At 43.6% G+C, this 72,089-nt stretch overlaps 2 protein-coding genes across 3 annotated transcripts; both read right to left on the bottom strand.

The window, feature by feature from the left end:
* Positions 1-17,542: 17,542 nt before the first annotated feature.
* On the bottom strand, positions 17,543-26,295 carry si:dkey-39a18.1 (uncharacterized protein LOC557637 homolog). Of its 2 annotated transcripts, XM_048234902.1 has the most exons (6): positions 26,209-26,295; positions 24,247-24,584; positions 23,021-23,232; positions 21,842-21,979; positions 19,225-19,469; positions 17,543-18,752 (listed from the first exon to the last, which is right to left on the bottom strand). In XM_048234902.1, the coding sequence occupies exons 2-6, from the start codon at positions 24,343-24,345 to the stop codon at positions 18,304-18,306; spliced, it is 1,143 nt and encodes a 380-aa protein (XP_048090859.1). In that variant the 5' UTR covers positions 24,346-24,584; positions 26,209-26,295; the 3' UTR covers positions 17,543-18,303. The 2 variants fall into 2 exon arrangements, with proteins under 2 accessions (XP_048090859.1, XP_048090860.1); XM_048234903.1 differs by lacking the exon at positions 26,209-26,295 and having other exon boundaries at positions 24,247-24,780.
* Positions 26,296-30,206: 3,911 nt separating this feature from the next.
* On the bottom strand, positions 30,207-58,277 carry cand1 (cullin-associated and neddylation-dissociated 1). The gene is made up of 15 exons (XM_048234706.1): positions 57,957-58,277; positions 54,065-54,208; positions 51,307-51,461; positions 49,855-49,978; positions 47,125-47,381; positions 43,243-43,348; positions 41,050-41,195; positions 37,703-37,995; positions 36,451-36,592; positions 34,041-35,534; positions 33,706-33,801; positions 33,428-33,597; positions 32,923-33,087; positions 32,590-32,697; positions 30,207-32,100 (listed from the first exon to the last, which is right to left on the bottom strand). The coding sequence occupies exons 1-15, from the start codon at positions 58,022-58,024 to the stop codon at positions 31,876-31,878; spliced, it is 3,693 nt and encodes a 1,230-aa protein (XP_048090663.1). The 5' UTR covers positions 58,025-58,277; the 3' UTR covers positions 30,207-31,875.
* Between the last annotated feature and the right edge of the window lie 13,812 nt (positions 58,278-72,089).

Here is a 72,089-nt window from a genome sequence, read left to right on the forward strand (position 1 = left end):
ACAAAGGCAAAAGTAGTAAAAAAAGTAATAAAAGACAAGGTAGAATAATTATCAAGGCAGATCAAAAATGTGTAACTCTGCGCAGTTAGCAGAAAGCATCTGAGAACAGTTTGGTCTTAAGTCTAGATTTAAAACTGGCTACAGTTGGGGCCTTTTTGATGTCATCCGAAAGTTGGTTCCAGAGCTGAGCCGCATAGCAGCTAAAAGCTGCTTCACTATGTTTAGTTCTAACAGTAGGTTTTACTAGCAGGTTTTTCACCTGAGACCTGAGAGGACGAGAAGGTGTGTACTGCTGAAACATGTCTGATAGGTATTTAGGTCCTGCTCCATTTACTGATTTATATTATATAGCAATAGTGCTTTAAAGTCAATTCTGTGACTTACTGGAAGCCAGTGCAGGGACTTAAAGAATTGGAGTAATGTGGTCAGTTTTAGTTTAGCTTTTAGTTTTTGTATAACCTGACCTGAAGCTGTTTAATAGTCTTTTAGGTAGGCCTGTGAACAGTCCATTGCAGAAATCAACCCTGCTGGAGATAAATGCATAAATGAGTTTTTTACATCAACAGCCCTCTAATAGCCCTTTCTCAAATCCCTGCACAGTCAGCTGGAGAATAGCCGCTCTTGTTCACCTTCTGTGTCCGCTGCTTTTCTTAGACTAATTACTTGGTGGAAATGAGCTAAAGGTAATTAAAGTAATACAAAAATAACTTCAAGAAAAGGATCTTGGTGAGGAAAAAACCAACGACTATTTTTCCTCTAAATTCATTCATTCATTTATTTATTCATAATTCATCTATTCCTCCTTTATTTAATGTGGTGTCCTTTTCAATGTCACTGATTGGCAAATGAAACAGACTGGGTCAGTACAGGGGAAGGAAGAGGAATACTGACCTTTCAAGGACCCTCCGTGACAGAGCCAAAATCAATACTCCTATTCCAGAGATGCCTCCCAGATGGGCCTGGACGGTCCTCTTAGGGCGTTGTGTAAGCGAACATCTGCCCACCTCCTGTCTGAGCGCAGCCAAAGGGCTTGTTCACTAGCATGCTGGGAAAGCTCCATGAGGAAAGGACAAAAGGAACCATGAACATGTGAGTTTAGGTTTCTGGTAGGACACTGATACAGGTGCACTGTGGACTAAATCAAGGGGCCTTGAATGCTCCTCAGGAAGGCTTTGTATGGTGCAGAGTCTAATTGATGGAGCCAGAGAATAAACACCAAACCCCATTTTTGAAATGTAAGTCATACAAGCTGGGAGAACAATGACTTGAAAGGTGTGTGTGTGTGTGTAAGGGGGTATGTGTGTATGAGGCGTTTTCATCTAATTCATTAATGGATTGCACACTCTGTTCCATGACATGCTGATGCAGATTCTCAAAATTGGCAAGCTCTGAATGAGAGGCGATATGATGGTGTGTGTATATGTGAATGTGTGAGTGTGAGTGTGTGTGTGTGTGTGTCAGAGACAAACAGAGGTGCGAGAGGAGTAGAGGCAACTGGGTCCCAGTCTGCCTCTCTCCACTTTCATCATTGATAGAAAAACAAGCAGTGCTTTCTGCCCTCTCATTCATCTGGCCAAGAGCAACTTCTCTAGGCTGGGCCGTCGCCATTGATCCACACACACATCCAGATTGGGGCCAGCAGTGTGGAGCTGCGGCTACGCTCTGCTAGGCTAACGCCACAGAAATCTGTCTGTCGTTAAGGGGGATAGGCTGTGAAAGAGAGAATCACAGGGACTCAAGGGAAGTGGATACGTGGGTTAATGCATGACGCAGGGGATGCTGTGGTGAAAGATCACTACATAAAGACAACAAGTCAGATCACTACATAAAGACATCGAGTCAGATGGCACTTACGGCCAGAGAGAGAGAGAGAGAGAAGGTAGCACTGTTGGGTGGGGTGGTGTGATGTGGTGGAAAATGGAGAAATATCTATTAATGTCTATTTACGGTAGTTAACAAGTTCAAACTTTTGATTGAGAGCAAAACGATGTTAATTGGTGTAGTTTTGAGCAAGATTGAACTGAATGGGCTTATAGTGAAAGCTAAGGGGGCAAGCTAGCACATGAAAAAAACAAATGGTATTACACAGTTCCATGACATGCTGATGCAGATTCTCAAAATTGAGAAGCTAGCACATGAAAAAACAAATGGTATTTTATACCACTGGCAATGCTCAAAAATATATACTTACACTTCTGTGGTGGTAGTGTGGTGAGGGTGCCTACAGACAAACCGAAGCCTTGTAAACCTGTACAGAGATTATAACAATACTGTAACGCTGGAAGAAGTCAAACACTTTTTGATTTGATGCTACCAGAACACAAAGCCAGGCAATAAAATAGCATTTGTGTTTTGACGTGCTGGCTTGGTCTGAAGTTACGCTTTAAAGGACGACTCGCGCTCTAAGAACAACCTGGATCTGTTTTTTGGATGATGATGATGATGATGATGCATATAAGCTTTCGTTGGGGACCAAAACGACAATAATCAGAGTAGTTTTGAGTAAAATAGCATCTAGCAATAGCCTTGCAAGCTCACTACATCAAAGTAAATTGATACTTTAAGCCATAGGCAAAATATCATTACACTTGTAACATTGTGGAGAGGGTCCCTACAGACAAATTAACTTTGTTAGTGTACAAATGGAGTATAGTTTGCACGATATTCAGTAATTGACTTGTCTGGACTTATCATAGCAACATGTCAGCGAGCGGAAGAAGACATCTCAGACAGTCTCAGAGCAGACAAGAAGTCATTTTTCATACCCCTTTATGAACATTTTAGAATGACTTTCTCTATTATTAATCTTTTTTCTTGTATGATCCCCTCTCAATGTACCCCCAATTACTTCAAGCAGACTACAGGTGGGCCTGACTATCTGACTGAGTCTAATATAAGCTTAATTTTTGGCAGACTTGGCATATGTCCCAACCCCCCACATCTCCCCCTTCCTCCATTTGCACAATAAAAGAGAGGCCATTATCCCTCCTAATAACCATTTTCCCCAAGGGCTACTGCACACAAACTCGCTCAACATTCACTTTAAATGTCATTCAGATTTAATTGAGCCATCCGTCCGCTGTCCTTTTCATAAACAGGGAGCTCAGAGAGAGCAGCAGAGCTTAAGGGGCTACTGGAGAGATGCAAGGGTCACAGAGGGAGCAGCCACTGTTCTCTGATCTGGGAACAGTTACGCAGGCCGCGCAGGATGGAGTGCTCAGCACGGATCTGGTGTAGCCAGGATCAGCTGGTGGTGGCTCAGTTCACTTAACATCCAGCCATCTGGTGTGTGTGTGTGTGAGAGAGAGAGAGAGAGAGAGAGAGAGAAAGAGAGTGTGTGTGTGTGTGTGCAGGGAGGTACATTAGGGGGCTAGCGATGGGTGCCCTCAGTAGCCAACGGCTGCCATTATCGGCTCCCTCTTGTGGATAACAGATTGTCAACCCAATTGCTTTCAATTACACCCATCCCCTTGTGTTTGTGTGTGTGTGTGTGTGTGTGTCTTACTGTGCGTTACTTAACTACATGTGGCCACCCACACAAGCTGTTAAACTATACTGTATGTGTGTGTGTAGCTTGACCAACCGACAAGATAGATGTCATTCCTCTGCTCCACATCTCTCTATCTTTCTCTCTCTCTCTCCCTCTGCCACAGCTTTTAGCAATATTCTCTGATTCCCCCTGTTCTGTGTTGCCTAGTTACAGCTGGTATCACATTGCCCCGCATATGGTGCCACTTTCCAATGCCAGCTCAACTGTATCTGTCAGTTACATTGTGTGTGTGTGTTTGAGAGAGAGAGAGGAGGTGTCTGTGTGTGCGTGTGTCTTGTACAGTGATGCCAGTAACGCGTTACTTAGTAACGCGTTAGTCTATTTTGACCACTTTTTTCAGTAACGAGTAATCTAACACGCTACTATTTACAAACCAGTAATCAGATTAAAGTTACTTATCTAAGTTACTATGCGTTACTATTTTTGTCATTTTCCTTAAAAAAAAAGATACATTCTTTGCTTTCTTCTGGTCTTGGGGATTAATGTCATGTAGGCTCATGTTTTCACATGGACAATTCACGTGCAGCGACACAAACGTAAACAACAATGGATGGAGAGAAAGAGATGCACATTTCATCAGTCATTACTTTGAGTTTGTGTCAGCTAAACATGACAACATTAAGGTACATTGTACATTCTGTGCTGGCAAAAGTGCTGTCTAGCTAGACATCCCAAGTCTCCCGAAGTTTTGGGAGTCTCCCACATATTGATAGCGGCTTCCTGACGCCCGCAAATTACATTAAACCTCCCGGAACCTAGAGCGAACAAGAGCACCATAGCTTAATGCGCACACAATGGAGAGGGAGAGAGAGAGGAGTGGTGCGTTTGTGCCTGAAGCGCATCCAAGACAGAGAGCATCCTGGTCTGTTTTGCTAAATCAACCAATCAGTTTTCAGTGTAAGTGCTTATATCTCTTTTCTCCCAAACATAATTAATCAGTTCAGTCAGTGTATATAGGAACAGAAGCATCATGGCAGCGTCAGTGCCCCTCAAAAAGGAAGATTTAAGACCCATTTCACATCAGACTACACAAAAGTGTACCCAATTGTCTCAAAAGATTAAAACATAATGATAATCTTGCACACCGCACTGTTTGTAACAGTGACTTTAGCATTGCTCACAGCGGGTTAAATGATTGCAAAAGACTTGTTGAGGTTAGTTTAACAAGTGTAATTTCATTTGCATATTACTCAGGCCTATAGGCTACAAGATGGCTAGTTGCCAAGGCTACATGAAAAAAATCTACATATTTTACTATAACAATTTCTATCAATAGGCCTTCCTTATTTGGTGTACTTAGACATTATTGAACAAACATCTGAATTTCAGTATCTAAGTAGGTTAGGTTAGGATGTCTGCTATACATTGCTGTTAAAATGCACTTCCAGTATGGTGAGTATTGTTAAGTTAAGGCGTTGGGGGTGTTGTCGGCAGCTGCTGAAAGTAACTAATAAAGCAACTTGTAATCTAACTTAGTTAAAAATCAAGTAATCAGTAAAGTAACTAAGTTACTTTTTAAAGGAGTAATCAGTAATCAGATTACTTTTTCAAGGTAACTGTGGCAACACTGGTCTTGTACATGTGCTTTGTGTGTGTGAGTGTGTGTGTAAGAGTGTGTGACGCAGAGAGTGTGTGTGTGTGTGTGTGTGTGTGTGTGTGAGAGAGAGTGTCCTCCCCTGTAAAATGAGCCATGTGTTCTGTAACATTGTGTCTTTGGCTCCATGGCATTTCATGTTGTGTGTGTGCTCTGTTATCATGCTGTTGTTAGATACACGTCCGTCCCTCACAGTGAGAGAGGCCCGCAGACATGATTGACAGGGCAAGTGTCAGCCCTGTATGACAGGTCAAAGGTCTCGACCCTGACTCACTGATGACCCCTTTTGTTCCCGCGCAGCCACGATCGGATGAAGGAGGGGAAATCGTCCAACCCTCACTGCATGCCATGATCTCTCCTCACCCAAACGCCGTGCCCCCCCCCAAACACCTCCAGCCCCCATGCCAGCCAGTGTCTCTGATTCACAAAGAAAATGTGTCGTCTCTCCCCACCTCCCCCTTTCTTCTTCTCCTTTTCATTCTTGTTCTCTCTTCTCTTCTCTCCTCTCCTTTCTCTTCTCCTCCTTCCTTCCTCCTCTCCTCTTTTCTCCCACCTCTTCCCTTTCCTCTGAACTTCTCTGTCTCCGACTCTCCTCTCTTCTCTTGTCTTCTCCCTCCTCCTCTTCTCTCCATTCCTCTCCTCTCCTCTTATCCCCAGGTTGGGCCTATTAACAGCCCAGAGGCGGCGAGCCGGCAGACTTAACCTCCAGAAACAAATCATTTTATTTTTGGCCGCTAGTTCTCGGTATGGAGGGCTGGCCGTGCCGCTAACCCTACACCAGCCACACACACACACACACACACCTCAGTCCCACTGACCCTCTCCCCAGCTGTCCTTGCTGTCCCATACTCCTTTATTCTGGGAGCAACACTCTTCCCAGATAGGATTATCTTACTCACGGGCCAGTGACCCAGAGGTCGTCGTCTGTGTGTGTTTGTGTGTGTGTTGGTGTGCTTTGTGTGTCTGAGAAAGTGTATATTGTGTTTAGGTGAGTGTGTACCTGAGCATGAGTGTTGCCTCTCTCTGTGTGTGTGTGTGTGTGTGTGTGTTGCCGTGGTGATGGCTCACCGGTACAGGTGAACCAACACAGGGCTCATTCTCTGCATAGTCCAGGCTGAGAATAAGTGGTGTGGACAGATGCCCTTTGTTGCCCCATCTGCCCCTGCCCAGCCACCCCATACTGCCCTCAGCTCTTTCTAGCAGCCCCTGTCATTAGTGTCTCTGTCAGCATCTTATCAGGCTCTGTTATCATGCTGTTACCTCAGCATTATTCCACCATGAGATGAACGCGTTTCATTCACAATGACATATCATTCATAGTGACATCTTATCTTTCTCATTCTCTGAGCTGTGATGGCTAAATTGGGAGTAAGCCGTGTTGAACTGTGAGTGAGGGCGACATTTAAAAAAAAAAATTCAACTGGAGTTCACGGGGGCATCGTTCTGCTAGATTCCACCTGCTGCCCGTTTGCCCAGGCTGTGAATTAACAGGCAATAATATCTAATAATAATAATAATAATATATAAACTTCATTCTAGCATTTTATTATATTATGAGATTGACAGATTTGTTTTGCTTGTTTGTAGCGACTGCTGCTGTCTCAGACTCAGTAGTATTGTGGAAAAGCTGCAGTGTTGTTTAACAATGTTGTTAGCTTACGCTGAGGCCATATCGTCTCTCATTGGTGAACAACTTTGCTGGCATATACAACATACCCGTAAGTGGATACATGTGTGTGGTTTTACATGCTACACACACACACACACACACACACACACACTACACTCTCTCACACACACACACTCATACACATTCACATTCACATACACAAACACTTACACACATACACACACGCACACACACACACTCACACACACTCTCCCTTTCTCTCTGTCTGCCTCATCGCTGTAGTGATGTGTGTGTGTGTGTGTGTGTGTTTGTGAGAGTATAGTGTGTGTGTGAGTGTGGTGTGTGTGTGAGTTCAGCACTGGCATAGTGTCATTCTAGCCCGTTGTCTGCTGATGACACACATGACAGAGGGAATGTGTCAGTTATAGAGGCAATGAAATGAATGACCTCTAAAGAAAAGAAAGAAGAGAAGAAAGTGAAGGGAATTCAAAAACTTTACTACTTATCTCAATTCAAAGGGGCCAGAACGTAGGTATACTAAAGGTTCAGAGCTTTACTTGTACAATTAAAAAGGACTATAAACAGTCCTCGTGTTCTGGCATTAGGATCAATTTTCTCAACCATATCAATTAATGCGCTCACGACTCCCTTTAAGTCTTGTCACCTCTCCTATCAGATGCCATGCTGGTCAGTCTGTAGGAGGGTATCGGATGAATCGCACATCATTACATCACCAAAGGCTTAGCTTAACACGCTTGGGAGGTTCTCCGAAGTGATACCTGAAATCCCTCAAGGGGGAATGGCCACTTCAACATCTAGCTCATGCCGTCTGTCTTATTTAAACACTCAGTGTAAGTTTAACAAGTAACAAGCGCATAGATGGTTCGATGTATTTATCTTTCCCTAGCATCAAGCTAGGTGTTAAACACAAAGCTACAACACAACATGTTTTGTGTAAGTGTGCCCGCTGTTCGATTTATGTACTCAGTACGTGCTAGTTGCCTGGTTGCCGGCAGGCGATTTGAAGCCGGTCGTATGCTGCAGTAAAAATTAATGTTTTAGCTGTCAGAGAGTGATAAATTAGTTCTGCGCCTGTTCGAGATTGCCAGAGATTTGACGGGAACAAACAATCAAGATGATTTACATAGTGAGCTCTGCCTCAGAGCCAGAACGTACTCTGTGGCATAAATCAGCTTCTAACACTCGTGAGTCTGGCCAAGAGGCCACTATAAGCAGCTGCCCTGTACAGGCATCCAGATGGGCCCTGTTGTGAAAAGTATCGAGGGGCTTGTGCAAGTCTGGAAAGACTAGAAGAGAATGAATGACTGTTTTCCAGACCTGGAAAAGAACATAAATTTGGTGAAAGTCTTGGACAAATCTGAGTAGCTCATTGTCATTAAAAAGTTGAAAATGCACAAAATTCTTAGAGATCGAAGGTCAAAATCCCAAGAGGTCTTAAAGGGGGAAGAAGTCAGTCTAGAAAAAGGCCTGGGCCAGCATCCTGTTGTATGAAGGTGTTTAAAGACCAATCAATCAGTAATCCTTTTTTGTTTTCTGCAGGCTATATGGTAATTCGGAGCAGTACACACAGATATTATGAACTTGTCAGGTGTACTTTCGGAGAGTTTTTAAACTGTTAGTTCTAGTTCTTCAGTACACATAATACAGACCTGATAGTGTGCATGTGACTCTGTCCATCAGGATGGCACGTCTTCCACCCCTGCCATCCTGAACGCTCCAGTCAAACCCAAACACCCCGCACAGCTATTTAAGAGGGGGTATTTAGGGGACCTTCGGGGAGTTTGCCCCCGGTGGAAATGAAGAGCTATGCACACAGCCCCCGCCAGTTGAGTCCAAACCCGGAGCGCGCAGGGGGAATAAATAGCTTTGTCAGTGAACTGGCCAGCCTTGTGCTCTGGCGCTGGTTGGCGGAAGCCATTGGGGTGGTGTGTGTGTGTGTGTGTGTGTGTGTTCAATGGCCAGTTATAGAGTGGCGCTTTAGCATCTGCTGACGGTGGGCACATGGAGCCAGGGCCTTCAGAGCTCGCGCTGTCCTGGCAAAGGCTATTATGAAATGCGGGCATTGACGAAGGCTCCCAAATGCGGGACGGTCTTTGGGAGAAGGGGCCATATGAACTCGCTCACCCTCGCCGCCACCCTCTCGCTAAAGTGCCAATAGGGTGCTCCACCACTGCGGCGATGTGATGTGTTTATTAAACCAACTGGAAGGTCTTAATTGGGTTTGATTGTGTTTTTTTTACACCGCTGCAACGATTGCAGAACTGGAACTGGAATGTTTGTGTTAGTCCCAGATAGGACCCCAGCATCACACAATGGTCTATTGTGCAGAGCTGACATGTCATTCATGAGTTTTCAAGTGACCAAGTGTGGCAAACAGCACATTACTCGTCACGTGACTGCAACAACAACAACAACAACAACTTAATAACACCTCATTCTTACAATACGGAGACAAAAACAACCGAAATGATCCCCATGCAATTTTGCAGTTTCCTACAGGCCTTTAGTCGGCCACTAGGCTGGTCCAGAATAACTGCAGTGGTCTGTGAGTCCGTTGCATGAAATAGATGTGATGTCCGCCAACAGTATGGAATGTAGAAGTAAACTGATCAAGTTACCATCTGCTTGTAATGCAATAACTTGATGTTGGACATTTCATAACTTGACTATGTAAAAAGTTGATTTCATAACTTGACTATGTATATTTGCATGCATGCCTCTCGCGGCCTCTATAGAATTAGAGACCTGTGAGCAACCATCTTGAGGGAGGATGCTTTTGGCAGGCTGGTTGTGTGTGGATGGATGTTCACTCCTCACAGGGATTAGGTCTTGTCCTCCATGTTACAAAGACATTAAACAACACAATGTTGTTTAAAAAACTTTTTCTATGAAACGTGTTTTTATCAGCGGCCTACTGCATGTGTTCAAACTCAACTGTCTTTGTTACAGTCTGACCTTTGACACAACAGGTCACAACACTCCTCCCCTCCACGAGATGCAACAGGTGGAGTAAGAATCTGAGTTTACCTGCCAGTCTCACTGATCTCAACCCGGGTCAAATACCTGTCCTCAAGATTTTCTTGGTTGCTTTAGTGAACCAAAAATGATTGGCAGCACCCAGGTCAGTCAGGATAGTTCATAAAAGATGAGCAATAGTTTTTGAAGACCCTGCGTAAGTAGTAGGGTTTAGGTTACATCACCCTTTTCTGAAGGTAACCAAGAACTGTGAAGTGTAGAAAAAGCAGTATTTCTCGAATTACCAAGAGAGCACCAAATCCCTCTTTACACGGTCAAAAGGGCCACCCCTGTCTCTCCAACACGTTTATGTCGCCCCCAGTGACGACCTGTCACTGTGCTTTTACACTAGCTGATGGCAGACTGGTGGATTTCACCTCAGCGTTGGATAGCCCTCCTTCTTTACCAGACAACAGAAACATGAAGACACCACGTCAATACCTATCTTCTTTCATAAAGCCTCTCTTTCTCTTCTCTCTCTCTCTCTCTCTCTCTTTCTCTGTCTCTATTGGTGGGGCAGATGATGAAGAGAACATGGGTCAACTCCCGGCGCTCCATTTGATCTCACCGGAGCTGCAGTCAGCCTCTGTGACAGGTGTTACGCAAGAGGCACACAACATGAACAGAACTCCTCCTCACCTGTCCAAACTGAACACTAGGGGATTATGCACCAGAGAGGAGGGAAGCATGCGGCTGCTCACTAGTGTAGGAAAAGGAAATGAGTTGGAGGAACGTGCATCAAGTGTGTTAAAGTGCACACACACATGCACACACACACACACACACTGCATGTAACAGTTGATATTAAATTGGTATATTGTAAAGACATTCATCATACATTTCATTAGCAGAAGTTTATGATAGCATTAGTAGTTTATACTGCCTAGGCTACATCATCTCTCTATGGTCAACCTATGCTATGATGTAGATGTTCTCCAGCACGCCCTGGACATGTGCACAACTCAGACGATCCACCACAGACACATGCCACTAATTAGCTAATTTAGCCAGCGCTTGAGCTAGCGCTGCTGTAACCGGCTAAAATTACCACTGGCGTATCTGCCTGCGACATCTTGTTAATCGTGTCCTGAAGAAAACCGCAGCGACACACTTTGCACCTCCGTGAGACACCCATGGCCCGGCATGTGTGTAAATTGGCACATGCTGAACTTTAAGAGGTTTTATTGTTGTTTTTCACTCAGTTTGACTACACTGTGTCTCTCTACTTACTGTAAGTGAAATGGTCTCGGGCAGGGGTGGACTGGGACCAAAAATCGGCCCTGGCATATTTGGCCCAAGCGGCCCTCAAATCGGTCGGGCACACCTAATTAAATGCAAAATATTTGCATTACCCTCCTTAACTATGCATATATGTTCAACTGTCATGGAGCACTGAAAGTGATGTAGGCCTCATTGGCTATCACTCTGACTGATCAGAGGTAGCCATGGAGCACATGATCTCCATATTCAAGTAGGCTAACAAGCAATTATCAAAGAAGAGTTTCTGCTTGAATTCAAAGTATCATTTCAAATTATTCAATAGACTACAATTGACAGCAGCACCAAACATTACTGAAGCCTATGTGTAAAGAGTTAAATTACCCAGATTGTCTTAGACATTAATGTAATTTATACCAGTTATCACTGTAGGACAACTGAAACAACACGAAATAAACAGGGCTGTTGCTGGAAATATTTTATTCCTGTAGGCTATACTACATTGCTGGTACATTTTGGAACATTATAGCTACATTAACTAATTATCTTTAATGTCTTCCAGTAGCCTGTCGTATAGGTTACTGTATATTAGTTGGCTTGTGCATGAATATGACTTGATGTTTTGTAGCCTACATTTCCATCAGTCTACAGTCTTTTAGCCCATCTTTACCATGATAACCCTTCCAAGATAGAACCCTTTCGACGCAATACTTTGAGAGACCAACCACCACTCATGCCATCGATGTTGAATTTTGGGCGTCTGACGGAAACTGATCAATCTGACCAACAATTAACATCGATTTGACACTCTTTTGCTGTCCGGGTTTGCAAATCATTCATTTAGAACATTTAAGTTGCGCTATTTGTTATTATAATCACAGCACGGCATTACGTTATCAATAGGCTACCTTATCGCAATGAATAAGTCATCATAATCATCATCGTCAGCATGGCATGTCACACGTAGCCTACCTGCTCCACCACTGAGTTCTTATCATGTAGCCTCAACTAGGCTCCACCACCTGCTCACTGTCCCTTGCTCTGTAGCCTATGCTTGCTTACATCCTCGTTCAAACTCAACGAACTTCAACATGTTGCTGACATATGCTAGCCTACTTGCAATATTGTATTTTTGAAGCTTCTACATTGGTGTTACTTTTGCACTATTGTCACTACGCACCCGCCGCAATTTCGTGTAGGCAACTTCAATTAACTTTTGATGCGCTCACAAAATCCTGGCTCTGAGCCAAAATGCGAGGGGTGGGCCTGACGTGAGCTGTTATAGGATTAGTCGAGTGCAGATGTGGAGGAAGTACTAAAACTCAGTACTTAAGTAAAAGTACAAATACACAGAGAAATATTTACTTTAGTAAAAGTAAAAGTACCACAATGACAACCCTACTTAAGTAAAAGTAAAAAGTACCTGCTTTTAAATGTAGGCTACTTTAAGTATTAAAAGTAAAAGTATTTGCATAATGATTTATTCTCTTAATATCTATATTCTAAAAGGAAAAATCAAGTATGGGCTGTGGCATTTTAATTAAGCTAGTTTTAGGTTATACTCAACTAGATAGTTTTAAGCTAATGCAATTGTGCTTGCCATCTGTGGCCCAGTTTACATTCTGACCTACAAGACTGTAATTCTGGTTACTAGGGTGATCTGCTGAGTAATATCATTCAGCAAAACACGAGAGCCTGAAGTTTAACGGGGTAGACAAGGGAAACGTCGGGTGGATCGTAATGCCAATTATGCTGATTGAACAGAAAAGTTGCTGAGAAAGGTGTCTTTATGATTAGGTTCAGTTTCACTTGCGCAGACGCATAGACATTGAATGAGCTCACATTACTACCCCCAATTGTAGGCTATGCATCTTTATTTGATCACACACAATTAAGGAATATTTCCTAATCTGGAAAATGTTACGTTTTTCCGCCACCGGTTCATTAATAGTCTAGGCTACCATTCATTTGTGCCGCAAATGATCAGGCGTGTGTGACAGAAGCATGGGCATAGACTGTAACTTCGCTGATCCGCGGATAGCAATCTCATCGGAGAGGAGGCCCTAACGCTGCAGATAACAGACAAAGAAAGGCACAGAACACAGTTGCATGTACAGTGTAGCCATGGGTCTGGTGAATATAGCCTACCGAATGCAGATGGCTACAAGCTCACGCTTTGCCTGGTCTAGACTAAAAGCTTATGTTTCTAAGAATGCACGAAAGCTCCAGAATCTTTGGTAGCAACCCCGCCCCCTGGTAAAACAAACGTGTTTGTCAGAGAGAAAAAAAAACTGATCATAAAATGTATCGTAAAAAGGAACGATGGTGTTGTAGAAATGTAGCGGAGTAAAAGTACAGATAATTGCTGTAAAATGTAACGAAGTAAAAGTCAAAAGTATGCACTATACATTTTACTTAAGTAAAGTACAAATACGTGGAAAATTTACTTAAGTACAGTAACGAAGTATTTGTACTTCGTTACATTCCACCACTGGTCCAGTGTCAATATGGAAATGTAACCAATGGGCCGCTGGTTGTCCTTCCTTTGGGCCGATCCTTGGCCAAAATGATTAAATTATATATAGCCTATTCTATCGGCCCAAAAGGTGCGTTGGCCCACCGGGAAAATGCCATGGCCTCGGGCAGTTCCAGCCTGATTCTCTCCTGGGTCACTGAGTATAAACTTGCGTCCTCTAAAAGAACCTTCACCGATGTTTCCAAATCCAGTGTAGCTTTATTTACTTCTATGGTCTCACCTCTCATTAGATTAACATTGTTACTTCAATTAACCTACATCGTCTGGCTGTATTGAAAGCCTTGGTGTCGGGAAAACGTTTCAGCTATACAGCAACACCCTATCCACAAATAGCTAGATCAGTCACAGGATATGTTATCAGTTTTACAGGTGCTAAAACAGCTCTCACTAATTAGTAATAGTATGCGGCCTATAAGTTTGGCATCAAATGCCTATCACCTTTGAAGCATTTCAAGTGCTTTGCTACCTTATCTGTACATTTGCTTTGCAAAGGTCATTGGAGCCTGCATGATGTAACAGAGAGGCCTGTGTGCAAAGACATGTATGGGTAGTTCTGCTTGCTTGCTTTTGCTTTACTTTTTAAAGATTGTTATAAGTTTTCGGAAGTGTATCAGCACCTGATGTTTTTTTTTATATTGCAAGATGTCTAAAACTATAAAGCATAGCTTTGTGTATCTTTGTGTGCCCAGTGTGATCGTTGAGATCTATGTTGATTCAGAAGTTTGCCATTAGAAGCAACCTATACCCTTACACTACCTATTGGATGATTATGAAAGCAAAGTTTTGGTTTGACCACATTTTGTCCCTGTAATAGTTGTAGGTTTGTGCACACCTTCTGAATCTGCCAAAACATCTTCTCATGTGAACCACATGGTACTATAAACAAGTGAAAGTAAAAAAACAAACAACTATATGGCGAGAATCCATCATCAAGCTCCACTAAGACCTGACTTAGGATTGGATGTTACAACACTTGCTTGTCTGAGCCTCACTCTTGGAAAATCACCACGGAAAGTCCAGTTCCAAGTCTACAGCTTAATTTAAAATCAGGGTGTCCAAGCCCTTGTCTAGTCTTGGGATGGCGAGCAACCTATGAAATCTGAGCTGATGGCCAGAGATGGCGAGTGTGTCCGGTGTGTGTCTGGGGGGTCGGAGGGTACAGGGCTTGAGGGTGTGATTGATTCGCAGCACAATCTACAATTAGCCCGGGCGTTTTCCATGCAGTAAGCAGCTGCTATCAGCGCGAAGTGGCCGGGCCGCTTTTAGAAACGCCGATTTGAGATAAAGAGGAGGTGGATTATGGCTCGGGTACAAGATGATGTCTCCCCAGCTGACAGAATAATTACCTCAGTGACCATACGGTGGGCTTCACTGCTCAAGACGGTCTAAGGTCAGGTCCAATTACTCAGTGATACCTTCAGACATGGATGTGAATACACTTTAAAGGGGGTTCCACAGTAATACTCCTGACAACAAAAGAAATGCTAGTTATAATGATGGGGCATGGGAAATGGTATGTCACACCATTATGTTAATGATGACTTTAATGTCACAGCTTGCATCGCTAGTCTCTCTGCATGTTAAACGATGAGGCTCCAGTGGATTTAAACGAAGCCTCGGCATTCTTCTGCTAGTCCTATGTCGCCTCCTAGTGGCTCTGCTGTGTTTGTGCATCTCTGTGTTTATGACAACCAGAGGGACGTTCACAAAGGTGGAATTACTGTAAGACTAGAGAGTACAACAGCACCTCATTGTTCATGAGCGCTTCCCTCTGTGTTGACTACTGTTTGTCATAGCCTTTGGAGCCATCAGGCTTTACCTACAGCCCTGGACTGATGCCATTGTCGGCCTGTCTGACTGGACAACACAACATTTGGGACGTGTTGATTGGTAAAATGTGCTGTGACTGGATGGTGCAACGGCTTTCTGAGGCCGTTCCTTTCAGGAATGTGAAGCACGCCCCTCTGCATTGTGTGTGTGTGTGTGTGTGTGTGTGTGTGTGTTGGCCCCCACGACTGCTGTCTGCAGGGAGAACTATAGGCAGATAATGGCTGACAGGATAATCAGAGCATAAAAACCAGGAGCTGTTACTCAGACTGCTAATACACACATATTTCATATAACCACCCCATCCCACCACTGTATAAACACACACTCACAGGCAGACATACAGTATATGTAAATATGAATACACGCACGCATGCATGGACTACCAACTATTAATATTTTTTTAATCTTAATATAGGATTAATAACTTATATTTTATGTTTTTGCAGTGTTTGAGGTTTAACTGGCTGTTGGTTGCTTGTGATTATAACACTACTTGACTAATATACATGGGTGGCCGGAAGTGCAAAAGGTAATGTGTAGATGAAATAGTTAGGTTTAAATGTGATTTCATGAAATGTGAATGATTATTATTAAGAAAAAAAAATCTGCAATTTCTTTTTCTTGTGGCACACCTGCACAGCCCTGTATATATAACACACCAGTATACTGCAGCACACAGATTGGGAAACTCTGTTCTAGAGAATCACATTGGGTAGTTCTCTCTGTAAGCTTGCAGTGTGACATGCATGTCCATCTGATTATGTGCTTACTTTTCCAGGGGGTAACATGCACAGAAATTGTAGTAGCGTGACACACACATACACACGCATGCACGCACACGCATGCACACGCGCACGCACGCACACACACACACACAAAGCGATGTGCTCCCAGGCCTTTGCAACACTCTGTTTTGACATTGTTTACTTTCTGTTGTCAGTTTTGTTTCTGGGGTTTGGCTTGCAGCGGTGGCGTGTCACTTCTCATCAAGTGCGTGCGTGCCTGTGTGAGTGTGTGTGTGTGTGAGAGAGTATGTATGTGTGTGTAAGAGAGAGAGAGAGAGAGAGAGAGAGAGGGAGGGAGAAAGAGTGTGTGTGTGAGAGCATATGCATGTACTGTATGTGTGTGTGCGCGTGTGTGTGTGTATGCGTGGGCGAGTGTGTGAGTAGTGATATGCATGTGTGTGTGTGTGTGTGTCAACCTCTGAACCTCAAAAGCCACATGGGATTTAGAGGGCATACATTTCCATCCCTCTCTTGTTCCCCACATAGCTGAACTGTGGAGTGTTTTGTTCCACTGTTATCAGACCTCCACCTTTCCACAGAAGACAAAAAAAAAACCCAAATGATAATTTAGTGGCTTTTCATTCAACCAAAAGACTTCTCATTAAAATACAACCCATGTGTACAATACAGCATGTGTAAAACAACAAGGAGCAATTCCTGTCCAAATCTATCCAGTGCAGGTAGTGTTCTCCAGCACACCATAAACATCCCTATACCATAAACATCCCTATACCATAAACATCCCTATACCATAAAAGCCATGACTGTTTCTGAAATCACTGTTATTGCAGGCCAATTAAACACGCCACGCTTCAATCATGGGGTGGTAAACCCACAGCTGTCGGTGGGTATAAATAAGCTGCTCGGCCATCATTAGCATATCTAGCATGCGCCTGGCGCGTCCAACAGAAACAGCCATGAGCCCGGGGTATGAGAAAAAAACCTTTCAGACAGATGGTTGGCACAGCTGTGTGAATGCACTTTGAGAGACTGTGCGCAGAGATCGACGTCAGTCTATAGGCAGTCAGTATGTAGAGGCCTAAACTGCAGGCTTACAGTCTATAGGCAGTCAGTATGTAGAGGCCTAAACTGCAGGCTTACAGGAGAGTAAGTCTGGGCTTTTAATTGAGTCTATAGGCAGTCAGTATGTAGAGGCCTAAACTGCAGCCTTACAGGAGAGTAAGTCTGGGCTTTTAATTGAGTCTATAGGCAGTCAGTATGTAGAGGCCTAAACTGCCGGCTTACAGGAGAGTAAGTCTGGGCTTTTAATTGAGTCTATAGGCAGTCAGGTGGAGGGGATGGAAGCTAGTCTGTTATGAACTTGACTTTTTAAATCTAGGCGTCTTTTGTCACTTTACCTGGTCTCCTATACAAGTCTTTGAATTGCACGACGCACGCACGCACGCACGCACGCACGCACGCACGCACACACGGACACACTTTTTAAATCTATTCTTCTCCTGTCCTTTCACCTGTACAAGTCTTTGAATGTGTGTGAGGGCTTCTATATAACCCTGCCTTGCCTACAGGCATTGGAAGGAGGGCTGTGCTACTCATGGTAAAGAGTTTGTGCTCCAGAGGAGACGTCTGTTACAGTACTTAGACACTTTTGGATAAATGTTTGTGGAAAGATGTCACGGCATGTCAGATTACCACAAAAGGACTCCAGAGGGTAAAAACTCTATATTCTAGAGGAAGCATGCAAGCACCCACACACACACACACACTTTTTAAAAATCTATTCAGAGGGTTAAAACTCTATATTCCAGAGTAGTCTACTGCTGGAGCTAAACGTGTGAGTGATGATTGGCACCCATGGATAAAAAGATAAAAGATAAAATCTAACAAAAATCTGCATTTGAAGAAAAAACAAGTGGCTTTGGAGAATTAAAAATACATCAGCTGGATGACAGCAAATGTGAGGTGAGAAGAGTGAGTTCTACAGTCTGTCCCAAACAGCAGAACGCAACAGACAAACAGCTCACCCAGGATTCATCCACTGGGGGGCACTATAAGACAGACGCATGGCAGATCCCCACCCATTCACATCCTGTAGTATCCCTGCTACCAGATGACTGTTCAATTCCAGATGATCGGTGGATGGGCGTCAGAACAGACGTGGATTCAGGCTAACTGTCGGCTTTCACTGCGCAGCGCGGCGTGCTTTGGCGAGGGCGTCGGACGGGTCATGGTGATTTTGGGCAGCGTTCGCCCATGCCAGCCAGGCACGTCCACCGCATCCTGCAGCAAGATGGTGACTGACCCCTGGGGCACGGCTGCTGCTCCATCCAGTGGGCAGATTATGTGGTGGTGGTGGTGGTGGTGGTGGTGGGCAGAGGTGGGGGTCACCCTGCCGTGGGCTCCCCCCGATGTCGCCTCGTCTCTGTAGGGCAGTGGGGAGTGCAAGAGCTGCCTGTGTAGCTGCTCGCGGAAGCCTGACAGTGGCTCCAGGAGGTGGGGGTACGGCCCGGACAAGGGTGGGGGCGGCCCGCAACCCTCCTCCTCCCACACACACTCCAGGGCGCCCCTCTTAAACGCCACCCCCCGCCTCCACCCTGGCCGAGGCAGCACAGCTGGAACAGACGTGGAGCTCAACAGTGAGTCATGTGTTACAGACGTGAAATTCATGTCTCCATGTGAACCTTTATCTCTTCTGCTTTCACACCTTCACACTGATAGCATCTACTCCACACACATGGTAAGCTTTCACATCCATGTTAAACACGCGTGTGTTTTTTTTTTTGTTTGTTTTTTTACACACTTGCACATGGACTGACACGGCACTTTTTATTTTATTCTCTTGCTATTTATTAAAATATTTCTTGATCTTTCTTTCTTCACACTTACTGTACACAGAAAAAGCTGAACACCAAAATGAAATTTCACTACATGCTTTACGTTAATATCACTATGTATGTGACAAATAAACCTCCTTGTATCCTTGTATGTGCACTACATATTGACCATTCACAACACATGCATACCAGTGTTCCATCATATAGGCATAAATGGCTCTTATCTATCCGATGCACGTAATATATTTACCATTTGTTGCGGTCTTGCCCGTGTTAGTCACGCCATGTGATGCATGGCTGGTCGTGACCAGGAACTGCCTGTGAGGTGATACGGAAGATCCCAGAGGATTATGGGAAGGATGCCTGGAGGATAACTCCAGGCTATCCGCCATCTCATTGGACATCTGTGGAGTGGGATCTGCTCCTCTGGGGGATGGATGGTGATGCGGTGGGCTGAGCTCAGAGGAAGAGGAGCTGACTATCTGTCTGTCTGGTCTATGGAGAAGCATACAGAATCTATATTATTTCTATATTATTGATGTACATTATAGACTGCATGATATGTGGAGTAGACATTCACATCCACACAAGTAGAGAGAAAAACTTCTACTTCTTTATAAATGTACTTCTGCAGTCATTTGGTTGCCTAATCAATTTCACACAACACCTAAGCAATTAACGTCACAAAAAACATGAATAACTTATAAAGAAGTAATTTAATTAGTAACTAGGAAAATATATATATATATATATATATAATACAAGAACAATCATCATACAATCAAATCATACAAAAGTTAAAAATCTACACGATTTGAGGATTATAGAAGTTGTATAAAACCTTGCCGCAGGTGGGTGAGGGCATGGTTGAAATGCTGTGCTTTTGACTCTAGTAGCCCATAGCTTAACTCAGATGACTGCCTGCCTGTGGAACTGATCTGTACAAACCAGGCACCCCGAAGGCGCCTCCATTAAGGCCTCATACATCTTTCATCCAAGTGTGTTTTTCTAGACAAGCGCCAAAACAGTTTGAGAAATGAATAGAGCCGGATGAATGCTTTTTACAATTATACATTTTTATATCTCACGGGCCACATTTTCATGTTACAGTACTCCCCATTCCCCGTTGGGTAAAATGGCTGCACTCAATCCTATTATGATTCTCATAAAAACTATTACCAGTGGGGAATATCTGATGGAATGCTGTGAAATAGCTTTCGTTCAGGTGCGCCCTGACTTGACGTTTACTGCAGCCCTACGTGGGCAGATGCAAAGTGAGAAGTTGTGCGCGGAGAGAACAACAAGGGCTTGCGATTTTCAATTAGGCGCCTCTCCACTGCTCTCTACAAGATAGCGCTGTTAACAATGCAATCCCAGCACTGCCCATTTTTTTTTCTTTTCATTTCACTCCATTTTCTCTTATCCCTGCCCCCCCCCCCTCCCTCCACCTCACCACCTCAAACAAAGCTCCTCTCATTTGATTTCATTTGCCTCCATTAGCCTATCTACTGAGGAAACAGCAACGTAGCAACCCGGAGGAGATTCAACTCTCCATGCGCACACTTAACCTCTTCTCACCGTCTCACCTCGCTTGGGGAGATAAGCGAGTGGAGTTCTGAAACTGCACCCTCCGTCACCCAACCCCCACCACCACCATCTCCACCACCACCACCACCACCATCCCACCAACTCCACCACCCCAGCAAGAGACTAAACAGCCTTTAAATCATTAATAAGCAGAAAATGACTCTGCACACATCTGGCGAGCATAGATATCGACTCAGCCTCGTCTTTTATTCATCAGTGCAGGAATTTAGGAATTAAAAGAACAACCCCCTCTGTTAGTGCTGTTAGCTTCTGCATTCCATCTGCACCGGGCAGATAGGCCTGCACACCTGAGAGAGAAGTGTGGGAGTCTCGAGGAAAATATGCCATATGAATGATAACCGCCGAGGAGCATTCGCAATAGGCCTGCAATCACAGCACAACTGTAATGAGTGTTTGTCTAATATGACTCAGGTCAGGTGTTTGCGGTGCATTTGAAATGTTCACCTTCACAAAGCGGCAGGATTAAAGAACACAAGGGGCCCTAAGGCTACAGAGACTCAAAGGGCTCCCTCCTCTTAGAATTATTACACAACACTCTCAGGTCATCTAGGAAATGAACAAATTTACTACGACAATGAAAATGAAATGGTTTTCAATTTTGCTGCAACCATAGCGTCAGGCTCTATCAGGTCATTTATTCCTAGTTTACTGGTTCAAACTGCAGCGCTTTGCTTGAGCACTTGCTGCTAGAGATCTCGCCAAACATACGTTCAATTTGCTCTTTTTTTATGATATTTTTTTTTATTGTTTTTCAAAGGGGGTCACTATGTTGAATGGAGAGACGAAATACAGAAATACAGACTTTTCAGCAGGTCTGGAGTCCACAACAGTGATCGTAGTTGTTGTATTTCCTACTCTTTCCACAAATCTGGAATGTGAACTTGTGAAATACGGAGACTGCCCCTTTAACACAACACACATGTTCACCTTGTGTTCTAGCAGCATTTCATCGATGGCAACCAGCCACACCGTCCTACGCCAGCTGTGAGCAGCGGACTATTAGAAAGCCACACAGATTCAATAATCCTGGTAATAGGAGTGCTGTACACTGCAAAGGTAATTACAGTGTGTGGATATGATCAATTATGAACAATTATTTCAAATCTGAGACAAACGACAAAATCAAGGCTATACTGTATGTACAGAAAAACCACAGCTGTGGTCACAGCTCTGAAATAAGGAAGGCACCATGTCTATAGCCTGCAGAGCAAATGAAATTCTAGATCACAGATAACACAAGACAAAATGGGGTGTTAGACCTTCTGCCTGCCCGCCCAGGTGGTCTCTCGGGCAGGCTGGCCTTCCGGCTGGAGTCTTGGACCCGGCTGGAGCTCATTAGTGGGGGACATTTGTCTACTTTCCTTCCACAGCGCAAACCTCTTACGATGAGCATGGACCTACACACACACACACACAGAGAAACACACAGCGCAAACATCTTACGATGAGCATGGACCTACACACACACACACACAGAGAAACACACAGCGCAAACCTCTTACGATGAGCATGGACCTACACACACACACACACACACACACACACACACACACACACACACAGAGAAACACACAGCGCAAACCTCTTACTAGGACCATGGACCTACACACACACACACACACACACACACACACACACACACACACAGAGAAACACACAAAGGAAGACACAGACGAGAACAAGATGCAGAAAGAAAGAGAGAGAGAGAGAGAGAGAGAGAGGGAGAGAGAAAGCACAATACATCAAACAAACCCTTTTTATTGACACTTCTCTGAAAAATGACACTGTACTTTGTTAGTGGCTTATTACTCTGTTTCATGTGGTACAAATGTATCAGGAAAAGAGCTGAGACTTATTGCTAAATCTGGGCCCTGGTGGTTGCCCAGCATGCTATGCAAAGTAGGTTAATTTTTACATTTACTGCAATGGCACGGTCATGACTCCTAACATTAAACCACTCAGGTGGCACACAGAGCGTTTACATTGGCTACCTCAACCTACATCCCCCCGGGGACACAAGTGGGTGTGCTGCTCTTTACTGCACGAACACACACACAACCACACACACACACACACACACACACACACACGGATGTACATGCACACAAGTAGCCAAATCACACACATGCACATACATACACACACACACACACACACACACACACACACACACACACACACACACACACACAAACACAAGCAGTCTTTGCGAGGGTTGTAGCGCACAGAATATGTGTATTATAAACAAGCTATGATAAGCACAAGCTTTACTTAATCAGATTTTATTGATATGACATAAATGGTCGGCAAAAACAGTATGTCCCTGAATGAGAACCCGCTACTCAATTAGCGTTTGATTTAGCCTCGGGAAAACCACTTCTCGTAGCATCACAGCCTCATTACAGTAAAACCCACTGGTTGACTGACTGATTGAATACCTGGACTCCGGCTGCTGATGGCTGATGGCTGGAAGTCTGACGTCTGAGACGTCCTTCACAAGCTGTCGGGTCGGGAACCCTCTTGACCTCTTGACCTTTTGGAGGTCCTTATTTAGGGTCTTCCTCACACATGGAAGGCTCCTTAAGCTCAGCACCTCCTCTGCGTCCTCCCGGTCCACCTCTCCGACACTGGCCAGGCCCCGCAGCACATCCTTAGAGACGTGGAGACACACAAAACTTCAGCACATCCTTAAGACGTGGAGACACACAAAACTTCAGCACATCCATAGAGACGTGGAGACACACAAAACTTCAGCACATCCTTAGAGACGTGGAGACACACAAAACTTCAGCACATCCTTAGAGACGTGGAGACACACAAAACTTCAGCACATCCTTAAGGCGTGGAGACACACAAAACTTCAGCACATCCTTAGAGACGTGGAGACACATTAAAACTTCAGCACATCCTTAGACGTGGAGACACATTAAAACTTCAGCGAGAAGATCAACAGAAATAAACAACTTCTGTGAACCCTGGGACATCATTCATAGTTTTGACATTAACTACAATACACTGGTTATGTAGACTGAAGATTAGCATGGAAAGTAGTGTTCCATTAAACTTGTTGCCTGAGAGGGAAGGGGAGACATCAGCATTCACAAGGAAACTGAGAGTTCTTCATTTGCATCAAACAGAATGCAGACAACCAGTATTTGAGGAAATAGAATAAATCTCAGCAATTTGGTGCCATGGCCATGACAAAACCTTTTACAAAACAAACAAAACAAGTTAAAGATTTTGTAATATTCCGCCTAAATCCTCTCTGTTGTCCATAATTTCAGCCCTTTTTTGCACAAACCAAGCCAAATAAAGCACTGGTGTAATCACGCTATTGTTCCACCAGCTATCCCACAATCATCTGTCTTTTCATCCAAACAGTTGCTGTGGTTTTCCACCACAGGCTTCAAAAACATAAGCTTTAAAGCATAAGCAGCACTGAAAGCAATTGCAAGTCCACAGCACTGAAGATGTCAGAGGAACATTAGGGGAACATTATGGTGTGCAACCATCCATCTCTTGGACCTCTACACATTTTTAGACCGAATGCCTATACAGCAAATAAAAATGACCAATGACCAATGACAATATTACGTACAATACATTGTCCTATTGTCAATGAATATGCTGGAGACCCTCCACTATTGACTCACTGGATCAGTACCTTGTGTGGTGGCAGGGAGACTGGCTCTGAGTAGCAGGAGGGCACAGGGGAGACCTCTCGACAGGGAGACTGGAGTCTCCTCATTCTGCCACACAGCATCCTCAGCCGGTCCAGCTGAAGAGGTCTGAGACAGGAGATGATAGTTTCCTTACAGACAGACTCTGTGAAGGTGGAGATGTCTGAGACAGGAGATGATCCTTACAGACAGACTCTGTGAAGGTGATTTCATGAGCCCCTGGTCCTGCTCCCGCAAGCCTTTGTGCATACAGTGCAGTATTTTTCATCAGGTATGGGGATTTCTTTAGAACATATGATCATATGTTTTGCACCGAATCTCCCTGCAAATTGAGCAACAGGGAGTCATACAATGGACTATCACAGATATAGTTGCATGGCCGTCCAAAATACTGTCTTCCCCTGGAAGAGATGTGTAATTATTATATTATATAGGACATACTCTAAACTTAGATTGTTTACATATGAAAGCACACTCTCAGTGGAAAAGAAGTGTAAATGTTAAATGTCAAGGTGAGAAACCAGTGGTCTTCTGTGTACACAAATCTGATTGTATTATTTGTTGTTATTATTTATGCTAACAGAATGAAACTGACCCTGTTATGAGCGATTATATCAGTTATAGCAATAACAGCCTCACCTTGGCAGTGTTGTAAACAAATATGCACTGAAGGTGCCCAGGGATTTGAGAAGAGTTGGGAAGAAAATTTGTTAACAAGCTCAGGCTGCAGATAATTACTTTTTGGAGAAAAGTTTCTAAAACACTTCCACTTTTCCAACATTATGAATTCATAGGAAAAGATAATTACAACAACGCCCCTACAACACTTTAACCTGTATGACTATGTGTGCGTGTGTATGCCTGAATAGGGAGGTTAATTACTCATGTCAGGGGCAGTCTGCACCCTTCGCTTCAAAAGAGCATCCACAAATAACAGGGCCGTTTTTATTTTACAAGGTATACTCAAGCCCTGTGTGTTGCATCATGCGTCAGCAGAGCTCTCTTGTCTTTTCAGCCAGTCCCACCCAACAGGGCACTGGCCCATCTGGCTCTCATGTTTGCTTGAATAGAACAACCTCTGAGAATACTGGTCCCTTGGAGCACCATGAAAGACTTTTTTAAAGTCCCTTGAAACACCAGTCATATACATTCTGATATTAATTACGAGTAAAGATATTTCTCTCTCTCTCTCTCTCGCTCTGTCCTAAGTAGATTCTTTCATTTAGAGCAGAAACAGATTTAAATAATTCCATTATAGTAGGAAATCGATTTGCATATAAATAAGTGCTCAGTAAGGAAAAAATATATTTTTCAACCATCACACGTGCGATTTAACTGGGTAGGATCCAGAGAGAAGTGTCTAAATCAGGAAACTGTTGATTGATTGCTAATCGGGGCAAGAACACCGCATTCAAATAAGCTTGGATTTCCCCTCTCATTGGCACCACATGAGAATCTATTCACCACCCAGACTCAAAACGCAATCTCTCTTCCAAACGCATAGACAAACAAGACAGTGGAACAGAACAGGGTGGGTTTGATTTTGCCATTGACAAAGTGCTGCCTGGATCTGGTTGAACACTACATGGACAACAACCCTGTTGTTCAGCACATTTAACTGGTTGGACACAACCCTGTTGTTCAGCACATTTAACTGGGGTGACTCCTGTGTCTATACATCAATAAGATTAAGTTCTTAAGTCAAACAAAACAAACTAACAAACGCTAAATGATGCCATTTTACCAAGCACTTGCATTATTACTGTATAAGGTCTACTCTGTCATGTTTTGTATCTTTCATCAATACAGTATTTGTGCTCCCTGGGGAAAGAACAAGCATGACCTCATTATTGTCTGGTGTTTTCTCGATTAGCTTAGCTTAGGAAAGCAAGGAGAACAGTTGCAAAGTCATAACAAAATCAAGCAGAAAAGGATAATGGCCATACCTGTGTCCAAAACACCATGCTGGACAGTTTGGGAAATTCACAGAGGAGGCCTGGGCTGACCAACTGGACCTGACAGAGTGTGTGCCGATCAAGTATAGGCTACCCGGTCTGCCTGTCAGAGACCATGCAACTGGACCAATCTAATGCTGAATCACCAGAGCAGGCCATTGGCTGATTGGCTGCCAAGTTTCTTTGCCGTTTTGGCTTTTTTTTTCATCTTAAGACCTCACACAGAGATTGAATTCCTCAAATTAACCCTTCACATCCAAACACATACACACACACACACACACACACAGAGAGAGACACACACACTTCGGCCTCCCGCACAGAAATGCTTCTTCGTTTGTGCAACAATCTGTTAATGAGAAGCCAGCTCACTTGTGCATTAAGAGCTATGAGGGAGGCTATGAGTGCTGTGTTATTGGCAAGCTTAGTGCTAAGCCACAGTCCTAACCAAGACATTAAAACAGTTTTCTATAATGGCTGTCAGTCAGGTGGAAGGAGGAAAAGGGCCACCTTGCCTTCAGGCAAACGTGTGTGTGTATGAGGAAACCAGAGGGAGACTGGATAATTTGAGCCTTGTGGTTAGCATAGCTGGCTAGGCTAGCCTAGGTTACCATCTGGTGTGAATACCAAAGATTCTAGAACAGAGCTCTGTTCTAGAATCTTTGGTGAATACTGATTTCTTTGTGGGATCCTTTCTCATGGACCTGCCAAACACCATCCAACACATTCCACCCATGGTAATAATTAGCCCATTTCACAAAATGGGGCCGCTGTGTAAATCAACTTCCTGTGGAAAAGAAAAGTCCACAGGAAAGACAGAAACAGGAAGACGTTTTACCCTGCCAATTAAGGTATTAACATTAATTAGGCTGGACACCTGGACACTGTGAAATTGGTCTATTACCCTCTCTGGGTGTCTCTGGGTTTTGGGATTAGTCCAAACACAGGTTCACCTGGGAGTAGGGATTACCAACAATGCGCCAAACTTCAGTCATAAAACAAGAACAGAAATATCCCTGTTGAGATGTTATAAGCAGCACTGTCTGTTTCTGCATCTAGATCCCAAGTGTTGTCCAAAAGCTGTTTGAAATGTTGACATTGCCCAAATACTGGTGTGGTAAAATGGCATGGAACACAGCTCATAACTATATTCCCTAACCCTAACACCAACCCACACCTCAGGCTTAACTCTAACCCTAACCTTAGAAATGTAGGAATATAGGGCTGTCGGACCATTGCGCTGGGAACAGGGCTGACCCCTTCAAACACATGCAAGAAAAAGAGTTAATGGCTATTTAGGCCTCTATGCTGGCAACAAGAACACGAACATATTGAAGGCTCAGGTTTTCACCGCAGGCCTGTCTGAACTAATGATCACCGGTGCCATCCTAAACCTCCAGGTAAATTAGGCCTACAACTGCGCAAATTAGCCGCTAACATAATTACCGTGACTCATTAGCAAGAATCACAGGAGCCGTTTTCATTAAACTGCGACAAATGTACCAATTTAGTTCACTTCGCCGAGCAAATCCAGGCATACCCTCCCGTAAGATGCTGTAGCTTTCTGCAGCAGAATGCCCAATCCTTCGTCCTCTTACATTGTATCTGCTGCTTGGCCAAAAATACAAATTGGTCTGGCCTTTTCAGCATTTATTGATAAATTCAGTGACCTTTACTGTGCAGCTCATAGTTCTCCACTGATTAATAGTCAAGTCTTATTTGCCGTGTTACCTTGTCCTTTCAGGGTACATAGGGATGTCAGCTTCAATATGTCTCTTCATACTGTAGGCCTAGTTGTGGACATGGGAGAACTGCCATCGATTCCAGCTGTCAGGTGTTTGCAACACAGAACAAGCCAAAACGCAGATGTTACAATAAGCATTTTGCATTGTGCTACATCAAACTAGAAAGTCTTTATCTTGGTATCTTAAGGACATTTGAACAAACAACCTATTCAAGCTGATTTCACAGCTGGAATGTTCACAGACGCATACAAACCTTTCTATTATTTAAGCTAGACCATCTTGAGCGATATTTATTTTACATTTTTGTAACAGACGTTTGCTCTGCTGTATGTTTGTATGCATGCATTACATACACACAAGCATGCACACACACACACACACAAATACAAACTCGCAGGGGAAGCTTATATTTTAACCATTTGGCAGATGTTACCAAATGGCAGATTCTAAAGAGACCTACCAGTACAGCACACAGGGATGACCGAATGTATGGGGACAGAGAGCAAACATTTCATGTCAGTATTGAGCAGCTTGTGCTTGTGTAGTGTGTGTCCCTACCCAGTGAAGGTTGTTGTGTGTGTCCTTCCCCAGTGAAGGTTGTGCTTGTGTAGTGTGTCCCTCCCCAGTGAAGGTTGTGTAGTTTGTGTCCCTACCCAGTGAAGGTTGTTTTGTGTGTCCTTCCCCAGTGAAGGTTGTGCTTGTGTAGTGTGTGTCCCTCCCCAGTGAAGGTTGTGTAGTGTGTGTCCCTACCCAGTGAAGGTTGTTGTGTGTCTCCTTCCCCAGTGAAGGTTGTGCTTGTGTAGTGTCCCTCCCCAGTGAAGGTTGTGTAGTGTGTGTCTCTACCCAGTGAAGGTTGTTTTGTGTGTCCTTCCCCAGTGAAGGTTGTGTAGTGTGTGTCCCTCCCCAGTGAAGGTTGTTTTCATCAGTTTGGCTCAAAGGCAAACAGAAACTGACTAGTCTGACATTTACAGGGGTGCAGTCGGCCGACGAAGGGCAATAAAAAGACTGTCACTTCAGCTGACCACTTCGGAGACCTGTAGCTTATTTTCTTGTCTTTCTAGCTCAACTGATGAACAATGGATTTAAGGAATTATTTGATCCTGAAGTACTACACGACAATTATTATTTTATTTCTAGGTATATCACCCCTTTATTGAGGTCAGTGAGGAAAGTGACAGGAAGCAAGAGAGAGATGGGTGGGATCGGAAGTGTGTGTATGTCGGAGAGAGAGATGGGGTGTGACCGGGAAATGACCCAGGTCAGGAAGAGCCTGAAAGACATGCAACAGATTAATACATTTAGAAAAGTCATTGTGTATGTATTAGACTGTCCTGCTTTACGACACACACAAAAATGTGACAGAAACAAGCTTTACTTCCATAGTCACATCAGCCTACTACTTTACTAATAAAAGTAAAAAAAAAAAAACTTTTACATGTTTTAATAGATATTTAAAAGGTGCCATGTGTAAGAATTGAGGTAAAAATATCCAAAAAATTAGCTACACACATCAAAAGAATGAGAAGAAATTAGGGCGATGATGTCATTTAAAAAATGACAAGGTATAGTGCTGCAGAGATATCAACCTGAATTAGCATGCTAAATTACTAGCCACAGCCCGACAGGTGTCATAATACCAGTTTCGGCCATGGGAGGCGGTATGCGGGCAACATAACCACCAGCCAAACTGCAATACACGTGTCTTGGTTGTTACTCTAGGGTAGACCAACTCACTTTCTGGAGGTATACTGCCCCCATCTTTTATGGAATGTGGAGTATGAATTGATTTTTTGGCGGACATTACACATGGCACCTTTAATGGTTCAATTTGACTCATCTGGCCAACTAACTGTTATGATGTGCAGGAACTTTCATCTGCAATGTGCATTCTATTTGGTGTTTATGTGTAAGACAAAGAACATAAATGAGAAGTTGAACGCAGGCAGAAATGGACCTTTTATTTCAGCAAATCTCCCAGGTGGAGCAGATAGAAGCCACCCAGCACCTACGAGTAGGATACACAAACGCGCACGCACACACACACACATACATACATATCAACTGATTACACGCAAGCACGCACACACAGACACACACACACACACACACACACACACACACACACACAGCCCCGAACAGGGTGCCAGGAGGTTGCTGCCGGTAGCAATGTTGCCCCTTCTCTGTTGAGCCTCTCTTCACAGTAACAGGAATGACTGTGCCATCCATCAGGTGCAAGAAACAGTCTTTTTTTCGCATTTTTGTTTTTATTTTTCTCTTATTTTTTTCTTTATTTCCCAACAAACAGAAGTCCTCAAAAACGTGTTTTGCAAACCATCAAAGTTCTTATCTAAAGTGATTTAAAGTTGGTGGATACAGATGGCTCCCCCTAGAGGAGAGGCAGAGGAATGCAGAAAGGGAGACCAAAAAGAAAGAGGAATATTATCCAGAGGAAAATAGATGAAGGAATTGGTCGATGCAGTTGAAGTATTTTTTTTTCCCCCAAAACAGTTCAGCACTGAAACAGAACAGTTGCAGAACCTCTAACAGTGGATGAGAGACAAAATAAAAAAAAGAGGGGGAAAAAAAAGCTGTAAATCACTTGCTTCACATACGTACAGCTCAGGTCCTATGGTAGGTTTCAAGGGCCCAGTCATGTAATCAATATCAAATTGCTGCTCTTGTTGCTGGAGCCTGGGCAAAAGTCCTGGTTTACAAGTATCCAGAAGTTTTCATATTAAGTGCTTTTACCTTCCCAGATTACACAGATGCGACCACTGCGCAACAACCATAGCATTCAGGAGAGAGAAAAAATAAAAAAAGAAGAATGGGGGGTCATTTAACATCGCTGACCACAATTCACTGGCTCGCTCACACATAAACTTGCTCTGATACACACACTCTTGGTTGGGAGTATGCAAGACAAATGAAATCAATATGACTGGTGGGTGACAATGCAAAGATTTTAAAGAAAAAATAACTCTAAATCTATCTGGTCTGGCATAAAACATGGCAACAAAACAAAACCAAATCAACAGATCAAGGTGGTCAATGTAGCGGAATGCGGAAAGGAATACTCCGTGTTAAGAAACAAACAAACAAAACAACAAAAACACCACATGGTCCTGCTATCTTGGTGCCTGGAAATGAACAAACATTGCGCATGAGGTCTCCTAAGTCTGGTCTGAATCCACACAGGTGAAATAAGTTCCCAGTCCAAAAGGCACCAATCCTCTACTGGGCCTTTCTCAATCCGTCCCCCACCTCCAGGGTATGTACAACCAGCCCGACTCAAGCTCCTCCAACAGCCACTACTGCAGGCTGGGGGTGGGGGCTTCTTGGTCCTTTTTGGAAGTTACTGGTCAAAGAAAAATAAAAAGATGGACCCAAACTGTTGGGAAAATAAGCGAGGGGAGAAATGGAAGCAGTGGAAAGGAACGATGAACGGCCGAGTCGTTTGTGGTCTTCCTCCATTGTTCACAAAGCAATAAGACAAAAAAAACTAGAAAGGCTTTGAGAAGCTTGGTGAGGAGCTTTTTGTATTTTCAGGTGTTTTGTTTATTTATTTTTAGTCTTTTTTTTCTACTTTTTTTTCTTTTTCTTATTTTTCTTGTTTCCTCCTGTAACGGCTGAATCAGTGCAATGCATGGAACAATAAAAGGCTTCTCCTTTCATGGAGGTTGTATTTCTTTCAAGTTCTGTCTTTTTTTTTCTTCTCTTAAATGCAATTTAATCTTGTGGGGAAAACGACAAGGACGAAGAAAAAGAAGAGCGCATCGTTGTCATGGGGGGGGGGGTGATTTCATATTTCATTAAGTCAGTTTTGTCTTCGTCACCATCATTAACACCATCGCTGTATGGTGTGGTGTTTCTTTACTTTCTTTTTTTTTTTGCTCCATGTGGGTTTTTTGGGTGCTTAGCTGGTGTCCATGGACTCCATGTTGGCGGAGGTGGAGTCGCGCTGGATGCTGTCGAAGATGGCGGCGAGTTCCGGGTTGGCGCTGATCTGCGACTGGAACTCGCTCATCAGCGGGCTCTTCTCCGCCTCGGGGATGGTCAGCAGGGCCGCCACTGCCCGCATCGCCGAGCGCTTCAGCTCATCCTGCTTCTCAAACTCCTGCTTGACTGAGTTCGCCTTCACCTGGGGACAGGGAGAGGGGGGGATGGAGACCGACGAGGAAAAGAGGAAAAGAAGATATAGAGTGGTCAAAATGGAGGAAAAGAACACAGAGCGGTCAGAATGGAGGAAAAGAACAGAGTGGTCAGAATGGAGGAAAAGAACAGAGTGGTCAGAATGGAGGAAAAGAACACAGAGCGGTCAGAATAGAGGAAAAGAACAGAGTGGTCAGAATGGAGGAAAAGAACAGAGTGGTCAGAATGGAGGTCCTTTTCAAGGAACCAAGTATTGTGCTTGTTTCGGTTACACCATGACAACTAATCATCAAGTATTGTGCCAGCATGTCCAAACGGGTCCTATTTGTGCGTGTTTGCCAGTGTGTGTGCGTGTGTATGTATGGGAAGGTATGTGTATGTGCATTACCCTTCTGTGCTGACAATGTAATTGGGAATAAAATTTACTTTGGTGCACTGTACGTGTTAACACATGCTGTGTGTGTGTGTGTGTGTGTACCTTGGTGGTGCAGGTGGCTCGGAGTGGCTCCACCAGTCTGTCGAGCCTCTGCAGCACAGCACTGGGACACAGGGAGGACAGCCTTGCCAGCATCAGGAACGTCAGCATCTGGAGAAAGCGCACACACACACACACACACACACACACTTGAAGGTATCCCAAACAAAACTTACTCACTCACCACACTCATTAACAGAAATACTTACTAGACCAAACATACACAAACACTGTACACAACCTGAATCACAACACACACACACACGCACGCACTCACGCACACCATACATACACTATGCAAAGACATGCTAAAAGGGTGTCCAGTCAGCTTCCCACCTTGATGTCGTAATGGTCCTTGAGCCCGTCCTCCACGTGATTGAGGAACTCGAAGATGTCCAGTCGGTCCAGGCAACTGTCCAGCAGTGTGTACATACACTCGAACGCCGCCTTTCTGATGTCCAGCCCATCGTCCACGGTGTGCTTGAACGGACCCATCTCCACCTGAGTCACAAAGGGCAAGTGTGTTGGGCAGATTTAAGATTAAGAAAAAAAAAAAAAAGTATACATTTTTTTTATGCCTGTTTTTTTTAAGCCAAGTCATCACCAGAAAGACAGAAATGGAGCTGATGTATAAGTATACGTGTGAACCACAGTAAATAACAGACAAGATTCTGCCATTGATACACAGTGTTTAGGTGACTTTGCTGATGCAGTGTGTAACAAATTAAACCAAACTACTGAGCGTGTTTTTGCTACATTTTAGCATTTTATGTTACATTTAAATGTAAAATGCTTGTGATTGTTTGTAATTCTGTGTGTGTGTGTATGTGTTCGGTTTTACCTCTCTGATGAGCTCCTTGCGCACTTTGGTTTCATTGTACAGGTGGGGCAGCACTGTGTCCAACAGGTCTCGGATCAGTGACGGCTTATTGTGAGCGGCCGAGTTGAACGTCACTAGAGCAACCCTTCGCACGTTAAGATCCGGGTCTTCCAAAGTCTTCAAGAAGTCACCTTCATTACAAAACAAAACCATCTTTGAGGAGTAGGAAGGTGTATTCATATCTGGTAGAGGTAGTATAGTGCATTGGATAAGAGATTAAATAGGTGAATAACAGATACCTATGCAGTTTTTCAGTAGGGGGTCGATGGTCTGTGGGTGATCTGAGATGGTGAACTTGACGGCTGTCACGACAGAACTTCTAGCATATGAGGATCCTGAAAAAGAGATGCACGGTTGCTCACTGTTTCATTGATACAGTATTAATAGTCTGAAAAAATAGCACATTTAATAGTTTAAAGGTCCAGTATGTGGCTTTTTGTTGACACAAATTCAAGTCCAGATAAAAATTTTGAAAACAAATACATTTTTGTTTACAGTCAAAACAGCTTTTGATCTCCACTTTACATGTTTCAGTAGTGTTTGTGTGTGTGTGTGTGTGTGTGAGGAGACTCACCGGACAGCAGGTAGCCCTTCAGGCGCGGCAGCAGCGTCTCGGGGTCGATGAGTGTGAGCTTGCCCAGGCACTCTGCCACCACATTGCGCGTGCCCTCTTCAGTGCACTCGCAGTGCGTGAGCAGCAGTGACCAGACACTCTCCACGTACGGCCTCAAGCCCGCCACCGCCGCCGAGCTGATGATCTCCTTCAGCGAGTGCAGCAGCAGGTACTGACGCTTGGGCTGACCGGTGATCTCCTGCAGCACGAAGGGCAGGTACTCGGGCAGGTTGCCCACGGCGATGCTCCCCAGCGCGTACGACGCCGCCGACTTGACCTCCTCGCTGGTCGAGCCGAACGCGTCCAGGATGACGGCCTTGAGCTCGGGCTGGCCGCTGAGGTCCAGGTGGTGGCCCACCTCGCCCAGCGCCAGCAGCGCCAGCAGACGGATCGAGTCGGTCGAGCGCGAGTTCTTGACATCCTGGATGAACTGACCCACCACGGCGGGGCCCTCCTTGGGGCAGGCACGGGTCAGGGCGGCCACGCACTTGGCGATGGAGTAGTAGGACTGCTTGTGGGCGAGCGCGGAGCTCTGCGCGTACACGGGGCCCGTGAGCATGCGCAGCAGGTCCATGTAGCCCAGGCTGGCCGTGCCGGTGCCCACCAGCGCCTGGAAGAAGTCCAGCATGGCGGCCAGAGCGCCGCCCTGGAGGAGCGGAGAGCGCACCAGCGCCATGAGCTCGGCCAGGATGGCGCCGCTGATCTTGGCCAGCGCCTCGGGGTGGACGCGCGCGAGGGTGGTCAGGAAGTTGATGGCCATCTGCGAGACGTGCATGTCGCTCTCGCTGATGAGCGCCGGCAGCTCGGCCAGGACGGCGTCGATCATGGCCGGCGTCACGCTGTCGCTGTAGCTCTGCACCAGGATGTCCAGCGCGGCCAGGGTGCCCAGCTTGAGCGCCCGCTGGTTCTTGCGCAGGAACGATGCCAGGATGGGCACGGCCTCGGCCAGCACGGGACGCAGGTCGATGTGCAGAGGCGAGCCGGCGATCAGCGTCAGCGCCTTGACCGTGGTCAGCCGCGTGATCTCGTTCTTCAGACGCTCCAGGAAGATGAGCAGCGTGCCGGGCAGGTCGGCGCCGAGACTGTCGCCCAGGTTACAGATGATCTGACCCATGCACGAGATGGCGCGCTCCTTCACCTCCTGGTCGATGTCGGCCGCCTTGAGCCGCTTGATGGTGCAGGCGAACAGGTCGCCGATGTACGGCGTGGCGTCGAAGGCGTCCGGCGTCTCCAGCGGCCGGATGACCTTGACCAGCTGCTGGGTGACCAGCAGAGCCTCCGAGGTGATCTTGTAGAAGGGGTCGCCCACGCACGCCACCACTGGGGGCACCAGAGCCTGGACATGCGGGTGGAAGACGTGCGGCTGGTGGTTGCACAGGATCACGTACAGGCAGGACAGCGCGTCGATCTTCAGGTTGGACGAGCTGGACTTGTCGTTGAGGGAGAAGATGATTCCTAGGAGGGGGGAAAGGGAGAAAAAGAGAAGTTTGAGAATGTTAACTAACTGCTTCATGTTTTGAGGGCCCTTCAATAACCATTTAGGGGCTGCATAGCGATAAAAGAAAATCTAATTAAAAGCTCCATTTAATATATGCCAAACATTAAACACGGTCAATAAGTAAGATTACAGCTAATCATTATTCAACACAGGCTTTGGCGAGGATTCAGACTGGGCTCTTCAATTGTTTTGGCTTCTCCATAAATAACATGAACAGAGCGAAAATGAAACAAATGAACTGAGCATAATTCAACTGCAGTGTCAAAAGATGACAAGGAGTCTTATGATATATTTAATTCTAATATCTCTCTTAAGTTTTATTGAAGATGTTGTTTCATGGTTTGCCAAAACTGTTGCTTTAGGACAGTCAGCCCTGCTAGTCAGATCCTGTATGTGCTACACAAGGATAACAAAGCTTGGGACTGTCAGGACCTGTTCCACCTGGGGAGTCTCACAGAAGCTCATCAGACAGCTTATGCAACTGCACAGCGCTCCAGGTCCTCTGTGGAATGTTTTAAAGGTCACTGCTCCTCCTTGGAGGCATCCGAGTCATTTTTGACAGGCACAGACAGACGGAGATTTTCATGGTGAGAAAAAACAGAGAGACTCCTTTACCTCGCGCTAGTGCAGACGAAAGGGTTGATGGAGCAGACATGAAGAGTAGGCTGGAGCTTGACACTGTGTGTGTGTGTGTGTGTGTGTGTGTGTGTGTGTGTGAGTGAGAGATGGAGGCAATGCCCTGAAGCAGAAGGTATGTTCTGAGTGAGCGCTGTATGCTGTCAACTGACAAGCTTATTGGAGAAAGTCAGCAAGCGCCTTTATGCATGAGAGCGAGAGAGACAGAGTGAGCGAGGTGTGTGTGTGTGTGTGTACCTGGGACCAGCACAGGGATGTGTTGCGTGAGCGCTCCGGGTAGCACATTGACGAGCTCAGTCAGCATGTTGAAGCAGCACTGGCGAGTCTTCACACTCTTCTCCTTCAGCTGTTTGTGCAAGGCCTTCACGATCATGGGCACCTACACACACACACACACACATCAATACTTGGACACACACACACACACACACACACACACATCAACCTATCTAATCCAGGGGAAACCAGTATATGGATGTCCATGACATCTTCCAATTGAATCTACTTTCATATAGGTACATTTATATGAAATTAGCTCATGTACCGTAAAACTTCAAATAAAAGCTGTCCTAAATACGTGCGTCCCACTAATAATAATAATAATAATAATAATAATAATAATAATAATAATAATTCCTGTTTTGCAATTGAAAATGCAATTGTATTTGACAGAGGACAGATATAGGTTGCTACTAGTAGGGGTGTGACAAGATCTCGTGCCACAAGATCTGGCCATACAAAAATGTCATGATATTTCTTGTCAAGGTAAAAATCCGTCTTGTGGAGAAGTATCCAGCTGTAGCTGGCATGACAGACGAGTCTGACTAAATTAGCATAGGAGATGCCCCAGCCACTTTGGCAGCATTTTGGGTACCTGCTGGAAACAATACCACTCAATTACACCGTTTTCCCGACAGAAAAAGTGACGGGGCTCTTCGAAGAGTGTGACATCACTTCCTCCATGTAGTTTTGTTTACTTTTCCTTCAACTCCAGTGAAGTGCCGAGCTACAGTAATAAGTGCCGAGCTACAGGAACACGCTAGCCACCAAGTGTGTGCCCCTTGCTCTGGTTTAGTTTCTCAATGGAGAACCATTTGTGTGAGAGTAGGCTGTGTAGATTCAACACAGGTCCATTAATCTTGTAAACTTTATGTTTTTGAAGTCATCTGTGCAAGACTGAAATAAGCATAGTGGCAGAACGAATATCGGTTATGCATCGTATGGCATTATTGTTTCGAGCAGGTCTCCAATATGCTGCTACACAAAAGTAAAAGTGGTGTGCATGGTGTGTGTATGCGTGCTTCCATGCATGTGTGTGTTGTGAACCCCCACTTGGTTCTGCAGCATGGTGAGCGGGGTCTCTCCCTGCTCCATGGGTGTGTGTGTGTGTGTGTACCTGGCTCTGCAGCATGGTGAGCGGGGTCTCTCCCTGCTCCATGGTGTGTGTGTGTGTGTGTGTGTGTGTGTGTGTGTGTGTGTGTGTGTGTACCTGGCTCTGCAGCATGGTGAGCGGGGTCTCTCCCTGCTCCATGGCGTCGGGGTCACACAGCCAGCTCTGGGCTGGCCGCGTCTGCTTGAGCAGCGAGAGGTAGGCGTGGAACACGTCGGCCTTCACGTTCTCCTCGCGCTCCTTGAAGCGGGCGATGAGCGCCGGCGACACCGAGCGGTAGAACTCGGGCAGCATCTCGTGCCGCGTGCTCACCACCGCGTCCAGGCACTTGGCCGCCGCCCGACGCACCTTCCAGCTCATGTCGTCATCATCGCTGTACTCGTCATCACTTCCTGTTTAGAACAGGAAGAGAAAGGAGGAGAGGGTCGGTAGGGGTATGTCAACCAGCAAAGGAAATTCAACACACACACACACACACCTAGCTCAAGCTCTCGGAGGAAGAGCATGCTGGGTATAAGGACCATATACGAACACACACACTCCTACGTCCTAGAGAGAAATGAATACATGTCCAGTGAACAGTGGGTTATTACCAACAACCAACTCAGATACAGCATAACAGATTGCAACCTCAGCCCCTTCCACACACACACACACGTCCAAATCCACAAACACACACATTCTACATATTGATACCCATAACGATACACAATATCAACAGTGGCAATACTTATAGTCTTATAAATCAGGCTGGCTTTCTAAGAGAACAGGACGAGAGAAGGGGAAACAGAGAGCCATTCTCAGAGTGCTCCCAAGCTCCAACATTACCGTGCTAAAGAACAGTCAATAACCACTCTCGTGGGGCTCAATGCGGATGATTAGAATTCTGTTGCTGCGGCTGATGTTGTTGTTCAGTGTTGGCCCGACGGGTGCCTTCAGGCCTAAAAAAAATCAGTGTGTTTGGGGGGGGAAACGTGTTTGAGTGAGTCTTTGATCATTAGCGTAACAGGCAATGCGCTAACAGCAGCAGAGTGGCGGCTTCAATTCAGTAGGGCCTTTTCCCTGTCCAATCCCATTGAGTTCTAATTAAGAGAAGCTTTAAAATGGCGGCGCTGCCTAAACCTGTGCGTGTCTGTGTGTGTGTCTGTGTGTGTCTGTCTGTGTGTGTGTCTGTTCACCAAATTTCTCCATGGGCTATGGATGTGGTCATGCATTTCTTAAAATGAAAGAACTGTAGCTATTGAGTTGTAAACACTCCAGACTCCAGAGTCTGAGTGGTGGGTAAAGAGGGTCTGAAACCCTTTGAAATGATGAAATGACAAGCTCAAGCTCATGTACACACACACACACACACACAGTCCTGTGTGCACTAAGGGGGAAACAATGATGAAATGACAAGCTCAAGCTCATGTACAGTACACACACACACAGAGTCACGTGTGCGCTAAGGGGGATAAAAAACTGACGCACAAACACACAGAGAGCAACACAGAGATCAAATAAGCCTAGGATTCCATCTCAGTCTGAAAGCTATGGCGAGGGAAATGGGAAATGCATGCAAACACACACACACACACACACACACCAGGAAAACTCCTCGAGTGCTGAGACAGACACCTCACACACACACACACACACACACACACACACACACACAAAACCCCTGGTGGACACATCACACACAAGCTCTCTCTCTCTCATATGGGCGTGCACACACAGACACACAGACACACAGACACACAGACACACAGACACACAGACCGTCCTGTTTACACTGAGGCGTGCTGAGAGGATGAATTATTGAAGACCAGCAGCACGGGAAGATGTGGTGAGATTTAGACATGTAATGGAGGAGGAGGACGACAACTGTGCCAGGGACGCCACTGAGGGTGCCCCCGACCTACAATAAGAGACCAGCATGTGGCGCCAGCGTGCACTAGACGCCGCGTGCCGTTTGGACAAAAGCGCTCTCCGTCCCCATACGTGCCCCGACAGAAAAAGAACAAAAGTGTTCCTCAGACCGCCAAGAATAAAAAGGACGGACGCTGTCAAGGAGTGAGTTTGTGTATGTGTGGTCTATCCGTGTGTGTGTGTGTGTGTGTGTGTGTGTGTGTGTGTGTGTGTGTGTGTGTGGGGGTGGGGGAGATCTTCATTCTCTCTTAAAAGCAACAGCATGTCAGTCTCCACAGCTCTCTGCTCCATGGAGTAGAAATGAAGGGGGAGGGAGGGAGAGAGGGTGGGGGGTGGTGGTGTGTGTGTGTGGAGTCCATTAGCAGAGCCACCGATTCACTGACACCATAAGAGGCCCATGAAAGACCAAGACGTCTTAAGCACAACTCAGCCGGCCATAGAGCTCCACCATAGCAATTAGCCCATGCCTGTGACAGCGCCACAACAGCAAAATCAATCCCGTAGATAGACAGAGAGGGAGAGAGACAGACAGAGAGAGAGATAGAAAGAAAGAGAGAGAGAGAGAGAGAGAAAGAGATAGAAAGAGAGAGAGAGAGAGAGAGAGAGAGAGAGAGAGAGAGAGAGAGAGAGAGAGAGAGAGAGAGAGAGAGAGAGAGAGAGAGAGAAAGAAACAGAGATTAAATATCAGGAAATTGCACTGAGCAAGTGAAATGGAGAGAACTATGAACAAGGTCAGTAGGTAGTTCATCTGCCCGCACGTCTCCCATCAGCAGTGCCAGAGAGAGCACTAATCTGAGTACCCAGAGGTTCGCATCATGCTGAACGAACTTCTGGGCCAAAACCTTCACAACCGGAAAACAGCTACTTTCAGAGACGCCCACTCACTGATCTCACTTCCGTTGTGTTCATGGGCAAAAGTCCATAAAACCAGTGCGAAATACCTGCCGATACAAACGTTCGTAGTTGGTAACAACAGTTGCTTTAAACCTCTGCAGAAGTTATGTCTCATTTGCCTAAGCAAAGGCTAATCATAGATGGCTACAAAGGCAAACGGTGGTATTTTCATGAAACACCCAGTACATGTGCATACTCACAAGGTCTGCCACCTCTTTGCGATTGGCTATAGAAAAAAGCTTTGTTCCAAATCAGAGACATTCCCCCCGCCCTAATTCCCCCTGAATCCAGGCGTACTCCTCTAGACTAGCAGAGCACAGACTGGACACAGCAGGACCTACAGTAGAGCACAGAGAACCCCGTGATCACCAGTGTGCTCTGCTCTGCGCTGTGTGTGTGTGTGTGTGTGTGTGTGTGTGTGTGTGTGTGTGTGTGTGTGTGGACTTGTTTGGATAGGCCTTTGAGACACTCAACAAGCTGAATCTTGAAGCTCTAAAAGGTTTAAAGCTCGTAGCGGTTTAGAGGCATCCTGACTAGACCAGTGACGCTTTTCGTTGAAACTCAAAACACTCCGTAATGTAATATGAACGCCCTGTTGTTTGTACATGCAAATTATTATCAAGCGTAATGAGACGTCATACCTTGGTAATCTTCATCGTTTCCGTCGGCATCCATGGCATTCTCATCCTCATCGTCGTCATCGTAGTTATAGTTGGGGTCATAGGTCAGGTACTTCAGACAGATGCTGATAACCGTGGGCACATGTGGGTACACTTCCTTTGGACACCTGAGAGAGAGAGAGAGAGAGAGAGAGAGAGAGAGAGAGAGAGAGAGAGATGAAGATGGATGGAGTGAGAGAGGGAAAGAGAAAAGGAGAAAGATGGAAATAGCAGAGGAACAAGAGTGAGAGAAAGACCACCACAATAACAACAGCAACAACAACAACAACAACAAGCTTATCTTTGTGATATTGATTCCCACTCCTGTCTACATTCTAATAATTACTTTGACAATTATTTACAAATTACTTGTTTACAAAAGCACTTTGTTATGGACCTTTTCTATTGTTAATCTCCAACTGCTCAAGCAATTGTATTGCGCCACAGTAAAGCTAATAAAGTATGTTTGAACTGAAAATGAGATGAGAAGAGAGAGAGAGAGACTAATAACGAGAACATACAAAGTCATTACAATGTGTACAACAGAGGGGGGAAACAACTGGTGTGTGTGTGTGTGTGTGTGTTTGTGTGTGTGTGTCCTCATCTCTGCATCTCCTCACACTGCACCAAAAATCCATAACTGCTCATAATCTTCAAGCTGTGGTACTCTTCTACCCCTCCCTGCCTCACCCTATTTTCTGCCGGAGAAGCGTGCACTTATTTGATTAAATGTGCAAATAAAAGATTTAAAGATTAAAGAATTCATTTATAAACACTCAGCATGGAAGGGGCGTTAGACAAAAACCCAAGAGAGAAACTGTGTGTGTGTGTGTGTGTGTGTTTAGAGTTTCATAAAACCCACTCAAGGTAACCTCCATTGGAACCCTCATTTTGCTCAAACCCTCCAAACTGTGTTTTGGCTTGCTTGCGAGTCTGTATGTCTCCACAGGGAACCATCTTAATCCTGCTCTAAGGCCCCTGGTGTGTGTGTTATGTGTTTTAGCTCGTCTCCCTGCTGCTCTCCAGCAAAGTCACCGTGGCTAATCAACAGCACTAATGCTACCTGATGCTATCAATACAGGCTCATTACAGCAGGGGTGGAACAGGAGACTGACAACACACAGCTCTGGGTAAAGGGAACTACTCAAGATACTAGGTGACCATAACCAGGCACGCAACACAATCTGAACACATATTCAATGAAAACTGCCTATCATAATACCCGTGTAGATGCTTGTGCAAGACACTATATCAGCATCATTTTCAGAGCAGCCTGCAGGCAAAATGCCATCAGGTCACTGAGGTCAGCTGTAAAGGCCACTGGAGACCTTATGAATGTTTATCTGTGAAACTCGTCTCAACAGAAACCAAACAGTTCTGTTTATGTGAGCTGAAGACTACTCCACTGCACTCTTAACTCCCCACTGACCTATGAGAGTCTGGACACTACAGTAAGCCTATTCAAAGGGAAGCCCTGTCTCAGTCAATTTATAGTCCTGGCGGCTAGTGTCGCTCGACTAAAACGAATTGCTGCCAACAGATGTGGAGCTGTGGGCTTTCATAGTCCAGTGGAAGCGACACATTGTCGAATAGAACCTCTACTAGTTTCTATAACAACATTAACGTTACTTGTCATCGCGAAACAAAAGTAGACAGACACACACCGTGACCAAGGCAACTTGAACTACTCTAGAACTTTGAGTTGACATCCCAATCATTCTGCACTACGTCTGCACCGTTTAAAACATTGTGCTCTGTGACACCCAAGCAGACCGAAATCGACTCGCTTTTACGTCATATTTTGTCGAGATACACTCAATGGCCTTTATTCCACCTTTGAATTAGCCAGACTAGCGCCACATGCAACTCTTCATCAAAGACCTATATCAGCTAATAAGCCATCCTGAAATGGTTTATGGATCTGTGGTGAGAAAAGCGAGGACTTGATCTCTCAGATCACATGCCTGTCCGTCTTACACAGGAATTGATAGTCAGCATTAATGGTGTGTGTGTGTGTGTGTGTGTGTGTGTGTGTGTGTGTGTGTGTGTGTGTTCCTGAGGGGTAAGAGAGATGATGCAGCATCAAGTGCCGTTTCCAATCATAAAGAGGTGAACAGGGGTTGACAGAGTGTGGGGGTGGGCAGTCAGAGATGGTGGGTGAGGGAGGAGACACACCTCCTGACGAACGACTCAAAGGCCTGGATGCAGTACTCCCTCAGCTCATCGTCATCCACGTTACAGAACTTCACCACCAACGGGATGATCTTCTCCAGGTACTCGCCTGGAGGTGAAGCAACACACACATGCGCCATCTCAGTACACAGACACACTGTGCAACGACACGCACATTCCGCATGCATATAGTTACACGTCACATGTATGATGCTTTTACACACATATACAGTATACCCATATAACTGTCATGGTGTCTGTATATATATATATATATATATATATATATATATATATATATATATATATATATATATATATATATATATATAAAGGCTAAAATGTCACACATTGAAAACCAACCTAAACAAAATACACATACCGGTACACACATAATAACACTAACAACACACACTTGGGCTGCAACAATTATTCGATTAATCAAATAGTTGTCAACTATTACAGTAAATCACCAAACATTTTGATGTCGATTTTTGTGTCACTTGAATATTTTTAACTTACTTACTCCTTTATGACAGTGAACTAAATATCTTTGGTGTGTGGACAAAATAAGACATTTGAAGACATAATCTTCAACGATCAACATTTTTTTTACTATTTTCTAACATTTCATCAACCAAACAACTAATCAATTACCGTAATCGAGAAAATAATCAGCAGATTAATCAACTATGAAAATAATCGTTAGTTGCAGCCCTAATGTACACCATCTTACTTGGCACGTGTCCATAAATGTTCGTCTTTTGTTTCACAATTACAATATTAACAAATAAATATTTTTGTTTCCACACTTTTATGTCCACACTAGCCACTAAACATGGATCATGATATCCCCACACACACACACAACACACACATGGACAATGTTCACCATCATTGCTGTTATGTAAGTGTGTGTTAGGGTAGGGATGGTGTGTGTGTGTGTGTATGTATGTATATACATTTTAAAAAGATTATTCATTTATTTATTTAAATTAAATGCTCCCCTAGGCAGGAGGAGTGTGCCAGAGGAGGTGGAACTCTTTAACCTCAAAAGGAAAAGCTCAGCAACTCTGGCAGAATAACAAATGGCTTCTGAGCATGACTCAATTTAAGAGACAGCTTTCTGCTTCATCATGAAAGAGATTTTAGAAGATGACAAAAAGCTCTTAATTAAAGCAGCAAATGGGATGAATTGAGAGGAAGAGAGGGACAGAGGGAGAGGAGAAGAAAAGAGAGAGAGGAGGGAGATAGCAAGAAGAAGGCTGCAGTAATCTCACACATCTTAATCGCGGCCGTCTTCGGGAGCATCAAAAGCAGGCAGTAATTGCCTGATGATGTGGATATCGTGTGTGTGTGTGTGTGTGAACGTGTATGTGTGTGTGTGTGTGTGTGTGTGTCAGCGTATGTGTGTGTGCATGTGTGTGTGCGTATATATGTGTGTGTGTGTGTACGTGTATGTGCGTGTGTGTGTGTGTGTGTGTGTGTGTGTAAATAAAAGTGTGTGTGTGGTGTTCCATCAACTCTAAACTACTTGTAGTTTCGAGCTCTAACTGCACAGCACTCGGCGCCTGTTGCAAGTGCCCCATCAGATGACAAAGTTACAGGCGATGACAGCATCCAGATAGCACGCCATTTAGAGGCCGTTTACACGACACCGCCGGGTGGATTTTCTCTTACCGCTTTCACACCTTTAACGACTCCGGCAAGAAAAAACCTCGCGTGTACACACAGAGGTGTAACCGGCTAAATGTGCTGTAGTGCATATGCCAGACCAGTCGATGGCGCCGCTGTGCAGAAGCTTCACGATAATTTCAAGGTGAATCGCAGAGAAGAAAAAAACATTGTTGAAACAGTTTGTTAAGCCAGAGAATGTCTAATAAGTGCTCTGGTTAAGCAGTCGCATGAAATAAGGAGACTACAGACAATTCGGTTTTCAATTCAACTGTTAAACTAATAAAGTTCATTTTCAAGGTATGTGACTGCTATGTGAAATTTCAAATGCTTAGCCTACGATTGCATTAGGTCTGAGCACCACTGGAGAAAACACTAACATGCAGTAAGCTAATGTTTAACTAAGTTAAGCTTAACGGTGCTTCTAACTTAGCCACTAAAGGCTGATAGGCTACATTGTGCACATAAATCATGACAGGGGAAAGAAAACATTTTAATATGATAAATAAATGGTTTGGTTTGTTTTGACAAGCAACATGTCAGGTCGAAAGTGCCGTGGCTGAGTTGAGAGGTGGGGCTATGTCGCCATAAAGTTGTCCGGCCAGACCTACAGGCGCCTACACGGGCTAAAAGTTAGCCGGGCGGTTTCAAAAGTTCCCACTTCGAAGCCGGTTTCAAAAGCTATCGGTTTCAGTCTCCTAAACTGCCGGCGTCGTGTACATGCAAGGCGTAACCGTTAACAAAACCTCACCGGTTTCACAAAAACCAGCGTCGTGTGCCGTATTCACACACACTCACACAGGGGGGTAATCCATGTTTAATCGTATGGGTGAGTATTTTTCTCTTAAAAGGCCAAAGGGATATATAGCTGTCTAGCTACAATGAATACTGCTGACAGCAATGATCTTAAAGGTCATTCCTAGACGCTGACAACACAGGAGCAGTAACTATCTTAAAAACAAGGGAAAGCTTCCATGAGATATGAATGAGGGACACACACACACAGAAATATATTGGTCTGTGCAAATCTCACCACCTCATGTAATCAAGATTCATTCTGACCCTCAGCCACCCCAATTTGAACACCGAAATGAAAGGATTCCAGATTGTACCACTCTTGCAACTAATGGGGGTGTTTGATGTTAGGGGCCGAACCATTATCTAAAGAAACACCTCAAAAGTTGTCTTGGCACACTATCCCCCCACCATCACTGGCAAAATTACCCCATCCCGACTTTGTGATAAATTAGATCACGGCGGAGTCGTCCAAGTGAGATGACAGACATTTTACAGCCGGGAGGCAGTAATTGTGATTTGCTTGTGTTGTAGGGTTCGGCACGGCTGGGGACATTTCTCAGGGCCACGCTGCACCTCAATTACATGCCGAGATCATTTGCATTGCTCTGAAACCGCTACCTGCACACACACACACACACACACTTTTCCACTTCCTCAGAATATAAACAGGACTAAGAGGTGGAAAAAAAAAATGGAGGTGACTCTTTTTCCCCTCCTGCATATTTTAGTGTGACACCGCTCCAGAAGGAGCAGAGCAGGCCATAGTTTATCCACTGTTGCCGTAATAAGGTCCCTCTGGGTGCTGCCAGAGTGAGGCCTCTCACAAACACACACACACACGCTCGCTCATGAGATGGAGAAAGAGAGCGTGTGAGATGGAAGGAAAGAATGAGGAAAGACAGAGGGACAGAGAGACAGAGGGAAGGAAACGAGGGAGGGGACGGGAAGAGAGAGAGACAGACAGACCAACATGGATTTGGAAAGACATCATTTCGAGAGAAGAATGAGAAGAGGAGTCTGTGAAAAGGGGAAAAAAAAAAGAGTAGAAACAGGAGGAGAGAACACAAGGGACAAGAAAACAAGAGAGAAAGGGCAAAAAGAGTGTCATAAAGGAGAGAAAGATGAGAAGTGAAGGTATTGAACAACAAAGTGGCATAGAGAGAGGGGGAAGAGAGAGAGAGCGAAAGATAGGGAGACAGAGAAAAGTGACAGAAAGTGTGTGGAGAGAGATGCGTGTTGCTCTACCACTCCAGCGATCCAGTGGGAGAGAGAGGGGCAGAGAAGAGGAGGAGGAGGAAGAGAGGGGCAGAGAAGAGGAGGAGGACAAAAAGGAGGTAAAGACAGGGACAGAATGTGTGGCACGCTAGGGACAGAGGTGTGTGTGTGTGTGTGTGTGTGTGTGTGTTTCCTCACCAATCCTGTGTCCGGCCTGGCGGCTGATGGCGGCGATGCACTGGATGTAGGTGCGCGTGGTGGACATGGAGTCGTTGCGCGAGAGCTCGGACAGCAGGTGCTCGATGAGGTCCACAAACACCAGGTTGCCGCAGCTCATCACCAGATGGCCCAGGGCGATGATGGTGCGCTTGCGTACGGCCAGCCGTGGGCTGGTCAGCTGGGGCAGCAGGCAGCTCAGGATGGATGGGTGGAAGTTCACCAGCAGACCACCCTGCCTGGGAGCGGGAGAGAGAGAGAGAGAAGAGAGGAGAGAGAGAGAGAGAAAGAGAGAGAGAGAGAGAGAGAGAGAGAGAGAAGAGGAGAGAGAGGAGAGAGAGAGTCAATCTTCAAACCATGGAATCATCGCCCCATTCAGACACATAATATGATAATAGCAGAGACGTCCTATTAGACCCACATGTATTCTACTATAAATTAGCAAATTTATAGGATAATAATTAAAGGATTTGTTTGGGGGTTTGTTGTGTGAAAATGGGGAGACTGGGCAAGTATGAGAGAGTGATATGTTGTTTTGCTCTTTTTAAACTGAGGGAGAGAGAGAGAGAGAGAGAGAGAGAGAGAGAGAGAGAGAGAGAGAGAGAGAGAAAAGAAAAAGAGGTTAGAAAGAATGACCGAGGTGGAATAACAGCTGCTGACAGTTTTCACAATAAAACTCCATGAACAGACTAAAGTACCCCCGCATACCCCTCTGCGTCGCCTCAAACCCCTCTCCGACCCCTCGAGGCGACGCAGACTGCAAGGACTGTGATTGGTCAACTCGTCCTGTGTGTTTGTTTTGATAGTTAGTGTTTCAAGCAATCTACTGTGGGGAGTTACAGTAGCAACATGCTAGTTCACTGACATAAGCTTTGCAAATAAATGTAGACATATTTTGGTTTTAATGACGTAAAAATACTTTTTACAAAATCTAAACAAGAAAAGGCCAAACAAAAAGGATTAATATTTTAGCACGACAGTCTATGGGGTTTGCCATTCTGAGTACCGTTTCGGTCATACAGTCTATTGTTTCGGTGGTGAGCGACGCAGACACAGGCGACACCGAGCGTTATGGCGGTGAAATGCACCGCGATGCAAAGCAACCCGACACGCAGAACCATAAAACGGCGGAGTAGCTACACTGTGGAGCTGACGCAGAATCACGTTGAGCCCTTAACGTTTAGCCCAAGCGTAGGATATTGAACTTCACTCCTGCTTCCATAAGCCACACATGATCTCATAGCATCATGGTCTTGTAGCAGCAGTAATCTTCACTGTGTTTGTTTTCCAGTGGCTAGGTCAGGCTCTGCATGCTGTGAGACATTTCCACGCTCTCTGTTTGTGAGTAGAAGCCACCACCAGGCCAGCAGGGGGCGCAATTCAGGTGGGCTTCCTCCTCTTCCTTCAGAGGATGCCGTGTTTGGTGCCCTCCTCACGAGTCACAGCAGAAAGGGTGGCATCGCCACACAGGTGGGGCTGTGGGTGAACTGCAGGAGGGTGGCGACAAGTTGCACACTTTGCAACTTGTTGTTGTTGTTGTCCTGAAAACACAACACTTCTGCTGCTCTTACATAACTTGCACCACTATGACACTTGCTTACTTAGGTCAAACAGAACTACCTCAGGCATTTATTGGCCTGACTTTGCACTATTATATTGACTGTCTATGCACAATTTCAACCCAATTTTGCTGCTCTTATTTCTTCATTGCATGTGCCTTTTTATTTACTCATTTATTGTTTACTTGAATGTTATGTTTGTCTGTGGACTTAATTGGTAAAATATGTCTTGTCTTCACCGTGGGATAGTGAGAAACGTAATTTCGATCTCTTTGTATGTCTGGGCATGTGAAGAAATTGACAATAAAGCAGACTTTGACTTTGACTCAAGGGGCGTGTGTGTTATTCTGACAGACCCAGTCTCTCTCTCTCACACACACACACACACAACACGACTCTTAAAAGCCCAGCAGGAACAGGTCTGGAAGAGCCGCTTATTAAAATTCAGAATGCCGCTCCGTGCAGCGTGGATACACACCATCAAGTGGGAGCACAGTGGCAGTCAGCACACGGACACACTATTTTCTTAAACACACACACCATCCCTCTTCCACACAGATACTACCTTCTCTATGCCTTTTTAACACTCACTGACACCCATATTTTGTAACACACACACACGGTAGGGAAAACTAAATGGAAATGAGTCTAGAAGAGCAGAATTTTGCTTCCTAAGAGTCCATCACAATGCTGTTTTTTTCTCTCTCTCTCAAAATACACCCAAGACAAAACTAGCCAATGTTTCTCCAAGCCTTTAACACCAGCATTAACACCTCAGTCAGTTTGCACACATTCACCTTCACGCACTTACTGCCTGCAAAGACACAATTACACACACTCCTTCAGCACTCTCAGTTGCTTCTTATGAAGACATTCCAGATGCTCAAGAACATTCAGCACACCCACCTAAATTGGAACCTTGAAACGAGCATGCAACCCCACCCACCCTACACACAAACACTCAGGACGCCATACGTGATGTCTAAAGCCTTGAGCTGCACAGACCCCCCACACACACACACACAATACATGATGTCCAAAGCCTCGAGCTGCACAGACCCTACACACACACACTCAGGACGCCATACATGGTGTCCAAAGCCTCAAGCTGCACAGACCCTACACACACACACACACACACAGGACGCCATACCTGCTCAACATGTCTGCCATGATGTCCAAAGCCTCGAGCTGCACGGACACATCCTCCTGTTTGGCAATGGCACTTGTGAGACGTCCTGTGATCTTTTTACACACACTCGCTGCCAGCGCTGAGCCTGTGGGTGCACAGACACGTATGTACGCACGCACACACACACGCACACACACACACACACACACACACACACACACACACACACACACACACACACACACACACACACACACACACACACACACACACACACACACACACACACACACACACACACACACACACACACACACACACACACACACAGACCAAAGGGAGGAAAATCTTGTCACTGAGTTGGTAGAGATGAGAGAGAAATAAATATGTATAGGTATATGCACAAGAAAAGGAGAACATTGCAGCATGCATTCAAGCATGACAGGACATTTCCATGGTGGACTACCACTGTGTGTGTGTGTGTGTGTGTGTGTGTGTGTGTGTGTGTGTGGCGCATGTCCATCTGAATGGTCCCTCTGTTCTCCCGCCTGCAGCCATCAGACAGCATGTGGGAGTGCCTGAGCAGACTTTAGAGCCACTGTGAGCCACAGAGCATCACACTCCAGAGCACTCGGCCAACACACAGCCCCACTCAAGAGCCTCCCTTTACACACACACACTCGGGCACGCGCACACACACGCGCGCACACACACACACACACACACACACACACACACACACACACACACACACACACACACACACACACACACACACACACACACACACACACACAACACAACACAAGCCCCCCCTTTACACACACACACACACTTCCCGAGAGCCCCTTCAACATCAAAGCCTGCTTCTGCAGACAAAGGTGAACTATGACTATAGCTTTTGGTCAAATAGACCTCTGAAGTTCGCCTACAAAAAAGCTGCCATCTTTGATCCGGTCTCTGGCGATTTTTCCTATGGGAAAATAACATGGGGATTTTGAATTATCGCACCTGTTATTAACATGGGGATTTTGAATGATCTCTCACGGGGATGGAAAAAGTCTGAAATGCAGACGCTTTCCTGAACACACTTTTGTCCTCTGCCTTCGAGTGGATACTGTGATCTCCGGTACGTGAAGGCGGCACACTTAGATTTTTGCTACCCCAGAGCTAACTTGCAATGCAACTTGCCATAGGTAGTTAGCTTCAATTAACAATCGGATATCCGTATATGGGCAAAGATGGCCGTTTTGGTTCTTTTTTTGTAGGCGAACTTCAGATGTCTATATCTAGGGCAGGTTTCTGAGAGACCAAAAAAACTATCCTGTGTGACAGAGGTCCACCTGTAATTAAAGTAGTTTTCATAAAGAAGTATAATTCATACTTCTGTTATCTACAATTCTGACATTACATGACATTATTTGTAACTAATGCTGGAGACAGGTGACAGGTGAGAGGTCATGAGGTTCTCACCGCTGGAGGCGGGTGGCAGCTCTCCGATGACCGTCTTCAGGCCGATGCTGGAGATGTCTCTGAGCTGCTCCTTGTCCGACAGCATGTTGGTGCACAATGTGTCCACGATTGTCTCCACTTGGTACTCCTTCACCTTACTGACCAGCGGGCCCAGGCTGCCGGTAAACACGCACAGTAACACACACACACACACACCATTAGTAGAGTGCTTCTCGTCAATATGCAGATATCATGCTTACACACACACACATACACACACACACGTCCTGGTCATCTCGTTGACAAAGCTGAATAAGACTGACCTGCATCTCAACGTACTAAATCGCCTCGCATTTAAAAGAGGTCTCCAGTGCTCAGACTGCCTGACAATAGAAGAGAACAGCTCTCTCCAAACAACCTGGCTGAAGCTGACGCAATATTTAAGAGCGCACTGCATCATTTTCATTGCTCCTCTGCGCACCGCTCCTTGGCCCAGCTGAAAGGCTCATGACGTGGCATTTACGGGAGCCGTGCAGTCATCGCTCTCCATAAACGACAACATCCGATTCATCACACCCAGAGGCATTGTAAGGAAGGCCAAACTCCATAGGCTTGGCCTAGCCACGGCTTAGTGCACCGTAAGGAAGGCCAAACTCCATAGGCTTGGCCTAGCCACTGCTTAGTGCAATGCCTTTAAGCATTTGTGAACTATCCAGGTTCCAAACAAACTTGGTTATTATTTTTAATATCTAAAGTAATTTAAAGTTATCACAAATGTTCAAAGTAGTCATAATGTTCTACTTTCAAATCTCACACTGTCTGGCCCACGCCTGACAACTTTCAGGCCTGACTGATATCACAGAATGAGATCTCAACAGGTCAAATAAGAGTTTACTGCTCAACCGTCTCCACTAGGGTCAGTCATGCTCCTGTGTGGACCTGGACATCAAACGGTGTTTATGCTTCAGGAGGGTCGGGGGTACATTCAAGATGCTTGGGATGTGTATCGGGTTACAGCTGCAGTCTTTAAGTGACGAGGTTATAACAACCTGCAGTAATAACTGCCGCCACTAAGATGAAAACTTTATGGCCTTTTACAACAACAAAAAAAAAAAAACCTGAAAAGTAAGCTTTTTGGCACTAAAAATGTGCATATGGAGGGCAACGTAAAGCAGAGGGGATCTGTCTTATCGATTTCCCATCACAGATACCAGTAGGAGGAAAATATCAATACTGCAGTTTACTTGACCAGGTGCCAACTTGGCTTCCTTCGCTGGTTAAGCCGTGTAGGGTTTTAATAAACCAAAAACAAAACAAAAATCAATCCCTACAGCACAGATACAAATCGAGAAAATCCCAAGGTGTCAGATCAGGGCATGTAAGCACTCAATCCACGCAAAACCGTGGCCAAATTAATTCATCGCCCTACACACCACCTATGCAGAAAGGTAGATAGGTTAGGAAAGAACTACTGTACCCATGCCACCTTGAAGGAGTTGATCACAGGGGCCTATGGGAAAAGTACCGGTAGTCTCAACTCAGAGTACATGACAGCACTTGTGAATGAACTTGCATAGACCTGTCCTGAGGTGCAAGATCTAAAGTGCTTGGGCCTTTTCAAAGCTAAGGTCACTCTATCGCATGTATGTGAACAGGGCTGGAAATGAACTTTTTGGCCTAGTACCAAAGTGGCCAAATTGACCCGGAAAATTTTTACCAAAACTAAACCATGCTTTTCGTAACTATTTTGAAAGTAGCATATCATTAGCCTATTATACAGCTTTTCAGAAAGCTGCAGAAGATTACAAGTTCCGCTGAACGGGCCTTCCCAATGTTCAGAGGTCCAATAATTTTGTAGCCTATAATCAGACAGTGTTGAAGCGGAGTGAACAAATTACATTGCTCTATCTTGGTCAGTAATCAAGCATCTTTGCTATAATGACCACTGCAAAAACAATATGACCGTGGCAAAGGAATTTGAGCTATGAATCACTTCTTGCATATCATTCTGTGAGTAGTTTGTTCGCCATCATTGAAAGTTCAATTTGTGTGCCGATCAAGTTGTTTTCTCAGCAGATGCATGAAAGGGTGACCAAGTAACTGTAAGACTTGTGAAGTTTCCTTTGCTCGTAGCCGCATAGCCTATCGGAAAATAAATCCTGAATAATCCTGATCATGGCAACATTGGGCAAACAGAACCACGATGCAAAGCGGAGTTGATATGGCAAGCCAGTTTAACATGACCGACTGAAGCAGCAGAGTTGATATGGCAAGCCAGTTTAACATGACAGACTGAAGTAGCCTATTCTCGCAGTTGATAAGCAGCCGCTTTCCACACACCAACATGGCGCAGTACCTGCCATAATTCAACCGGCAATACAAAAATATACTTGCCATTGGCACTTGGGGGGTCCTAATTTCGAGCCCTGTGTGTGAAACAGGTTATCTGTGCATAGGGTCCTCAGGTCACAGTACACAAAGATCACCAAGTCATCAGGGACCACATGAACATTTCACAGGTGTTTCACTCCAACAACTTTGTCCAAGATCATGCACTGAATTGGTTTGAACTACATCAATCCTCACAAACTGCTTTGTCACCCAAGCCAGGTGAAAAGATAGAGAGTATTGATCATCAAAGATCAATTGGTGTGATTGCATTGGCAATACAATCTGAAAATGACATGCTTTTTTTCTAGGTCTTGAAATAAAAGTTGGAGCATGGCATGTTTTCAATCAGGTTGTGCAGCAGACAGCTCATCGGGTCCTGCGCCCTTACCATTTGACAGCCAGGTTCTGCACTTCTCCGTTCTTGTCCTCCAGCAGCTTAAGGATCATCTTGACCACCTTACGTTCACTGTCGTCGTCCAGCTTGATTGAGTCCTTCTGCAGCTCTGACATCAGGTCGTTAGTGGCCATGAATCTGAAAGTGAGACGCACATGCAGTATGGTTAAAAAGACAGTAAGCGGTTCTACCATTAACTTTGGAAATGAGGTTCATCAATTCATGGTTTGCCCCCCACAACAATTTCACTAGAATTGTGTCAGTACTGGTATTTTCAACTGCAGTTTGTCCTACTATCAAGCCTCAAAATTAACTTTTTTTAAATGCTCAAGGGCACTTCAGCCATGGCCTACTGGTCGGGGTTCGAACCGGCAACCCTCCGGTTACAAGTCCGAAGCGCTAACCAGTAGGCCACGGTGAATTCATTGAGCCAATCAAATGGTGTGTTGTGAAGACATCGTGTCAATCATGTGTTGTGAACTCGCCACTGGAACAAGGTTGGTGTCGTAAAGCCTTGCACATGCGCATTTCTGCCGAATAGGATGCCCGCTGAGTGCCCAAAAACCGTTGCAATATGGCCGCTGAGTGGAGGGACTTGCCTAAAAGGACTTTGACAGCACTCATCAAATCCCACTGTAATGAGAAAGATGCCCAAAGGACAAATAAACACTGCCTGTGACCGGAACAAAGTCCCAAACGCTGGGAATGGCTTTAAGTTGCCTGTGCCACCAACCTCCACACCCAGTGCACTCCCTCCTATTGCCAAATACTGCACATATATGGATGACTTCCTCAGCACACGTCCAGGGCAAAGGAGGCCATGGTCTCCTGAGAGGCCTTCTGCTGCCCACAGCTTAGGCAGCCTGAAGTAACGTGAGGGAGTTAGTCAGTGAGGAGAGCAGTGACCATCATAAGCTAAGCCTGAGAGGAGCTGCAGGTGCTGGATGGCTCGCCATAGGCCCCCAGCTTTATTTGGAGTGCCTGTTACATCTAATACCAAAACCAATCAAAGGCAATCATTTGCAGAGGGTGCTTCAGACAGCATGGGGAGACTAAGAGTGGAAGCCAGTCAGTTCATCTGGCAAACTGGCCCTACTGTGGTGCACGCTGACTCATCATTCTACTACATTACAAATTCTCAAGGACCTAGGAATAATAAGACAAAGTCTAGAATACATCAATGCAAGGCAAACAAGGCAAATGTCACCTGAGGGTTCTGTTCACAAGAGGCACCTGAGCCAACATGTAGGAGTCGATGAGCTGGGAAAAGTGTAGCCATCATAACCTCGCCTGGCAGGATGAACGGTGCAGGCTGACTTGATGTAATCCATTTTCAACAGGCACCAGATTAAACACTAGCTGGGCTTCATGAAACAACAAACCAAACCTCCTGTCTTATGGTTGCAAGAACTTCAAAAAGATGTGAGGATTTAATTAGTCATCCCCACCCAGTGCTCACTCTGCATGCTTTTGGCAGAAACCTACACAAAATCAAACAGTTTCACTTTCCAGCTAAACGCTGTGGCTTCGGCAGAATTCTGAAGTCAAGGCATCTTTGATGCAAGTGCTGGCTCATGGCTAATGCATAATGCAAAGAGAATCTCTCTCTATCTCGCTCACACACACACACACACAACTGAGCTGGTGTGTGGGCAAATATTTCCCAGAGGGTAATCGAAGGAGATGTCTTTGCTGTCTAACTCACACACTCTCTCACACAGACAAATACATACACAGAGAGTTCTATGATGAGGGTTGTTAGAACGGGATGAGGCAGGCCACCATCGAGGAGATGAATCAGAGTTAATAACATTATTTAAGCTGACCCAGATCAGACCCTGAGCACTTGACTGAGTGGGAAAAGAGTGGGGAGAGGAAGAGAACAGAGTTTGAGATGGAGCTATCCGCTGACACTGTTTGCTAAATGGCATGGTCACACACACATCACCATTATTCCTCATCATGATGCCACTAAGAGACACATATGTGCCACATTTAATCATAGCATCTAAGCACATGGGTAAGGGCAGTGACAGGTTATTTTATGGGCCACACAATACACAGGTTTCCCGTTTACCAACAAAACTAGATGCGCGCGCAGCCGTGGGGCAGAAAACGCTTGGTGGCCGTCCACAACGTTATAAACTTAACCTAACTGTCAGCTGCTGTAAGCTACAATCGGTGCAGTTTTCAGCACAAAAACTCATTTTATTCTTTTGCTCTTTTGCATTGCTCTATGCTGTTCTATGGTGCTTTCTGCCTCTTGGTTGCACACGCATGTTTTCGTGACGTTGCATAGAAATCCATGTATAGTGGCCTACATTCAAAATGGAAGGATGTCACTGCTGATAGTAATGGACTGAGATCTCTCAGATGGAGGCCAGGGCCTCATCATACAGCCTGGCGGCCGGAATCGTGAAACAGCCTTTGGCTGTCATCTCTGAGAAATGTGGCATGTTACACTAATAAGTGACACTGCAATAGCTAGCACAGAGGGGAAACAGTCATTGGAAAGTACACCACATCAGGAACCTGCAAGTAAGCATCATCAGCTCAAGTACCCCAACCTACACAGCTCCAGTGTGCAGTTTGTACAGCAACTGATTCGGCTACAGTGCACAGAAGTACAGACCTTTTTAAAATAAAAACAAACAAAACACATGTTGTTGTCAGACTGAATTAAAACAAAGCTAGCCTGATCTACTCCAAATGTAAAATTCATAGCTAGTTATGTGAACGACATTGATGAATGATGATTTTTCACAAACACTCGAAATTCACCAAAACGTGGCAAACACATTTTGTCTATGTATGATATTGGCATGAATAAAGTTCTCAAAACAAAATACAAAAGTTTCCCAAAAAGGGATTGACAGCATTATTTACTGCTGATATAGTCGTTTAGACAGCTGTAACATTTAAGTACCAAATGTTAACTACGTTAACGAACCAATTACACTAGCACTACATTAAACTAACGAGCTAGCCCTCTTAAATGAGGTGTTAACGTTAAGTGAGCCACTTAAATTATCATTATACAATGTTACATAGATCTTTACACATTCATCTTGAAAACAATATCTATGTATATGAACAGTCCACTTAGCTTCATCATCTTAAAGCATATGTTCCATGATTAAGTTACTTAACAGTTGTCAACTTTGACGTTCATTAACAAGGCAAGTTAGCCATGACACGCTAGTCTTCGCTACTAATCCAAACTTGGAGAACCATCTTTGCTAACTAGTAACTAACTAGCTAAACGGATAGCAAGGTGGTTGGTTAGCTTCATCAACCGTTAGCCAAAATCGGTGGGGTTATATCTACAAGGGGTTCAATTAGCTGGTTCTTAGCTGTGTCTAATGCTTTTAAAAAGTATATTTAATGATCATTAACGATCACACAGAACAGAGTTCTAGCACTTTCGTTACGAGACAACACTGCATTAGTTGAGCCTTGCAGCTGGCTACTAGAAGTTCAATGGTTAGCAAGCTAGCTTCACAGGCAGCAAATGCTAAGCTGAAATGAGTGTCGTTGACAGCCCAATCATGACTAAGATGATGACTAAGATATATGGTTAGGTAAGATAACAACAAAAACCCCTTGACCCATAACATGCACTGTCAACATAGTAGACGCTAAGTTACGTGACAGCAAGCCTGAAATTCTTATTTCCGTTAATGTCACCATTGACTAGCCAGCTAACGTTAGCTAGCTAAACAAAACAGCGAGTGGTTTGCGGCCTAACGTTAACTCACTTATGCGACGTTCCCACCATAACGTGAGATCGCATGTTTAGTTTACATAGTTTAAATGCAACGCAGAGTGAATTAAAGCATGCATACTTCTGTGAATGCATTCTTCAGTGTGTGAGAGTAAACCTTACCTAAAATCCTTATCGCTAGATGTCATTTTTTCCAAAAGATTAGAGATATGGTATGAGGCGCTCGCCATGTTTGCAGTCTGTTGGAATAGCTTGCTAGCAACCACTTGTGTATATCGCGGTCCAGAATTAACTGTCCAATCGTTTCACTATTGCGGGCGTCAAATGCTACAGATTCTCCTAATTTACTTTCCTTATGTTAATGGCGAAGTGGTGATCAGCAGCTAGTAAGTGTAAAATTGATACTCATCCCGCGGAGTTTGGATGTGTTTGAATGGAGATCCTACTTCGCTCTGCAGAGGGAGGAGCTGCTAGACCAGACGCTGTCGCTGAGGTCAAAGTTGAAAGTGTTTCATAAGAGGCGGGTCTTAGACCTAATATGACAAATGAATGGTTGCATCAGTTGTCAATCAAATGTAGACTGTAAAATATTTAGCCGTTGTTAACTAAATACCTACTCAATTCTGACTTTAATCTAAAATTATTTCCGACTTTGTTTCTTGCAAATTTGTGACTTTAATCAAAGTCCTTTCAGGCTAGTCCCTCCACTCGGCTGCCATATAGTAACGCTTTTTGGGCACTCATCAGGCATCCTATTCAGCAGAAATGCGCGTGCGCAAGTCTTCACACCAATCTTTCTCCAGCGGCGAGTTCACAACACATGATTGAGAAGATGTCTTCACAACACACCATATGATTGGCTCAATGTATTCACATGTCGACGTTTTGCCGAGGAAGGGGTGGGATATGTGTAGACAACGGCCATATTGGCGTTACAAACTAGCCCCATGCATTTCTATGGAGGATTGTTTGAGTGCTGTGTCTCCTCATTAGAAAGTCTCTGCTTTAATCTCAAGAATTTTGAGAATTTTTTTTCGGAATTTTCTATAATAGCCTATTTTCTTTAGGCCTATAATAATCTCCAATATTAATGTGATGGTTTGCTGATGGAAGACAGCAGGGCATGGATACCTGTTAATCCATCCTAAAGGGCTAAGACATTTCTGCTTACTAGGTTTTTCTGCTGTAGACTCGCTCACAGTCCTTGGTGGCCCTGTCAGTGCTTTGTAAAATGTTGCATAGGCCTACTGTAAGACCACAACAAGTCTACCCGAAATAAATGTGAGCATCCAAGCTAACATTCATTCCCAAACACCCACTACTCCCTAGTCTTCAATTTCTTGCATTTCAACAGAGGTGTTTCGGAATAGCATGATAAAGTAACTGATCATAGGCCTACTGTAAAATGTTTTACTTGCATAAAGGGAGAGTCATTAAGTAGCCTATAAACTTCGGGCAGCCGTGGCCTACTGGTTAGTGCTTCGGACTTGTAACCGAAGGGTTGCCGGTTCGAACCCTGACCAGTAGGCATGGCTGAAGTGCCTTGAGCAAGGCACCTAACCCCTCACTGCTCCCCAAGCGCCACTGCTGTTGCAGGCTTACTGCGCCGGGATTAGTGTGTGCTTCACCTCACTGTGTGTTTCACTAATTCATGGATTGGGATAAATGCAGAGACCAAAATTCCCTTACGGGATCAAAAGAGTATATGTAGAGAGAGAGCAGCCTCACAGAAGAGAACTTCTGATGGCAAATTTGAGGAAAAGTTGGTAAACCACCCTTCTTACCTAATTTGAGAGTGCTGATTCTGAATATTTTGTTTACCAAGCTCAATTCTGAGTTCTAAGCTGCATAATCAGCATTTTAACATAACATTTTTATTTTTGCTTATTTTTCCCTAAATTGGGTTGATTTCAAACTAATCACTAAAACCAAATAAAAGTGTTCTCTAAATACATGTTTGAGCATTAAAGAAGCAATACTATAGTTTATTAACGTATTTAAAGGGAACATGATTACAGTTAACATGTAATAAACTCGGAAATTCTAATCAAAACACAACCATATTTTTATTGCCAACATAGTGAGTCACTCGTGGTGTTTAATGCATTTCATCACAATAACAAATTGCACAGATAACCTTCAACTCAGAATATATCCTACAGTATGAACTTAGATAGCGGGAATAAGCCTAATGCAGAACTGCATTTACCGTCAGCAACAACCGACAAGTAGAAAACATTTTACTTCTAGTAACACTGGATTTGGTATGTGTGCTTGCCTCCATACTAGAGCTTGATAATGTGCTCTTCTAATATGCCATTGAGCAGCATCACTTGTTAGTGGTAGAGCCTCCGATCCTCGACATCTAGAAAACAGAGTGGCTCTGGCAAAGTGTTGTCACGATACCAAAATTATGACTTTGATACAATACCTGCCATAAATATCTTGATACTCGATACTGAAATGACATCCAAATCCTAAAATATCTGGAAAAGAAAGGACGCAGGCCTCCTCCAAGTGTATTGAGTCATTTGTGTTGAATTTGGTGCACTTTTGGTATAGTATACAGTCTTTATTGTCCTATAAGGATATTCTTTTTCACACATATCATTGTTACATTCCATGCAGGATATCCACAGCCTCATACATATAACATATAATATAACACACCCCATGACAATGGTCAATTCTGGGTTTTAAACTTCTAAACTTCCTACATAATTGTGTGTGATTAAGTCCTTTATTCTTTGTTATAGCTCATTTATATTGTGTGATGTTTTGGCAATAAATTACCTTTAAATAGCCAAAGTAGGCTAGATCAAGGTCAGTGTTCAAATTACTGCATGCAAATCACTTAATGCTATGCTGAAGAGCCTAATCTTTAGGCCATCTGATGTAGGCTACCCTAGTCCTTCCTGTGTTTATGGGATTTCTTTGACAGTGAAAGTGTCAAAAAAATTGACACAAAAAGTGAAGATAGTCTTCTTTGCTCCCAGTGTAATGTAAGTACGTTTCAACTACTCTTTGGGTCTTAATCAGATAGGCCTACACAATTATTACATTACATTACATTACATTACATTTGGCTGACACATTTTTAACCAAAGCGACTAACATCATGGTAACAGTTAAGTTTTAAAGCAATTCTCTCAACAATTTTAGGACAATTTAAAAACGGTAGAGTACAGTGAGAATAAGTGCATCAGTGAGTGCTCTTTTGAGACAGTTGATGTCAGTTCAAGACGTGGTAAGTGTTGTTGTACTTGTTGTAAGTGGTGCTATGAGAGGAGATGTTCTCTAAAGAGCTGGGTCTTCAGGAGTGGAACTGGCAGTGTGTTCCACCAACGAGGAACAACCAATGAGAAAAGTTTGGATTGGCCTGAGCGTATCTGTTGCAATATCTGTGAGCATTCTTACATTAGGTCTATTTCTTTGATAGTCAACATCATTTGCTACCACATAACAAATACCAAATAACAATACAAACATTTCTTAAAAACTTTCCTGCATACTTCTTAAATGTGCTGCAGTCAGATGGGTGTCCTAAAGACATAACTAGATCTTGAGCATCTATTACCAGTGTTGAATGAGCAGTTTTTGCAGTGATCACTACTGGACATTCAACATTGCTAGACAGCACTTGAGTGAGGATAGACTTATTTCCACTTCACAAATAACCATCGCTATCTGCAATAGCTACAGTACAGGGACATTAATCAGTTCATAGCTGAGGATTTGTCCACTTTCCTTTCAGCATCATATGCAGTAATGATGCACTGGAGAATGTTTCTTTTTGTTGCACTATAAAGGATGTCTTGTCTAAATTTTTTGCTAATACTGCAATCTCCATAGCATTCTTCAGCAACCCTCAAACAGGCACACTCTTCCATTTTTTTGCATGGCTGGAATTTGAATGATAGGAAAGAGCACCAGTGAGATGTTTTAACTAGGCAAGCACAGTCACCTTTACAGTAAAAGAAAAATACAGTGTAAATCCTCTGTAAAGACTGACAACTGTTCATAATAGTTAGTGACAAAGTACTTTCTACAGAAAAATTAGCAGTCAACTATTTTATCAATTTATATCAAGGAATGTATTTTGCTTCTAAACGTCATACTGAATTTCTAGCTATTATTTAAATTTATATTTTAATTTTAGCTTATTTTCATTTGCTACTTGAGGGTCATTGGGGTAGTTCCTGTCCTGTCCTACAACATATCTGATACATAAAGAGTATATTAATGCCTTATTTTTTGCAATTCCTATGATATCTGATGGCAAAATCAAAAAGTATGTGAATTATGCTAATTATGCTAATTAGCAAGCTTAAAACTCAAAATTGAGCTTAGTAGACAAAATATTTGAATTCAGCACCCTCAAATTCTGTGAAATAGCCCCTTTACCGACTTTTCCTCAAATTTGCCAACAGGACTTTTTCTGAACGTTTGTTAGCTATCTGCTCTCCCTCTAATATACTTATACTATACTTAATATACAAAGCTATACAGACATGGCAAGAGAGTCATTAGATAACAAGAGAGTCCCAATAACAATATCATAATACAGCGATTTTGCAATACTCAATATATTGCAAGACTATGATGTCTGAAACGAAAAGTAGTGTAGGCTTTGTACTGCATTGTGGCATTTTGACAGAATTTGACAACTGTAAACAACGTACAACAAAGTGGATGTGTTTGGGCAGAGATTGTTTGGAAAAATTATCTTGAATTACTAAACTAAATATGGGTCGTCTATAATTTGTGTCACAACAACAACTAGATGGACTGCACAGCGGTGGATGTACTGCACAGAGACCAAATTTCCCTCACAGGAGCAAAAGAGTATATATACTTATATTTTTACTTACTTATATAACTGCTCACAATGTCATTTGTGGCACAGACCAAAGACCTCTTTTATTCTTACTATTCTTTCTATTTTATAGGCCTACACTCTTTTATTTCTTAAAAAAATAAATTACTGTATAAGAACCTTTCATTAGGAAACTAGATAGTTAGCCTATTCAAATACATAATGCTAGCCTGACGAGCCAGACCCACATTAAAATGTAGGGTCTGGGTACTCACCGTTCGCAGTGCTCAGTCCGAGGGGCGGGATAATCAGTTGTCTTTCAAATTCCGTCTGCACGCAATAGGACAGCGGCAGCGCTATGAGTCCCATGCGTTTCCCACCAGCGGAGCTAGTTGGCTAGTTCAAATGTTTGCCAACTTAATAAAAGCTTAACTTGTGTCACACTGTTTACCAGCAGCAACATCCATCTTATTTGTTTTCAAGTAGCAGGGAATTCAAGCCAAACCGTTGCAACTATGCCATCAATCATTATGTTAAGCCCACCTAACAAATCTATACACGATTTCATTGGCCTGATTACGTTTCGATTTCTGGAGCTCACAAGCCAACGGAGAGTTGCTAGACTAGCCCTCCGCCGCTAGGGGTGCGTCTAGATTTCTAGGCTAACATAATACCTCACTTTGATTAGAACCTTGTTATGGGAGCACATTTTTACATTGTGTTTGTTAAAAATGACTCGGCCGATATATTGGTTATCAGTTTTTGACAAATTAAAATATCGAAATCGGTATCGATTTTGGCCTTCAAAATCCCATATCAGTCATGCTCTATAGGAGATGGATAGGAGATGGAGACTACATCAAAATTTAAGGGGTCCCGTGGGAAACTATTCCTGCCACATCTGTGCCACACCCCCTGCTACCTACTGTACCTCAGAGGCGTGGGAAAATGCACAAACATACACATAGAACTCATAGAAACGAGAAAGGATGGGGAAATTCAGGGAAGCATAATTACCCCTGCTACACACATACACACACACGCACACTCATACACACACACACACACACATGCATGCACACAGGCACACACATACACACAGGCATACAAGCATACACAAAAGTTGCAAGAGCAGGGGATGGAGTAGGAGATGGAGACAAATTGACAAACGTGGATTATTTTCGCGGAGAGAACTGAGCGGAGGTCTTATTTTGTACCGCTGTGCAGTACATCTAGTTGTTGTTGTGACACAAAATATAGACAACCCATATTTTACAGATAGTATAGTTATTCAAGATCATTTTTCCAAACAATCTCTGCCCAAACACATCCACTTTGTTGCACGTTGTTTACTGTTGTCAAATTCTGTCAAAATGCCACAATGCAGTGCAAAGCCTACACTACTTTTCGTTTCGGACATCATAGTCTTGCAATATATTGAGTATTGCAAAATTGCTGTATTATGATATTGTTATTGGGAATATAGGATACTCTGTAATGACTCTCTTGTCATGTCTGTATAGCTTTGTATATTAACTATAGTATAAGTACACTCTTTTGGTCTCTGCATTTATCCCAATCCGTGAATTAGTGAAACACACTCAGTACACAGTGAACACACAGTGAGATGAAGCACACACTAATGCCGGCGCAGTGAGCTGCCTGCAACAACAGCGGTGTGCGGGGAGCAATGAGGTGTTAGGTGCCTTGCTCAAGGGCACTTCAGCCTTGCTGGGGTTCAAACCGGCAACCCTCCGGTTACAAGTCCAAAGCGTTAACCAGTAGGCCACTGCTGCCCCTCAATGTTAATAATAAGGATGAAGGCAATGTTTTGGAGGGCCTACTGTTTATTTTGACAAAGCTTATATTCTCTCGTTCTCTCTCTCTCTCTCTCTCTCTCTTTGCCTTGTGCGGTGTGTTCATGTTTATAGGCTGATTCTGATTATTTTGTCCAGCAACTCAGATTTGTGATTTAGTAACCCATGTGTACTCCAGTGTTATTAAATCTGCAATCTAACTAAAGTAAGTTGCTTAATTTGATGAGCTACACGTGGGCTAGTTTGGATAATTATATTATCAAAATTCAGCACACAATCCTGTCATCTAGATTAATGTGCCACTGAAATTAAATATTGCACAGTTTGTTGTTACATATTTTGTTTTCTGAGACAGTGGCAGACAGGAGGTCAAACAAGATTAACATTACAAAGAGCTCAGCTTGAAAGGTATACTGTGTTCCCTGCATAATATCTATTATCTATCTATCTATCTATCTATCTAGATATTTGTATCTTAATATCTATCTACCACCCTGGACTACTCATGATGAAAAATGTGTTGCATAAGTAGTTATCTACATAAAAGCTATTTAAAAGCAAAATAAGAATAATTCTGCAGCGTGTCATGTTAGCAATTTGAGTCGCCTAAAAGCCTTAAGGACTGTGTACTGATGATGTTGGAGAGCAGTGCCAGACAATTTGTTTGTTTTAGAACAGCAACTGTACTAAAAAGAAGTCGATTTCAACTAATATTATTCAATTAACCTTTACCTTACAGTTTTTCTCGACTGCTTTGACCTGCTGAAGGAAACTAACCTGACTCTCGCCAGATGAATTTCTTTCCGCCTAGCTCCACTCACATCCATGTGGGATCTACATTGTATTTGGGGAAAGCAGAAGGTATCGGTTTTACATTTATTTATTTTTAATTCATTAATTTATTTACAAACAAAACAATCCCTGTCATTTCCATGCAGTTTTCAACAGCTATCAAGAAGAGAGGTCCTGCCATGGATCTTTGTTAATGTTTCTTCTTCTACATATGCAAGATTTTAGTCATCTTTAGTTCATATGATATTCAACTTTATTGTCAAAAGGGCCTTCATGAAATGCGTCGCTAGACTGTTCACATTTTAACGGGCCAAGTTGAGAGCTGCGTCCGTTATTGTCCGTGATTTCCTGTGATTTCGCCAATAATCAAATTGGCCTCCATCACTCAACCAATGCTAACAGTATTTTACCTAGGTCGTAGGCTATTGATACAACTTGTAGGCTATAAGATTAATGTACCTGCAGTAAAAACCAAGCATGTCCGATAAACATTCTCAGATTTATTTCGGCTTCGAGAAGAAATGGGAATTATGTTTCATGTAAAAATCATCCTACCCTTATTAGACGTTCTCTGCGGTAAACTAGTGTTGTAGGAAGCGTCTATTTTCTTTCCAACCCACTTTAGATTAACTTCCAACAAAATTACGTCTCACTGCAACGATGCGCCAAACGGCTACGTAACGCCAATACTGGAAATGCAGCCAAATGATGATGAATATTTGGTTTTCCTTTAGTCCTACCCACATAGCAAAATTTGTCTGGCCCACCTCTGGGCCACTACCTTGCCTCAGGGTTGCCTCAGTGTTGGCCCACTTCTGGCTTGGTCCCCGGCCCAAAAATGGCCCAGTCATTGATAACTGACACAAAGAATTTGCTCTGGCCCAGAGGGGTATTTCACAAAGGCAGAATTAAGACATCCAAGATAAGTGATAAAGCGAGGTTTGACACAGCGTTGTCTGGTCATCCTAGCTCAACTCGTTTCACTAATGCCAATCCAGGATGAGTAGGAGCGACTATGTCAAGCCAGGTGTTAGTAATTCAGGATGTGTGCACGTTCTCGTTTCTGCTCCAAAGTGCCCACGGTTTGGAATAAAAAAGACGAAAAAGACGCAGGCACGGCCTAGCCATGCAAATAAATCACTGTTTTACACCATTTACGAGGCTCAAAGTAGCTCCATACTTCATTGGTAGACTTCCGAGGGCCTTGACATTTAAAACGAGACATAGAGAACTTTGAAAAAGCACTGGTAGTTTAAAATTCCTTAAGGTACTGTCTGTATAAATCGTCTTGTAAATAAACTACCAGTGCTTTTTCAAAGTTCTCCATGTCTCGTTTTAAATAAATGCATACGCAAATAGAACTGTTGTTAAAATCTTCATTTAGGTCTATATTTTATTGTTTGTAACTGATCTGATTGAATTTGATGCAGAATTACACTTTTTTACATCATAAATATGTTGTGCAACCATACAGAAACAACATTTTTCACATGGTAATATTATACATATTTAAAAAGTGGATAAATGGACCCAAGGTTCAAACAAATTGTGTAATTTAACAAATTCAAGACTGACAAGGGAATGGTAGAGCAATGTCTATGCTCAGCTTGCCTTTAAGAGCACAACTCCTTACATATGTAAGGCTTTTGTTTTTAAGTCAGCAAGTTCCATGGCCATGTCACATCCATTACGTTTTATAGGAAAAGTTTATGCTACACATACAGTGTTGACGCGACAATGTCCACAGTGTCTGTGCAAAGCTGATTTATATCAATGTAAAGTGTGATGACCAAATTGTGCTCCTTTCTTACTTTTAAAACCTTTAATGGTGCGTTATGGATGTGACGTTATGGATGTTACATAATGTGAATTTACAAGACTGGAGACTTTATTATACCTCAAAGCCAATAAAACGTCTGTTCTGGTGGCATGTCAGTTTCAACGCATTTCACCTTAGTGTTTACAATTGACATTTCAAAGATTATTAGGTTGATCAAAACCATAGGGAGGCCTTGCCTAACCATTAGCAAAACAAACATAATATTAAAATACCTCCAGTGATTAACCTAGCCATAGCCTATTTTCAAGTGGCCTAATAACAAAAATCTGAGCGATTATCTTTCCGTAACTGTCATACTATTGTTGTACAGTAACTGGATTATCTGTTAGCTGGTGAAGATGGCTGACTTTGCAGCTGAAGTTAACATAGCAACCTCCTTCTGTTGCACATCTGTTCAGCCTGCCGCTCACGTCTGCTTAACACAGTTTAATTTTAAATGTGACACGATATGCCAGCATTTGAAGTGTCAGGTCCTCTGTAGCTAATACCCACAGAGTAACATGAGTAACAGCAGCAATGAACTAGATGTACCGCATAGCGGTACAAAATATGACCGCCTCTCAGTCCTGCATATTCTCTTCGCAAAAATAAATCACGCTTGTCAATTTGTTTCCTACTCCTACTGTGTGCATATGTGAGTTTGCTTTTGTTTATAAGAGTGTGCGTGTGTGTCTGTGTGTGTCTGTGTGTGTGCATGTGCGTATGCGTGCCTGTGTTTGTGTGTTTGTGTGTGTGCGTGTTTGCATGCGCACATACGTGCCTGTGTGTGTGTGTTTATGTGTATGCATTCATGTGGGTGGGTGTCTGTGCATGTGTGTGTGTGTGTGTGTGTGTGCTTGCCTGTCTGTATGTGTTTATGTGTGTGTGCATGTACTTTATGTGTGCAAATCACAAATGAGTGGGTATGGTTAGGTTGATGCCATAAATATTTTGTCATCTTGGGTGCAACGGTTCAGGTAGGGCTAGTTATTTAGGGTGGCCACCAAGTTTCATGTTCCCTGGTGTTTCAGTAACCCGGGAATCACTGACCAAAATTGATGACGGTAAAAGAAAAAAAATAATTTCTTTTTTTTAATATTTTAAATGACTTGTTGTCCTGATTCTTCCTGTGGATCTTAGTGGGCACTGAGGAAGCAATAATTTCATTGCTAGTTTCTCATGATTACTATTTCAATTGTTTCATATCAAAATTCACTATTTAATTATGTGTTTTATGTAGTTTGTCGAGGACTGGTTCAGACACGTCACATCCATAACGTGAAACCGTCACATCCATAACGCCAGTTTTTCCTACATAATGCATTACGAAAATGACGATAGTTTCAAAAAAACACACTTTTGTGTTCATTCAAGTCTCCTTCATGCTACATATATCATAGTTTCGGCAGTTTCCTTCCAAATTCACAGAGTTTGTAGAAAACCTGTAATCTCTCACAAAAGTGTGTCCATTTCATGTCACATCCATAACGCTGATAAAATGCCTTGTATTCTTAAGGATGAAATTGATTATATGAAATTTGAGGATTTCTCAGTATTCAGAGGACAGAGGTTACATTAAAAGTTATGCAAATTAATTCACTGATACTAATTTTGCCCCCACTCTAAGGCATTTTGTTTACCAATATGAGTCGAATTGTCACATCCATAACGCTGGAACTGCCCTATACACTTTAGAAATTACACCAGTTAAAATGTACAAGCTACTTTTATCTACAAAAATCTACATCTTTCATTAAAAAAATAAATAAATAAACATTTTAAAATTATACAATGATTCAAAGAAATAAATCATTCTAAATTTACATAGTTAAACATTTACAGAAATATTCTGTCTCTCTCCCTCACTCACATACACACACTTTTCTCTAAAAGAGTTATTCCATTGTCAGTAGTTGTAGGTTGTGAGTTAAGTGTGGTGTTGGTGCTTTAAATTCTGTATATTTGTACCATGTACCATGACCTACTCAGCTAGACACTCACTCTCAAAGTATTTTTCAACAGCAGCAACCTTTGCCACCTGCCTTCTCTTTCTGTTGCTGCTCCATTGTTGCCTCCTCCATCAAGGTATAAAAAAACATATATTACAAGATCATTATGAGGTCTAAAGCAAGATTTCAACATGTCATCTGTCAGAGAAGTTCTGTTTGTCGACTCAAATATACTTACTGATAGCCACCTCAGCACTCTCAGTTGGGGGTTGGTCAAAGAGTTCTTTCCATCCATCCTTCTCAATTTAAGATGCATAGACAGCATGTCATCTTAAAAGGGGGGAAAAAAACATTAAACTATTTATCCTTTACTGTCTGACAAAATATTACTAAAGCCCAGTCTTGTGACCCTGCAGCTGTCTTGGTAACACCTCCCTGGTTGTTATTTTGGGCAAACAAGACATTGTGTGGTTGTTAATTTATTACCAATGATAATTACCAAGAGCAAGAGATATTTGTCAACACATACAGTATACACACCTAAAGCACAAGGGCTTGTTGTGGACTTCCTTCACAAGAGCCTTGTGGGTGCTCCAGTTGGCCATGTAGTCAACAGCGCATTCCCCACTCCTGTTCTTTTCCGACATGAGTCAAACCAAAAGCATCTAAAAATAACACATCAAAAAACACAGGCCTAGATGAAAGCTGATTCCTATTATTTGGCTAATCTAAACAAAAAATGCATTACATATTCTATTAAATCAATGTACAACTTGTACCAAGAACTCTTCATGTCTCCTGTTTTACCAACACAAGAAATGGTTCACAAATGTAGCCTTCGTCATCCAAAGGAATGCAGGTCTCTGGTCAGTGTTGCCTGGATTCAGAGGTGTACATTTAAATTAGTTACAGTCACAGTTAGTAGGCTAATGAAGGTATAGGCCTAGTATGTGTTCAAAATGATTAACCTCAACCCCTCCAGAACAAAACATAAAATGACCTTAAAATATGCCTACTGATTTTTATCAGCTTTACATGACCAGGACAGGACCCACCCTTCGCTAGCGGCGGTCATAATTACTGTAGGTCTGTTTCAATTGCCACGACCCCCTGCCCCTTCAGACCTCTCCTTGTCAGTGCACGGGCAGGTAGAGCCTGATTAGGTCAATTAGGAATTGTGTACACCTGCATCAGGGTGTGGTTATATAACTGTAAGGAGTTCTCCTCTCCTTCCCTTTAGGCACTTTTCTTCTCTCTTGCAGGCACCATTTTGACTTTCTCTCTGCACTGGCACTTTACTCTTTCTCTCCTCTCTCTTCTAATCTTTCTATCTTCTTTTGTCTACCATTTAGTCATCTTACATACTGATGCTGACATTGCATTCACACATACATGCACACCAACACTCATTTTCCCCCTAGACACCTTATGTTTGGTAATATTAATTTTGCTTAATCTTAATAAATTATAAATTGTAAATTATAAATGTTGCAGTCAGTAAACGAGCCGGCTGTAACACAATGAAAAATTACAAGTTGTAGTTCAATAAAATTTGTCTTGCTTAGGTGTCTACTGTAGGTCATACATGTCAATGACATAGACCAGGCAATCTGTGAGAAAAAAACACCCAATCCAAAACTAATTGCAACAGAAATTATTTTTGTTGTATTCAGTTCATGAAACCTTCTCATATCACATACCAAAAGTCCATGAAAATCCAAGTGGTGGAACATTGTCAAAATTGGAATTATTTGTGCGTAGGTCAATGGCGAAAAGCTGCACCTTTGGCAGTTTTATTGAACTTTCATAGTACAGGGGATATGTGAAAATTAGGTCAAATTCTTTCATAAAGGCATGAAACTTGGTGAACTTGTACAGTTTGGAGCCCTGAACATTTTCAGATATAAAACCATTATCAAAAACCCCTAATGGTCGCCGTGGCAACCATTAAATGTTCCACTATAACTGAATTACGCCTATATTCTTCATTATATCTCCTGAAACAAACATGGTATTTCAGAACAAGTGATGCCTACAGGGATGAGCAGTATTTATTACATGTATTCCATATTTCAAATACAAAATATATCGTATATTCGTAATTTGTATTTGACTGGGTTGAAAAAAAAACGGCTTAGGTATTTTTTGTATCAAAATACTTTATAGGTATGTATTTTTGTAGTTTAAAATATTGACAAATATTTCTGGTAAAACCAATACTTTTGGTGATGTGATGACATCATTTGGTGATGTGATGACATCAAGTTTTTTTATGGATTCTGGTACTGTTAGACATGCTAAATAACATACAAAAAATCTAGTAAAATCTGACCTTGAGAAATGATGGCCACCAAAATGGCTGCCAAGAGGTTATAATGGCTATGGGCCCTATCATGACAGTCAACAGCACAGCGCAAAGTGTATAATCATCATGATGCAAGTTTTTCGTCATCTCTTTTATTGAGCAACGCACCAAGGGGTGTAGCCATTAACGACCTAAGGAGGGGTCTAGCGCATTATTTAAAAATCACTATCGTACACTACCTAAAACGCATTACGCCACTGACCAAGAAATACCTGGTCAGAAATCCATGGCGAGTTGTTTTTTTAAGAGTGCATTATCAACAGTGATGGGCGGGTACACAACTACACCCTGCTTTTCTCGTCCACAGGAAAGTGCACCATGCACCATGCGCACATCCATGCAAAACATTACAAATTACATGATTACAATGGGGAACATAATAATTATAATAAAGATATCAGGAAATACGTCTCACAATGAGTAGTTTCACCATTCACGATCATTTGCTAATTGTTAATGACAGTTAAAAGTGAATAGGCGAGAGACACATATGGAGCACATCTGAAGACGCACTGTCACGAGATGTAAGCAACTCCTCTGCAGGATAAATGTCCTTAGGTTTCTTATTCAGTCATTTAAACACTATGGGGTAAGTGTTGCCTTTTTCAGGCTATTCAATGATAATCTATTGTCAGTCAATAGCGTAATTAACCGTGAAACTGTTTTGTGTTGACTATGACACCACGGAGAAGTTAGTTTTACTTTGCCAATGAGTTCAAATAATAGACGAGTGCAGA

This window comes from Alosa alosa, chromosome 23 (assembly GCF_017589495.1).
Source record: "Alosa alosa isolate M-15738 ecotype Scorff River chromosome 23, AALO_Geno_1.1, whole genome shotgun sequence".
Lineage (NCBI taxonomy): Eukaryota > Metazoa > Chordata > Actinopteri > Clupeiformes > Clupeidae > Alosa > Alosa alosa.

Excerpts from the sequence above, each read along its gene's own strand:
- si:dkey-39a18.1 (XM_048234902.1), bottom strand. The coding sequence starts at position 24,345 with ATGCTGTGTGGCAGAATGAGGAGACTCCAGTCTCCCTGTCGAGAGGTC. Across the intron at positions 21,980-23,020 it reads CATCAGCAGCCGGAGTCCAG|GTCCATGCTCATCGTAAGAG; the intron begins GTATTCAATCAG and ends GTGTGTGTGTAG. Across the intron at positions 19,470-21,841 it reads CCTGGGCGGGCAGGCAGAAG|ACCAGACAGACAGATAGTCA; the intron begins GTCTAACACCCC and ends GCTTCTCCATAG.
- cand1 (XM_048234706.1), bottom strand. The coding sequence starts at position 58,024 with ATGGCGAGCGCCTCATACCATATCTCTAATCTTTTGGAAAAAATGACA. Across the intron at positions 43,349-47,124 it reads CCAGGCCGGACACAGGATTG|GCGAGTACCTGGAGAAGATC; the intron begins GTGAGGAAACAC and ends CTTCACCTCCAG. Across the intron at positions 32,101-32,589 it reads GAGCCACCTGCACCACCAAG|GTGAAGGCGAACTCAGTCAA; the intron begins GTACACACACAC and ends CCCTGTCCCCAG.